This window comes from Henckelia pumila, chromosome 1, assembly GCF_033568475.1.
Source record: "Henckelia pumila isolate YLH828 chromosome 1, ASM3356847v2, whole genome shotgun sequence".
Lineage (NCBI taxonomy): Eukaryota > Viridiplantae > Streptophyta > Magnoliopsida > Lamiales > Gesneriaceae > Henckelia > Henckelia pumila.
Genome location: NC_133120.1, coordinates 181863276 through 181935364, shown reverse-complemented (window position 1 = coordinate 181935364; position 72089 = coordinate 181863276). Strand labels below are relative to the sequence as shown.

The following is a 72089-nucleotide window of genomic DNA, read 5'->3' as shown; positions in this document are numbered from 1 at the left end:
GTAAGAATCTCCCAAAAATGGCTATACCTGTAGATGAAGATGATCTAGTGTTATTTACGGATGCCAAGGACGAATGGTGGGCAGCAGTCCTTACTAAAATCACTCCAGATGGGGAAATACCATGCAGATACTGTAGCGGTCTTTTTTAAAAATCTGAGGCTATCAGATGGAATATCAACGAGAAGGAATTTTATGTAGTTAAAAGGGCTTTCAAAAAATGACCATTATTTTTACTTGCTACAAAATTCACTTTGAAGGTGGATAACACCCAGGTAAAAGTTTTCCTAAGAAATAAGATTGAATCTAAACCTGAGAAAGCTTGGTTATTAAGATGGAAAGCATTATATCAAAATTATATTTTTGATATTGTTATTATTAAATCTCATGAAAATATTCTTGCAGATTTCTTTACAAGAGATGAAAGGCAGTGACGTGGATTCCATCATAAAATGCAGAGGCATCTCAGGGAACACCTTGGGTTGCTTCAAACCGAGTTCAACCAGCTTGTCACAAGTGCCGATTTGGTGGGCAGGTTACAACAAGCTGATTGGATCAAAGTATCCAATCGAATCACAGGATGTTTGCAAGCTCAAACTCAATTATGGGCTGCTATTCAAGGGCCAATTATGTGTGCCATAGATAAACCACTAGGTTCTTAGAAACAAGAAATGCTAAAACTATTTGTTTTACAAGAACAATAAATACAGCCACCGGTTGTAAAACAAGATTTGAGGGTTCTAAAACTCAAGAGAAAAGTGATAATCTATCATCAGCTTTTGATGATCTAGGTAAAGCAACAATTGATGAGAATAACTCATCAAGCCAACCCTCCGCCTCCGGGGTAAAAGAGGAAGAGATCAATATTAGGCCCAACACAAACAAGGGCAAATCTAAGATTGATACTAATCCTGAAGGGGATCGGTTAACTCGTGCCCGGAAACGCAGCGGAAATATAAAAATTTTTAATAAAAGAAATCCGAGCACTTGTGTAGTATTCAAAAAACTCAAACAACCATAGGGTGTTTAGAATTTTACCTATCAATCTCAAAGATTGATTTATGGCTCCAATCAAGTTGATAAACAACTAGGCTCTTGAAAAGGGTAGACTCAATCTACAAGCTTCCAAGAGCACTCCTTGCTCAAAATGGATTCAACACTTCGAGCCTCCGAATTAGATCCACGACTAGACGATCTAAATCCGCTCTAAATATGCACTAGAATATTTAGAGAATTTTTCATTGAGATTTTTCTTTTCTTCTTCCACAAAAATTGAAAGAAAACTTGGAGAAATAATTATGGAGTGTTCGGCCACTTCAATTATTTTGGAGTGGATTGTGTGTGTGTATATATTATTCCAAATAATATATTAAAGGAGAGGGATTAATGAGTACAATTAAGCCATGCATGGAAAATTGCAAGACATGCATGGAAAATTGCAAACCATCTTTCAACCCTTCAAATTCCATACACACACATATATATATCATATATATATATATATATATATATATATATATATATATATATATATATATATATTCAAATGTCATTTGAACTTATTTTTAATTAATTATTAAACCTAAACCCATTTAAGTTTAATCAATTAATTAAATTTAACTTGAACCCATTCAAGTCCACTAGTATCAATAATTATACAACACTATATTAATTTGAGCTCTACTAGACTCAATAGTGTTTAATTAATTCAACACTTGAATTAATCTAATTATTTGTACATTAAAATGTCTACTAGTGTTAAATTAATTCAACACTTGAATTAATTAACTAAGTTCAAAATAATAGTTTAGAAAATCACAATTTTCATAAACTAATTATTTTAAGTCAACTTTTAATCTTGGAACACATTCACAAATTAAAAGTTACTTATTCCATTCATTCTCCAATTTAGAAGTCAAACTTCTAATTTATTTTACTTATAAACTCCTTTATAAGTTGTTCAACACAATGAACTAATTTTAATCTCAACGGGATCTAGAAAGCTAGTACTTGTGTGACCCTCAATGGTTCACTGATACAACTAGCAGTGGGTTCACATCTCCATGTGATTCAGGATCAACAAGTCCCTTATATGAGCATACCCTATATAGCTCCATTCTTATTAATCAACACATTGATAATAAGAACGTCAGAAAACTCAAGTCTGATAGTACCCAACCAGTCATGTAAACATCTAGCAGCATTGCTTACATGACTCCCTAGGTATCAAATGATAGTGCCTGCAAGAACCAATCAATTATGGTTAGCGTACATTACGGTCCCTTCAACTCATATATCCCAACCGATTCGACAACCATTGGTTTATCGAGAGTTGTCATTGAATCGATAACTATGTGTCATGCCGTAGTTGCATCGAAAGTGTAATTCAAGAAACTCCTTTCTTAATTACCACTTACTCTGATCAGAGATTTCAAGCTACGTATGCATGATATAACATAGGATATCCATACCCGTAGGTAAGCGGTGAATCCCCGACTACAATGCATTGACTCCTATATGTTTCGTCACAACACCCAACATTGCCACCTGATGACCCCAGATAAGTCGGTAAACAAGTCAAAGTGAAGCACTAGCATATAGAGTCTCCATGTTGTCCTGGGTTATAAGGACTAATGGTATACAACCATAAACTAGGACTTCTCCACTCGATAAGTGAGAACCACTTGGAAAATCCTTTAGGGAGGGTTGTTCAGTGCACTCTACAAGGAGCACCTATTTGCATGCTTGGACATCTCCATGTCCCCTACCAATGAAACATGGTACTCACATCGCAAATACTAGTCTCAAGCTCGAGCGGCCTTTATCCTTCTTTATGGCGGCTGAATCGACTAGGAACAGTTTAGAATATACAGTATTCCAAATATGAGTTTCATGATAGTCATCACATGACCATCTCATATTCTTTCTACTATTTGTATATTCAAGGGCTTTATCTATGCAGCTTGCATGGGTATAAAGATAAAGATGTGCCAAATTAAATAATGTCAAATATTATAAAAATAAAGATTGTCATACAAGAGTTCTCTCAAGGACCATCGGCCAACACATTGGCTCGACGGGCACCTACTCTAACAATCTCCCACTTGCACTAGAGCCAACTACCCATATTCTTCAAACCCATTGATTCGCGATGCTTTTCGAACAATGGTCCTGGTAAAGGCTTAGTTAGTGGATCAGCAACATTATCTGCGGAGGCGACTCTGTCTAACAAGACATCTCCTCGTTCCACAATTTCCCGGATGATGTGGTATTTTCTCAGTACATGTTTGGATTTCTGATGAGACCTTGGTTCTTTTGCCTGAGCAACGGCACCAGTGTTGTCGCAGTACACTGGGACTGGATCAACTCCATTAGGAATAAAGCCCAACTCTTGGACGAAATTCCTAATCCAAACAGCTTCCTTTGCAGCATCGGATGCAGCAATATATTCTGCCTCAGTGGTTGTGTAGTAGCCCGAACCCTAATTGAGTAATTAAAGGATTAATGCTAATTAAATAAATTGGGGATTGGACGGATCGGAAGCTCCGAAGGGACGATCGGAAGCTCCGATCGGGATCGGAAGCTCCGATGAGGATCGGAGGCACCGATGATATTACGTCATCCATGACGTGTGGCTGGATCGGAAGCTCCGATCAGGATCGGACGTTCCGATCACCCCTATCCGAAGTCAACAAATGATATTTTGACACGAGGCAGATCAAGATCTTCGGAAGCTCCGATGGCAGGATCGGACGTTCCGATCGAAGTTCGGACGTTCCGATCGAGGATCGGAGGCTCCGATCGTTGTCTATAAATAGAAGGCCAAGACTTCATTTCTCTTTGCCAATTCCGAGTTCTCCTTTCCTTTCTAGTCCTTTTGGAGCTGTTCTAGTCTTCTTAGGCTTGGTCCGGAGGTCGGAGAGGCGTTCGATAGTCGTAGCGGAGTTGTGCCCAAGTTCTGGAGGCATCGACATCAAAGGGCTAACGACGGACGAAGGTATAGCTTTTGCTTCCTATAAATATTTAGGAGTATGCAATAGCTTAGTTAAGGCTTTTAGAGCACTATAATGATAGTAGTATCATTTGGCAGTGTAGAGCAGACTATAGGCGTGGACCTAGAGTTGGTAGAGCTTGCACTGTATTGAGGTACGAAAGTACTGTTCGAGATATCCTGACTGAGTATGCATGTATTATGTGACTGCATGATTTATATGCCATGATATTATGCTGCATTCATTTGCATCTTGCTGTATCTCCTTCGAGATGTCTGTTAGTAGGGTTGTACCCTATCCTGTTAGTGGATGGACTTCCATCGATTTGGGTCCGGCGTATCCACAGTTATCTCGGTATGGGAGCCACCTCCTGAAGCGACGGCACAGCGTGCTACATACCAGGGCCCGGTCTGTCTCTGTTATCTGATCCTTGACCTCGAGTCTATAGGGAGTTCACTTTGCATGCATGTATACTCATACTCTCGCACTGAGCGTTTTATGCTCACGTCTCGTACTCTGTATTTTCTGGACACCCTATTCCATGGGGCAGGTTTGCGATTGGACGAGGAGGGTGGATCCAGGAGGGGCTAGTCAGTGGTTGGCCAGCTGGAGCTTCGTCTAGGTTTTATTACTGTTGTTTGGGTTTATACAGCTATTCGATTTGGTTGTATATTATTGGATAATTACAGATTCCTTTTCTTGGGATTGTATAATGTTATTGGTTTCCGCAGTTTTATTCTGATATCTGTTTTATTAAGTTAATCGCATGCCTAAGTTCTGTTTAGTAGGTGATCTGGGTAAGGGTCACTACATTTATGGTATCAGAGCATGCAAAAGATTTCTTGGGATTTAGTCTCATCTTGAGGTATTTTTGTAGATGTCAAATTGTGACGACCAGAGTTCTCATGGCAGTGTTGGTGGGCGTTGGGGTGATGCCGACCGGGAGCCTCGTCGAGAATGGCGTCATCGTCACCATGACGACGAGCGTTTCACTGTGCGTCGATTCTTAGCTATGGGTCCTAAGCTCTTAGTTGGAGGTGAGTCTCCGGAGGATGCGGAGAACTGGTTAGACCGCATGGAGACGACTTTTCAGACTTTCCAATGCACCGATGAGCAGAAGGTGAAGACCCTTGGCTATCTTCTGGATGGGCGTGCGCGTAGGTGGTGGAGGTTTACTTCTGCACCTTTTGTTGCGGCGAGAGGAGTGGCCACCTCGGCCGAGTTTCGCACAGCTTTCCAAAAGCGGTATTTTCCTCCTGCACTCCGACAGTCGAAGGCAGGCGAGCTACTGAGTCTGCGACAGGGAACCATGTCTATCGATGAGTATCAGCAGAGGTTCTTTGATCTGTTATCCTATTGCCCCGAGATTGCTGATAGCTCAGAGATGAAGTATAATCTGTTTCTTCAGGGCCTTAATCCTGAGATCCATGACCGTGTGGCGGTTGGTGACGACATGTCCTACGAGGGTTTGGTGAGCCGTTGTCATCAGGCAGAGGACAGCATTCGGCGGAACAGGTCTTTCTCTCAGTCGAGACCTGCTAGTTCTTTGGGTCCCCGTGCCCAAACTTTCAAGAAGTCTGGATCTTCTTCTTCCTCTGGTTCTGGAGGTATTGTCCGTTATGGTAAGAAGGACAAGTGTGATCACTGTGGGAAGAACCATCCATCCGACAAGTGCCGCAGAGCTTCTGGAGCTTGTTTCCGTTGTGGAGAGACTGGTCATATCCGGAGGGATTGTCCACTGTCTGGGGGAGGTGGTTCTGGTTCTGGTACAGGATCGGGTTCTCAGGCTACCGTACAGCAGAGGTCACAGGGACAGTCTGCTGGGAGTTCTCATTTGAGGCCACGAGCTTCTGGCCAGGTGTTTGCCCTGAGACATGATCAGGCTGTGGAGGAGAATGAGAAAGTCATCGCAGGTACATTTATGCTTTATGGTATACCTGCTCTTGTACTTATTGACACTGGTGCATCTCATTCCTTCATTTCTGCACGTTTTGTTAAGAGGCATAAGTTACCATGCATTGCACTAGACGTAGTGATGTTTGTTTCTACTCCGACGGGCCAATCTGCTTTGGCTAAGCGTCTAGTGATGGGTTGTCCTTTAGAGTTTGAAGGGAACATTCTGTTAGCAAATCTCATGGTTCTGGCGATGGACGACTTTGATTGCATTCTGGGAATAGATGTGCTGACTACCTATCGAGCTTCAGTGGACTGCTATCAGAGATTAGTACGCTTTCATCCGGAAGGGAGTGAGAGTTGGTTTTTATATGGTGAGGGAGCGCGACCCCCGATGCCTTTGGTATCAGCTTTGAGAGCCTGTCGAGCTCTGGAGTCTGGCGGGGAAGGCTACCTTATCTATGCAGTTGATTTGTCCGCTGAGAGTATTGGGATAGAGAGCATTCCTGTTGTGGATGAATTTCCAGATGTGTTTCCTGATGAGATTCCGGGTTTTCCTCCTGCTAGGGAAGTCGAGTTTGGCATAGAGTTGATGCCGGGTACTTCGCCTATTTCTAGAGCACCGTATCGTCTGGCTCCGTCAGAGATGCGTGAGTTAAAGAATCAGCTACAGGATCTTTTGGACAAGGGGTACATTCGTCCTAGTGTATCTCCTTGGGGAGCTCCTGTTCTCTTCGTAAAGAAGAAGGATGGGTCGATGCGGCTGTGCATTGACTATCGGCAGCTGAATCGAGTGACTGTGAAGAACAAGTATCCGTTGCCTCGTGTTGATGACTTGTTTGACCAGCTGCAGGGCACATCAATTTACTCCAAGATTGACTTGAGATCTGGGTATCATCAGTTGAGAGTCCGTGATCAGGACGTAGCCAAGACTGCATTCCGTACTCGCTATGGGCATTACGAGTTCCTAGTGATGCCATTTGGTTTGACTAATGCGCCGGCTATATTCATGGATCTGATGAACCGTGTCTTCAGGGAGTATTTGGACAAGTTTGTCGTGGTCTTCATTGACGACATCCTGGTTTATTCGCGTAATACGGAAGAGCATGTTTCTCACTTGCGGTTGGTACTGCAGACTCTTCGAGATGAGCAGTTGTACGCCAAGCTGAGCAAGTGTGAGTTCTGGATGGATAGAGTGGTCTTTCTTGGCCATATCATATCCAGGGAGGGGATTTCTGTTGATCCAAGCAAGATTGAAGCGGTACTTAATTGGTCGCGTCCGACGACGGTTGCTGAGATCCGTAGTTTTCTGGGTCTAGCAGGGTATTATCATCGCTTCATTCTGAACTTCTCTCAGTTAGCTCGACCGTTGACGCAGCTTACCCACAAGGGTGTGGATTTTGAGTGGTCCTCCGAGTGTGAGGAGAATTTCCGTGAGCTTCGACGGCGGTTGACTTCTGCGCCGGTGTTAGCATTACCGTCAGGATCTGGAGGGTATGTAGTTTACACGGATGCTTCTATTCAGGGGTTAGGTTGTGTCCTGACTCAGAATGGGCATGTGATCGCATACGCTTCTAGACAGCTGAAGCTTCACGAGGACAACTACCCAGTCCATGATTTGGAATTGGCATCCATTGTGTTCGCTTTGAAGATCTGGCGTCATTATCTTTATGGCGAGAAATTTGAGATCTTCACCGACCATAAGAGTCTCAAGTATTTGTTCACTCAGGCAGAATTGAACATGAGACAGAGACGTTGGATGGACTTGCTTAAGGACTATGATTGCGAGATTAAGTACCATCCGGGAGCTGCTAATCTCACCGCTGATGCTTTGAGTCGCAAGGTGCGACTATCCGCACTTCAGACTTGTTCGATGTCTAGTGCGATCAGTGACTGTTGTACTTCAGGTTTTACCTTCAAGCATAAGAAAGGTATGCAGAGTATCCAGATGTTTGCGATATTATCTGAGCCAGCTTTGTACTCGCGGATCCGAGATGCTCAGATGTCTGATTCGAAGACCCAGCGTTTAGCTCGTCTAGCTAACGAGGGTAGCTTGTCTGGATTTCATTATCAGTCAGACGGCTTTCTGTGTTTGTCTGGTAGGCTTGTGATTCCACAGGATGAAGAGTTGCGAGAGGAGATTTTATCTCAGGCACATCGCACTAAGTTGAGTATTCATCCTGGGAGCAACAAGATGTACAAGGATCTACGTACTCGTTTCTGGTGGAAGGGAATGAAACGCAGTGTTTATCAGTTTGTTTCGAGATGTCTGGTGTGTCAACAGGTCAAGGCAGAGCACCGACGACCTGGAGGATTGCTTCACAGTCTGCCTATTCCTGAATGGAAATGGGAGTTTATCACTATGGACTTTGTGACCCATTTGCCGGTATCCCCGAGGAACTGTGATGCTATCTGGGTGGTGGTGGACCGACTCACCAAGTCAGCGCATTTCATTGCCTATAGCCGAGAGTACTCTGTGGATCGCATGGCTCGGTTGTACATTCAGGAGATCGTTCGACTTCATGGAGTGCCTGTGAGCATTGTCAGCGATCAGGACCCCAGGTTTACTTCTAGGTTCTGGGGGAGTGTTCAGCGTGCGATGGGTACTACTCTCAGTTTGAGTACAGCCTATCATCCAGAGACTGATGGTCAGTCAGAGCGCACTATCCGTACGTTAGAGGATATGCTTAGAGCGTGCGTCATGGATTTAAGTTCAGCCTGGCAGGATCATTTGCCGTTGATCGAGTTCGCTTACAACAACAGCTATCACACTAGTATTGGGATGGCACCTTTTGAAGCGTTGTATGGGCGACGTTGTCGTACTCCACTCTTCTGGGAAGAAGTGGGGGAGAGACAGGCTGAAGGACCGGAGTTTATCCAGCAGGCGATAGACATTGTTGATCAGATTAAGAAACGGATTAAGACTGCCCAGGATCGTCAGGCCAGTTATGCTAATATCAAGCGTAGGCCTTTGCAGTTCGAGGTCGGGGAGAAAGTGTTTCTGAGAGTGTCACCTTTCCGCAAGATTCTCAGATTTGGCCTTAAGGGCAAGTTGTCTCCCAGATTTATCGGTCCGTTTGAGATCTTGGAGAGTATTGGCGATTTGGCTTATCGACTAGCATTGCCACCGCATCTATCCAGTATTCACGACGTGTTCCATGTATCTCTGTTGCGACGGTATGTGGCGGATGAATCTCATATTCTGCAGCGATCTGAGGTTCAGGTAGACAAGGATTTGACTTATGTTGAGAAACCTCTTCGCATCCTTGATTATAAGGATAAGGTTTTACGGAACAAAGTCATTCCTTTGGTTTTAGTTCAGTGGCAGCGCCGAGGCACTGAGGAAGCTACTTGGGAGCTTGAGGACAGGATGCGTAAAGACCATCCTGAGTTGTTTTGATTTCATTCTTTAAGTTGTATTCAGTTGCAAACTCTGTAAACGTTTGATTTGAATAAAGAATGTTTCTGATTTCTGTATTTGCATTCGGTACTTAAGATCTGATTTCGAGGACGAAATATCTTAAGTGGGGGAGAATGTAGTAGCCCGAACCCTAATTGAGTAATTAAAGGATTAATGCTAATTAAATAAATTGGGGATTGGACGGATCGGAAGCTCCGAAGGGACGATCGGAAGCTCCGATCGGGATCGGAAGCTCCGATGAGGATCGGAGGCACCGATGATATTACGTCATCCATGACGTGTGGCTGGATCGGAAGCTCCGATCAGGATCGGACGTTCCGATCACCCCTATCCGAAGTCAACAAATGATATTTTGACACGTGGCAGATCAGGATCTTTGGAAGCTCCGATGGCAGGATCGGACGTTCCGATCGAAGTTCGGACGTTCCGATCGAGGATCGGAGGCTCCGATCGTTGTCTATAAATAGAAGGCCGAGACTTCATTTCTCTTTGCCAATTCCGAGTTCTCCTTTCCTTTCTAGTCCTTTTGGAGCTGTTCTAGTCTTCTTAGGCTTGGTCCGGAGGTCGGAGAGGCGTTCGATAGTCGTAGCGGAGTTGTGCCCAAGTTCTGGAGGCATCGACATCAAAGGGCTAACGACGGACGAAGGTATAGCTTTTGCTTCCTATAAATATTTAGGAGTATGCAATAGCTTAGTTAAGGCTTTTAGAGCACTATAATGATAGTAGTATCATTTGGCAGTGTAGAGCAGACTATAGGCGTGGACCTAGAGTTGGTAGAGCTTGCACTGTATTGAGGTACGAAAGTACTGTTCGAGATATCCTGACTGAGTATGCATGTATTATGTGACTGCATGATTTATATGCCATGATATTATGCTGCATTCATTTGCATCTTGCTGTATCTCCTTCGAGATGTCTGTTAGTAGGGTTGTACCCTATCCTGTTAGTGGATGGACTTCCATCGATTTGGGTCCGGCGTATCCACAGTTATCTCGGTATGGGAGCCACCTCCTGAAGCGACGGCACAGCGTGCTACATACCAGGGCCCGGTCTGTCTCTGTTATCTGATCCTTGACCTCGAGTCTATAGGGAGTTCACTTTGCATGCATGTATACTCATACTCTCGCACTGAGCGTTTTATGCTCACGTCTCGTACTCTGTATTTTCTGGACACCCTATTCCATGGGGCAGGTTTGCGATTGGACGAGGAGGGTGGATCCAGGAGGGGCTAGTCAGTGGTTGGCCAGCTGGAGCTTCGTCTAGGTTTTATTACTGTTGTTTGGGTTTATACAGCTATTCGATTTGGTTGTATATTATTGGATAATTACAGATTCCTTTTCTTGGGATTGTATAATGTTATTGGTTTCCGCAGTTTTATTCTGATATCTGTTTTATTAAGTTAATCGCATGCCTAAGTTCTGTTTAGTAGGTGATCTGGGTAAGGGTCACTACAGGTTGAATCCGCAGTGCTATTTTGCTTGGAACTCTTCCAACAAATAGCAGCACCATTGAGCATGAATATAAAACCGGAAGTTGACTTCGAATCATCAACATCGCTTTGGAAGCTAGAGTCGGTATAGCCTTCTAATTTTAGTTTTCCACCCCCATAAACCAAGAACATATTCTTAGTAAAATATGCCCCGACAACAATAAAAAAGGCATGTGGGGAGAATAAATCTAAAAGAAAAAGTCAAGCATGTGTCTCCTCCACTAGTAAAATATGTCATCAATAATGACATAAAAAGACAAGACATCTGTAAGATTCCCTAAAGTTTCTCGGTGAAACGAGTGGAACTACAGCTATAAATACAGGCTTTCGAGGAAGCTGAAGATATCGATCATTCCCTTCAGTTTTCTTACAAATAAAATTATTGTAATATTTCTCTTTCTACGTTTGTATTAAGTTTCTATAATTTTATGTATTTCAAGAACAAGGCTACGATGAGTAGCTAAACTAGTTATCTCCTCCTCTTCAAAGGAGGTTGATTTATGTAATAATATGTTGTCTGAATAAATTTCTGAAGCTCTTCCCTATCTTGTTGTTTTCATTTAAAAATTAAGCTTTTACTATACGCCTTAAGGTAGGAAACGAAATAAGGTTGTGCTAGCTGCTGCTGAAGGAGTCTGTGTCAGGAACCATCGGTTGCGATTGTGTGGTTCGGTTGTGAGGAGCAACCTATAAAACTCGGTGGACATAACCCGGCAATAGTTTAGTCAAAGTGGTAATTTACTTTAATTTACTTACGCAATCATGATGGGATTAAGCTTTTAAATATTAAAATGGAAAATAAAAGGCAGAATAGGTATTATTTAGTTTCAAGGACATATTTGAGACATCTTTTAATTAATAAGGGATATATTCAAGACTTAAAAAACAAAAGGGATATAATTGGGACGATGACGTAACTATAAGGATATATTTAAGAATTATCTCGATCCTAAAATTTCATCTTTTTGGGAAAGAGATAAATAGTTATCCCACCAACCTTTGATTTGGCCAGTGAAACCTGCTATAAGCATTTTAGCAATATTTTTATTAGTATTACCATTATTTTTGCAAATTGTGCTATACATAAGTATTCTATGAGCAAGATTATAAATATGCTTATCAGTAAAACCATCAATATTCCATTCATAAATAATTTTCTCATTGTAACTATTGAAAATAATATATATCCTTGTTCTTCATTAATTAAGAACATCCATGGGAGTATGTCTACTATAATAATATTTATTATGAGTAGGTCTATCAGCCCATTTAAATTTATTAATTTTATCATGAGAAACCAAAGATTTATCTTCTAATTCTTCATTTAAAGTAGAGACATTAAAATTTTTAAATTATTTTCTATAAATTGTTCTAACTCAGACATAGAAGATTTAAATTTAAAATATCTTATTTCAGGTGGTGGTTGAATAGAAGAAGAATCTATGAAAATAATATCCATTTCTTCTTTTGATTTTATATGAATACCTGGTTTTATCTGATTTATAGCAGACATGATAACTTCAATTCTATTACGTAAAGAAGTAATTTCTTCTCCCAAAATAGTTAAATATAAATTTGTGTAATTCTGATTTTCAAAAATTTGATTAATATGTATAGCAGTTACCTGTAACATATCATTATCAAAAAATTGTGAAAAAACAATAAAATTAAAAATTTCTATTATTCTTTTGAATTTGAAAAGGTTGTTGAGGGGGATATAAAGATTTTTGAATTGAGCCTGAAGAAAGTTTATATGTTCGTTCAATAACATTGATATAATCAATAACGAAAGTTTTGATAAACTATGGAACAAAAGGAATTAATTTGTTATGTTTTTCACAAAATTTATAGAACTCGCTTCTGATATAATCAAACTTTGTTTCAAAAAAGTTCTGAAAATACCAATTTCTAAAAAGATTCTATTTAGCACTACAAGAAAATCTTGAATCAACAACACTAAAAAGACAACATTTTTAAGCACAAAATGTTGTCTTTTAACTTTTAACAACAATTTTAAGAAAAATTGTTGTCTTTGATTATAAAAAAACGCTCATAGACAATATTTTTCTTTAAAATTGTTGTCTTTTCGCGTTTTTTTTTGGTAAAAAGACAACAATTTTAATAAAAATGTTGTCTTGAATATTTTATTTAAAAAATTTAAATTAAATCAAATATCAAATATATTAAATAAATGTAAGTCTTTCCTGTATTCATTTTCCCTCGAACAAAGATCTCTCGTCATACCCTAACCCAATCTCCAATCCGCCGCCCTCGTCGCCCGTTCTTCGTTGTATACCGACCGACGACCTTCGTGACCTTTAGTCCAGACACAAGCGACATCAACCATGGTCTAGATCAAACTTTGTGAGCCCGATTCGTGCAATTCAAACATTGTCGCAAATTGAAGTAGTGCGATTTGTGTTCTTCTTGAGTATGTAGTTTTCTTCAGCCTTTACCTGTTTTGGTGGGTATGCAATCCTTAACTTTTTGAAGTTATTGGTTTTGAATCATGGGCTATTGCTGAATTTATGAATTTTGAGTGTTTATATTTTGTCGAGAATTGATTTAGGGTGAATCAATTTCGAGCTCTCTTTAGTTCCTCTTTAGCTGCAGGAGTTGGAGAACAAGGCATTGGTTGGATTTTCAAACCTTGATATTGCATCTACGTATGCCCCTTTCCATTTATCTTGGTCACGATGGTCTTCTATGCTCCTTCCACTTAAACATATTTGTCGTTTTAACTTATTTATTCATCAATTTATACTCGAGATATCTTACAAGTAGTGGTCTTTGGAGCTACGTGCTTCCATTCTCTTTATCTTTCCATTTATTTTTACGGTCTTAGCTCTTCTGTTTGAAGCCGTTTATGTTCGATCCGTTGCCTCTGTTATTGGGCTCGACTGGAACAAGTATGTGTAACTAGAAAAGATTGTAAATATGAGTTTTTTTTTCAGTTCTTGGGGATTCAACTATTTTTCTTGTTGTTTCCGATGTTTTACAGAAACTAGAAAAAATATGTGGATTTTTTTATAAGACTCGAGGTTTATTTTTATAGGACTCAAGAAGCCTGCAAAAGATGATTACTATGTAAGATCAAGAACCCACAGAAATTTCATGCATGAATCTGCGTTTTTCCTGGTTACTTTTCTTGTTTTTAGACAAATTCGGTGCTACCCATTTCTTGTTCATACGTTGAACGCTTCATGATTTGAAGGAGAAGCTGGGGGAGAAGAGCAGAAAATGGAGGCTGTGGAGGAAGAGTTCTTTGGGGATTTTGGTGTGTCCCCTTGGAAAAGTTTTAGAAGAAATGGGAAATTTTTTGGTGGTTCAGAGTGTTCATTTGATTCTATGTTGTTGAAGAATAATAGCGATGATTCACTACCACAGTGGCTGCTATAGTGAGGGCTCATCCTAAAGATTTCTAAGATGTGAAGCAAGAATGGGCTGCCATTAGAATCCAAACTGTGTTTCATGGATTTTTGGTCAGATTTCTCGTTTTCATGGTTCTATTTCTCTATCTTGAGTTGATGTTCATTAAAGATTTTGTGATTTTTTCTTATTTTTTTGGAACTTTGGCTTTTTTGGGTTGAAAAATGCTTCATTTGAGGGATTGGCTGTGCAAAAGATGTTCTGTGACATTCAAGCAACTCAAAGGTACAACCTTTAATAGTATAGAGTTAGGTGTTGGACTTTTCATAGATTCGGATGTGTTATGTAGGTGTAAATAAATGTATGCGATTAATGCGCTAGGAATGTGTCTGGATTTTCATTGAATTTATTGGGTTTGAGTTTGATTCTTGCTTTGTGTTGAAATCGTTTCTTGAAGCAGCTATTTTTTGTCCATAGTTTCATTTCTTCTGACACCCCTATCAAGCTTGAAATTTTAATTACCAAAGTATATTTTGTCCATAGTTTCATTTTTTTTAAGAAACGAAACTATGGAAAAAATAATAGATGCTAATATTATTGATGTCCTTTTTTACTTCATAAATTCATATGGGATGTGTCATTATAATGATTATAATCATTTGTATTATACTGTGGCATACTTCAGTACGAAATCCAACATATTCTTGGGTGAATCAGATCTTTACCTTCTGATAATTTGAGTAAATTGGATCCCTCAAACTGGGGGCTTCTCGATGTATTGCTGGCACAACACTTTGTCAAGGCTTTCCAATGCTGGTGATGCATCATCAGTTTCATCTTATCATATTTTCAGCTAATGCATTTTATCTTATGACTTTGTTATTCAGATTAATGGAACCACAGTATTTCTCCCGGTAGCTTTTGTGATTTTTAGAAACTAGAATAATATTGATTCATATGTCTACTAACATATAATGTTTTATGTGTAATTAAATCCCTAAATATCTTATGAATTTTTTTTGGGTACATAAATGGTTGACATGGTTTCGATCCTTGTCAAGTTGCTTACTTGGATTACTTTCAATTACGTTCTGCTACCAATCACATTCTTCTTTCTTAATTATTGTTCATCTATCAGTCAATTACTCCATTGTAGCAAATTTATTCTCATCTGGTAAAATGTCATATCACAGCTTATGGTGTGGATATGCTGAGTACGATCGACTATATCTGTGCAAGACAGGCTGTGAAAGAACTTGGAAGAAGGCAATCTATTTGGGTGTGCCATTTTTTGCTGAGTGGTTCTGAAATAAAGGACATTTCATCAAATACCAAGTAACTGCTGCAACAGGTTAGTCTAGTCTCTATGGGCATTTAATTTTCTAGGCATCATTGCTTGTATCAAGTACACTTTGTTTCTTATTTCTTATGTTAATGGATATGTAGATCAGATTTACTATTCAAAATTGGCACCTTAAAAATTTGTTGCTAGAGGCTTTTCGGGATGATGTTTTTCAATGGAGTCAAGAACTACTAAAATTAGGTTTGAGTAAACAATTTCTAGTTTTCCAACATTTCAATGATCAACGTTGTTGGAATATAAAAATTTGCGTTTACAATTCTCCCGATTGATGTATTTGCACCAGTAGAGATATCATAATAAAATCTTGGACATTGATTTTACTTTTGCTCTCAACTAACTAATGCTTTGGTTTAAATGTTTGGATGTGCAAATTTGGTGTATATGCGCAAAATCCATTCTAATGTAATAATTTATCTAAGGGTGGTGCGTAGTAGTAAAAGGCACAGAACATTTTTGAGGTGTATGGAAAGTAATAAATTAAATGTACGGTCGTATTTACTTAGTACCTTCATGCACACCTACTTATATAGAAGCTATACTTCCCCCTCGTGCATCTATAATCCAAACATGAGTTTGACTGCAATATAATGCATATATGTTGACTTTCACGTATATTAATTAAATAGAAATTAAAATCATTGTGTGCATTTGTATGAAGAATACGATTACACATTTTTTTTCTTAGAATTTTATATTCATATATTATTATTTGCATGTACGTATATGCAATTATTGTATTTACTTGTTTATAAATTTCAAGGTCCACTTATTTTAAATCTTTATACTTCAATGCTAGGTTCTTTTAGAATTAAAATCAAGTGTTTAAAAGTTTCAAGAATAGGATTAAATATTAAATATATTTTTCTAAATTTACTTCTCAGATAATATAATTTAAATATTCCTATTATTGACATAATTTGAAATTCATGCTTTCCAAAATTAAATTCTCTCCCTCCAAACTCAATCTAAGATTCACAAGGACATAATTTAGCAATTCCCACTAGATTTTTGTTTTCTAAAAATAGTATTATTGTGCAGTTGTTATACAAGTATGTGGCTTATTTAATACTTCATAGGAATTTCCATAACTTCCTTGAATGAATTAAATATCTAGAAACCCGAGTCAAATATTGCCTAAAATCATACCAATCGATGCAAGAGCATCAAAATTTAGTTTCTCTAAATCTTGGTGTGCTGGGTCTTAGAACAAGATTGGTGGCATAGTATTTAGATTGAAAACCATTTGCTTACATTTCACATATACCTCATTGATGTTAAAAAAAACATGCATTGTGATCGAGTTTGCACCAAGTTTATTTGCATTAAACTGTCAAAGTAATAATTTATTTGCTTGCAAGTATTTTATTTTTTATTATTTTTTATAATTTTTAAATTCTCATTCATGATATTCATCGCCTTAACATCAACGTGTTATGAACTTTTCATAGTCCATACGTGGAGGCTCCCAGTTTACTGGAGCTCATCCTAGCAACTTCCCTATTCCATCTGCTCCATCGGGTGCTCACAAACAACCATAAATAGGTGTTAGTTTTTACAATATCCTTAGTTTTTAATTCATATTCCAATGCAGCATTATATGGGACACAGTGGTTTTCTCTCTTCCTTATATGCTGAAGTATTTATAATGATTCAAATCAGCTTATTTATAGGTTGAACGCTGTTTTTATAGCACTTTACAGCTTTCTTTAGGTTTATTTTTTGCTGTGATTTTGTTTGCTCTAAGAAAATCAACAGTTAATTACTCTATTACAGAGGTGGCAGTAAAGGGAAAAAAGGTGGTTGTAGAGCTAAACTATGGTTCTGTCCTTGCAATCCTCTTAGCAACAACTGGTGCCAATTTTCATCGCAATATCACAGCTGAGGATTTCACAAACTTGTTGAGCAAAAGGCTGTCACGGTCTTGTTCACGTTACATTTATTTTTTTTATGCCTAGTATTATTTTTCTTGTATGTTTTGATAAGATATATTCAATTTAGCTATTAATTTTATTACCAAAATCAAATAAAATGTATGCTGGTATTATTTTTTTAATACTTGAATTTTGAATATCGAGTGATTTAATGCTAAAAATATTGTATATTAATTTTAAATTTTTTGAATTATAACAAGGGCTTTAGGAGCGGTTCTCCTAAAGCCTTTTTTTTTTGTTATATAGTTCAAGAAAAGACAACAGTTTTTAATTGTTGCAAAACTGTTGTCGTTAATGTTAAAAGACAACATTTTAAAAATGTTGCGGAACTGTTGTCTATCGGTCAAAGACAACAGTTAAAAAATGTTGTCGTTGAGCGTGTTTTTTTACAACATGGGATTCTATAACAGTTTAAAATAGGCTATGACAACTAAAAAAAAAATGTTGTCTTTAGGAGTTTTTTTTGTAGTGTAGGAGTATAAAATTCATTATTAATCTTTTGTCTAGCAAAAGATCCTTCAAAAAAATCAATTTTTTGTGTACTATCCATAAATCGAATAAAATTTATTTCTGATATCGTGTCAGTTTTTCTAATGTTTTGAAGATTATGATTTTCATGAACAATGTTATTCTTGTTTATTATGATTAATTCATCAACAATGTCTTCTCTGGAAGACTAAGATCTAGTGTCTTCTCTAATTTGATAAGTAAGCTCTAAAAGATTGGAGTATATCAACCATATAATCTGGAGGTGAAATATGAGAATACATAGATATGGTTTTGGAAAGGTATCTATCTTTTAAAAATACGTGTATTTTTAAAAGTTTAAAAATTTATATGTTTATGGTATATTATCTATCTTAATTAGTTAATAATTATTTTACTAAAATTATCCTAAACTACACCCTAAACTTCTACCCTAATCCCACGCCTCCTTCCATCAGCCGACACCCCATATCCCTCACCTTCATTCTCACGTTTCCTCAGCAGCATAGCAGATCTCCATAGTCGTAGCTTCAAGATTTTTGGGAGTTCTTTGCCGTTTCGGCGTCCTGAAGCCCGTATACGCGATATTCTTCGATAATAAATCAAAAAGCATGTCTAAATTATTTTCTTTGGCCACCATATAAGCTATTATTTCACGTTGCATCAAAAATACCATGATCATTATGTGTAAAATTCTGAATTTTTCGCAGCATGCATGTTCCTTCCTCTCTTGCTCACGTTTTGCTTGAATTCTTGTTGCATGGTCACGTTTTTAAGCCATGGGAGGGTCCAGCCTGTTTTTGGCCGTGTAGATGCATGGAGGAGGGTCCCTAGGGTCGAGTGGTGTGGTCGGTTTGGGGCTGGAAGGGTCAGACACGAAGCTTTTGGTTTCTGATGCACAGATCCACGCAGCTTAGGGTTTTGAGGAAGAAGACTTCGTTCTCCTTCCTTAGGACACGATTTTGGGTGAGGTCTAAATATTTTGAACCCTCTAGATGTTGGCTAAGTTTTGGAAGTGGTTTCACGGCATTTGGTGGTCTGAGCAGGTCGTACAAGCAAAATTACAGCAGCCGTTCAGATCCGCGCGCGAGCTGGGAACAGACTGAGTGCAAGGATTCGTTCTTTTTCCTCAGGTAACGGTTTGAGATGATATTTTAAGGGTTGCAACCTCTAGATGTTGGCTATAAGTGAGAAGTGGTTTGATGTAAAAATATGGTTGGAGTAGGGATAACGAACTATTTTGGCCGAGTCGCTCACCTGCGCACGTGAGTACAGATGATGTCTGGTGTTTGGGTTCGTTCTCCACCTACAGAGCATTGTTTGGGTTGGTTCTTAGCTTTTTGGAAAGGTCTCGAAGTGGGCTACGCATTGGCAGTGGAGCTTCAGCCGGTGGGTGGCCAGATCTGGCCGGAATTAGGCTATAAAACCTGCTGCTCACGGCCGAGAGGGAAAGGGGATAAGGGGGGTCGGGTTTTTGGGTTTAGGGCGGTTCGGGTCGGGTCTTTGGGGTCCGGGTCAGGTCAGTAGGGTAATGGGTTATGTTTTTGGGTCCGGGTCCGGGTTAGGTGAGTCGGGCTCGGGTATTTTAATTTTTTTAAGTAATTATTAGTTTAAGTGTGTTTTAGGCTTTTAAAATTAATTAGAAAATTATTTGGGCTTCCAAATAATTTTATTTGTGCCTCAAATAATTTATTTAAGATAGCCCAATGATTTTTATGGGCTTGAAAGCCCATGAGAATTATTGGGTCAATCTATGAATTTTTGGGCCAGTCAGGGATTTTATTAGACTTAATTAAGTTATTGGGGCTTAAATATTTTATTTAGGCCCAATTATGTTTAAGTATTTTATTTGGGTTAAAATATGATTTTTGGGCTTAGTTTAAGTTGATGGGCTTAAATGTTTTTTTTATTTAGGCCCAATTATGATTAAAAGCTTTTAGTTAAGTATTAAATTATATTATGGGATTTTAATTAAGTAATGGGCAACATTAAGATTTTATGGGCTTAGAATAAGTGATCAGCAGTCTGAACCAATCCATGAAAATTACTAAGTCCGGAATATATATTTAATTTATTTTATGGATGAAAGATTATTTAAACGTAATGACTTGAACGTCAAACCCAATACAGCTTACTTGGTAACACCAACCATGCGAACCCTTAAGTCTTATCAAAGATTATCCAATTCTTTATCAAACTAACTCCACGATTATTCTTATTTCAAAGATTCAAGAACCTGATACAAAACATACTTATCATCAATTTATACCTCATATAATTAAGAGTACAAACTTAAAACCCAAAAATATATACTAGTCTCTATAAAGTAACATTTTAAATTCACCAAAGAAGAAAATAATATAACCCTCAATTAATCATTCTTGCGAGGAATCCTACTCTCGCCTCAAGCAATAATTCTATTGCTATCACATAAAACTTAATACCTCTTATCGAAATTTACTTTATTGTTCTATCTTTCGCTATACCTTCATAAAAATTTCCTAGATAGGCCCGCTACCTCTTACCATCACAAACCCAATAATTTACAAATGAAATCATTCTAACTTAAAATCAATAAGTTATTACAAAAATTCAAGTGACAACCCATATATCATAAATATCAAACTTAGTTTCAACAAAATAAAACCGAATTCTCAAAACTCGAAATTCCTTGTGGTCAACCTGTCGTATAATATGTCTTGGGGCATAATGCATCACCACACATTCTTCACGTAAAACGCAATGCATAACTAAGTATTTTAAAATTTTGCTAACATAAAGTCTTAAGTCATAACATATGCTCTTGATAAATCATAATAAAACATTTAAAACTTACAGATCGGTAGTGGGATTTTTGAGCTTCACATAGATAGACACCCTCCAAGGACCGCGCTCTAATACCAACTAAAACGATTATGTGGACCCTAAGACACTTAATTAGCCATGCACCAGCAGCTAGACCTTCACCATGGCAGAAACGTGAGGCATGAAGCAAGCAAATATAGAAAACGTGAGCATGAAATGAAGTAACTCAATCCTCTTCAAACTTTTTCTTGATAAACCGAGTAAAAACATGGTGAATCTGTCATAAATCATGTAAATAGCTTATATGGTGAGAAAGAAAAAGAATAGACATGCCTTTTAATTTAATAATGAAGATTGATGTGTATACGAGGCTACGGGACGACGAACGGACGAAGAACTTCACAAATTCTTGAAGGCATGGCTATGGGGTTGGGTGGCTGCTGAAGAACATGAAGAAGATGATGAAGAAGAGGGGTTGAGGCGGCGGATGATTTAGGGTGTAGGTTTAGTGTAGATTTTTAGGTTAAATTTTTAATATAATAATACTTAGGATAATAATTAGTTAACATATTAATAAAATCCACTTAAAATTATAACACACAATAAATAATCTGATAAATAAATCCTAAATCCCGAATTAATTATTTAAGAGATTTTTAAAAGTCAATAAAAGTCATTAAAGTGACTTATTTTGGCTAAAAATGGGTATAAATATAATTATATTAATAAATACTAAAATTTTCATGACATAACACCTTAAAATATTATTTTAAGGCTCATGAAAATCTCATAAAATATTTTGGATGAAAAGTTAATATCTCGCCCGTCCACGGTCCCGTCTACGCGATCAAAATAATAAATTTATTAAAAATCTAGAAATTTCATAATTATGGATTAAATGCTAAAATACTTTAAATCATGCACTTAATACACATAATAACACATAAATAATATTTAACTCATATTTCTAAAATTTAAAAAATAAATTTTCCTAATTATGCATGCGAATTTACATATAAAAATTTCCGGGTGTTACAATCTGGAGGTGAAATATGAGAATACATAGATATGGTTTTGGAAAGGGATCTAGAAGAAGATGACAATAATCTTTTTTGTTTATTATGAAACTCTATTTCTATAGACCCTTCATTATTTTGAATTGTATTGTGTAAATTATTACTAACAATAGGATTTTGAGAAACAGCTTGTTCAATAATCCTATTTTTAGGAAATATAATTTCTTCTCATTTTATAAATCTACAGGTGGTAATTTTAGATCTACTATAATTTGTTTTTATAAGAATTGTTTTATTTAAGTCTTTATCTACTCTTTTACACATGATTTATATTACATAAAGGTTTAAAGTAAATTCTATAACAGATACATATAACTTCTAGGTTCTAGGAGTATAATTATAACCATGAGTTTTAACATTTAATGTTAAAGCATCAAGAATATTTATGTCAGATAACGATAAAGAAAAGTTATGATATATAAACATCAAAATATACTGGTCCATGAGCCAGACTAAACTGAATAATTCACATAAGGGATTGTTTTCAATTTAAATTTCTAACATATCTTAAAGGTGCTAGAAAGCTTTCTGATAGACCTTCTAAAGTGTGGTTTAAAAACAATTTGTACTAAATCAATATGTAAAAACTTATGAGATTTCTGAATAAATAAAATATATATTTTATTTAATAAACAAATTACCATTCATTTCTATAAAGGGAATATATTTTTCAATAGTTTTGACTATTTGTTTTAAATTTAATCGTTCAAAAATTTCTAATTTATAAACCAATTTTGGTTCTCACTTTAGAAATAGTCCATTTATTAAGCAATTCTAGATTATTAGGTATATCATTTTTATTTACGTGCATCCAGGTATTAGTGTCTATATATCTATACTATAATGGTGTAACATGTTCTTCGATCCGTTGACTAAACTTAATCAATTTTATAAAGCCTGGACACAAAATAATTTGTTAGTCATGGTGGACCCCATAGGATGATGCATATATAATATTGACATAATTATAAAAATATTACATACAAAATATATGACATGTATAGTATTTTTAGAAAAATTATATAATTCCAAAATTTTATTAATCACCAATATCTGAGCTTAGTACTGGTGCAAATCTTTGAAGATACATGAAGATTTCACATTTTGATATAAAAATGTTCATATCTTTAAGAAAATTAACTCATGTTCTTATAATTTAATCAAGAAATTAAACTATGCATGCATGAATCATATTCAACCCATGATTTTTTTTTATGTAATGCGGCTAAATTTTACTTGGAAGAAATTATAGATAAAAATATCCGTTACGTCAAGAATATCTTATATATTTATGCTATATTAGTATAGTTGAGAGACCTAAAAAAACCGTTTATGTGTGGACATCATCTTTTGTTTCTACTTTTGCCACTTTCCTTCACTTCTACATGTTATTTTATAATTATTTTTTCTACCCACAACCTCACTAAAACTTTTCACTCACTCCACATTTCACATAAAAAAAAATTCAGTTTTATAATATAAACAAAACGTGTGCATTTTTCACTAGTTATATTAATCGGTTCGTCCCTTAAATTATGTATAACTTACTCTTTTATGTTTCTTTTTTATATTCTTTTAAATATCAAATTTGCTAATAATTTTATATATATAAAAAAACTAACGTATCGTGTTAGTACTCTTTATAGTTAATAGAGAACATGATTATATTTTAATAATTAATTAAATTTTGTTTTGAAAATATTGGTGTGAAAATCTGATGGATGATTATTTTTGTTTGTGTAGTTTTTTTGTGTTATATTTTTAATATATAATATGAAATTTTAAACTTATATAAATGCCGCTCTATATTATCAAAATAAAAGATTAATCTATTGCTCAAATAGTAAATATCAGTTCATATGTTAAAAAAATAATTAATTTATTTTATTATATGAAGTAGTATTGGAAATTAAATAGCCATACTAGGTCCACCTCTAGAAGGAGACAAAATATCTGAAGATGCATGTAGATAACTTGCGTAATTCGTCATTTATCAAAGTTTAGATATTAGTTTTGTTGTACAAGAGAAGAACAAAGTCAGAGAATCGTAACATGAACATTTAGCAAAAAGATTTTCAAAAAGGACAGACTTCGAAAGTTGATTATACCAATCGAAGATCTGAAATCATGAATTCATTTGATTGGTTTGGATGAATTAAATCAGAGAGATTTTTTTCAAATTCATTTACGTTTAATTTAGACATATATGTTAATAATTGCGACAGATTTTAAATTTACCAAAATTATGTTTGATTTTAAATTTATTTGTCGAATCAATTTAAAATCAGACAAATACAACTTCAAAAAATTCAAGGTCTTCGTTTAAGAATGACAATGAGTCGGGTTTAAACTCAACCTTCGCATTAAAACCGACCAAGCAAGACGGGTCTAGACCCGCCCAAGCAGATCCACATGCGGGTTCGAGCGGGTCCCGGGTTTGGCCCACCCCACCCCGTCAATTTATATATAATATATATATTAATACATAAATATAAATTATATTATTTATATAAATAATCAATACTTTATACATAATTTGAGTTTATAATATTTTTGGATTGAAATGATTTTAATATATTATGATATTTTTAATATGAAAATATATTATTATAATTTTTATTTTGTTATTAATTATTAATTAAATAAAAAATGATACATTTTAACTTGTGAGAATATTTTTTTGTCCTAATAGTGTTAATATAAATTTGAAAAATATATTTAATGATGTTTTGTTAATTTTTTAACTTATTTAAATTTTTATTTAATAAAATTTTGGACCCGTCGGATTCACGGGGTGGGGTGAGTCTCGGGTTTGCCCAAACCCAGCCCGTTGCCATTCTACCTTCACTCCGTTGCCATTCTACCTTCACTTGTTCAAACAATTCATAAAACACGTATTCATGTATACATATATAGGCCCCTACATTTATGCTAATAAAGTACAAAAACGACGTACTTAATGAGGGTAGATTTCAACTTAGCATATGGTTAATACCCCAATGATAAATCTAATGTCCCATGATTTGTCACGTCAACAATATATAATTAATTACGTCTATATGTAAAAATACGAACTGTTGGATGCATAGTTTGGGTATTACCCATATGCTAGGATCTCATCTACCTTTAATGAGATGTCTACGTTGGTAAATGGATGAGTATTTGATCAATGGGCAGTAGTTCGATTCTTTTCGTCAAACCCTTTCTCGGACGAGCCTGTTGCGCATGTCACTTGCCCAATTCGGTTTAGCTCGTTTGCATGTTATTGGTTCAGCTTGAGAGTTTATTCAGTACACATGAAAAGATAATCCATGAGTTTTCATGGAAAAAAATAAAAAAAATTCTACAAAACGATCCATCACAATACTTAGGCAGTATTTAAGAGAAATTTTAAGAAGTAATTCTCAGATTTTTTTCACAAAATATTGAAATTTAGTGAATTTTTGCGAAGGAAAAACGGATAAGTGAATCCTAAAAAATCACCCAAATAGTACCTTATATGGAGTTAGCAAGTATATCTAACAAATCCTGAGGCCCTGAGACCTCTTGGTCTTAGGTTCGATTTCCGTTGACTGCGGGTTAATTTTCTAATTTATTTAGGTTGATTTGGTTACTTTCTTTGCTTGAGACAATCACGTCTCGAGTCCATGCTTAAGTCCGATCGGTTGTGCGGACAATTTCACTTTGTTTAGTATTACAATTTGATGTAATTTTATATTCGATGTACATATAAAAAAAAAAAAGTATATCTAACAAATCATGTTTGTATATGTAAGCGCGTGTGCAAAATTTTTATCAACTAATCTGAATTGACCAAATCAAAGCAGGTAAGTAATTTAGTTTGGTTATTCAGTAATTCATTGTTAATTTTATTTTAATTTGACATGTTTGTCTTTATCAAATGAGAATAAACAAATTAAGATAAACTTTATATTTTATTAATATTTTCACTAATGTACTTGTGCAGTTCGTATAGATATATATATATATATATATATATATATACATATTAAACATATTAAATTTGATTATTTATATTTACTTATATACATATTAAAATATTAAATATATTAAATTTGATTATTTATATTTACTTTCCATATACTTTAGTATTTGGTATTTATATTTCGTCATATTATAATATTTTTTTATCTTTTTATAAATAAACGTATGAAATACATAAATTTTACGGTGTTAGAATGGAAAAAAACACCAAATTCAAATGCAATAGTAAATAATTTTATTTTTGCATTCTCTTGAGAAAAAAATAAAATAGATTCCCAAAAATAAAATTTTAATATTTAGCTTTTAAGCACATCTATATATATGTAATTTTTTTTGTAATCATAAAAAAGCTTATCCTTAATTTGATTCCACCAATAATGATTATCGCATAATGCAAGAAAGTGTAGACGAAGAGTTGTTCAACAACAACTCCCTCTCAAAAAGTCAATAAACCCTATCGAATCTCATCACTAAATTCAATAAACTAATGGAGGTGCCAACCATGTGTTCAGTTTTCAATTCAACTCAATATTTTTTGGTGTTGAAATATCATCGAATGAAAAAGATGGCTGCTGCTCTAAACACCCTCTTCACCAATATTCCCGTAGCCATCCGACTAAGTCAACCCCCGGTTTCGTGCGCTTACTTGTTCTATCTTTCGATTTTCAAGAAACCCATTTCTTATATGCTTCACATAAAACCTGCATCCAACTCCCTTCAACTGTAAGTTTTTTAATCAAGATTTGGATTTTATGCGTGGAGTTGGGTAGGTATGTCTCCGTATTTTCTGCATTTTATGGATTGATTATTCTTTTTCTACTTTCTTGTTTGTTTTGCACTTGGCCAAATTTGTTTGATGGAAGTATTGTAGTCTTTTGTTTCTTGTCTTATTGGTTTACTTCATTTTTTTGGGTTTGTTTCAGATTGATTTACAGTCTAAATTGACAATTTTGTATTTTTTTGTTCTTGGCTGAGGGAAGGTCTTTGCATCATAATGGTGACTCTGCTTGAGGTGTTAAGTTTGATGTCTGTTTAAATGTTATTTTAGATTGGCTCAAAGTGTGTGAAATGATCGGCAATCTTGGGAAAAAGTGCGTTCTTGGGATGTCCAGAGCTTGTAAAAATCATGTGATTGTGCTTTTTTGCTGCTGGACTTTGTTGGTAATTGGAGCAGATAGTCGAGGAACTCATCCAACTGAAGGTAATTGTTTGATATGGTATCTCATCGATTAACTACATCGAATTCCTTTTTGAAGTTGTCAATGCTCAGATTCAACAAGTCTGTTTCGTCCTTACCTTTTGCTATACTTCAGTCCATTTGGATGTTCCTGTGTAAGGTTTTCTGAATTAGCTTTCGGTTTACATTGGCCCATTGGATGTACCTGTATAAGATTTTCTAATGGATTGTTTATTATTCATAATGCATTGTGCTTTGTAATTATATCTTTCACAAATATAATATATTATCGTTTCTTATAAAAAAAATAATAATAAATGCATTGTGCTTTCGCTAATGTTTCCAAAAATCTTTCTATATCTTGAGGTCAGCTGGTTTAAAGTTTAAACTGATTACATATCGATGGAGGGGGAAAATCTATATGTAGATTATAATTGTCAGCATTTACTGAGGTCCATTACTTAAAAAAGTTCTGGTCTCAACCTGGAAAGATATCTTTTCCAGGCTGTTACTCTTGGGATTTGAATTAGTCCAAACGCACTTGAAAGTTTACTTTGTTGAACTTCCTGAAATTTCCTGCTTCATGTTCCTTTCAGTTGGTAAATCTTCAAATACTTGGCAAATTTATTTGAAAGTGAAAGCTGGTTTGTTGTTTCCGTTATCATTATAGTCTAGCTTGGAAATGACAAATGTAGACTCATTTTAAATGTGGCTTGTGTTCTTGAAACTGGCCGAAAACAAGTCAATGTTCTAAAAATCAGCGTGAGACTGCTATTCTGTGTGTTGTGCTACATCAGAGTAATTTGTTTAGGAGAGAATATATGTGTTTATTAGCTTTTTTAATAGTTTCAGCATTTAAGAGGATTGTGACATTCTATGGAATGTTTTGGCGAGCAAAAGTTTTATCAAGATAGGATTCTTTGCGTATTGACAAGCTCAGTATAGTGTTACTATATCAGTGCAAAACTTGCCACATGATGCACAAGAGGATTTTATGAGTCTAGAAATTTGTTTCACGGATGGCGTTTAATTTGAATGGATAGTGATACTCTGGCTAAACCACAGTGAGGACATCCAAGTCGAAGAGCAGAGAATCTGTTTGTCATTAAGTATTGGCCATAGATTAATGTTTTCTAGTCCTAAATATTGATTGCACATTTTACTTTTACATATTCTTTTTTTTTTGTTTGCATTTTTTATTCATGAGTTTGTCTTGATATAGACTTATGTTGCATGTTTAAATAAATTTGGACAATGCCTAATTGTCCTGGTAGTGTCCTTTTTTATATATATCAGTTTTAATATTTGTTTAAGGGATCTTATACTGTTTTTATCCGATTAAGTATAATGAAGAAGAAATACAAAATGCCATATTGCTTTACTTAATTTGAAATCATAGCAACTTTCAATGTTTTGTGCAGTCAATGCATTGCTATCCATCAAGAAAAGTTTGTACAATCAACCCAAAGACCTTCGCAGCTGGAACAAGGGGGATCCTTGTGTGTCAAATTGGACCGGGATTATCTGCTATAATGATACAACAGTTGGTGATGGTTACTTTCATGTCAGAGAATTGTAAGAATTCAGTTCTTTGTGATTTTTTCTGCGTTGTATCATAAAATTACATGCTCAGATTTTCTGCCATTATCTTTTATTCTTGCCTTCCTTTCATTTTATGTTCCATTACATTATCGAAAGTGTTCTCCCGTACGTTGACTTGTGATATTTTCATCACTTACGATTGGTTTAAGTTGGACCAATTTGTCGAGATGGCAAAGTTTAGATTTGCGTGTTTGCTATGCTTTTTTAGGCAGAAATGGCGTCTCTCGGATTTTATCGTAATGAACGTGAAGGATAAAGATGTGCTGTAAATATATTTGATGGAGAGAGAAAACCATACCTATGAATTTTTATGAGCTGTTCATCTTCTTTAATAGATGTTTTTGTATAGGATTCTTCAATACCCTGGTACAAGGTTGTCGTATTTTGGTGCACATCTTGGATGCTTCCACCAACATGTTAACTGTTAGTTAAACACATTCTTGCCTGGTGCTTTCAGTCCGAATGATACCTTATCTATTTTTACTTTTCCAACCAGGTCATTTTTTAATATGAATCTTTCAGGAAGTTTAGCACCAGAAGTTGGCCTTCTATCTTATCTGAAAGTACTGTAAGTATCATACTTCATATTCTACTTTATTAAATTTTGTTTGACACATATTCTACTTTATTTGATATTTCATAACTTATGTTACAATGTTTTGATAGGGATATCATGTGGAACAACATTGGAGGAAATATTCCGAAGGAGATAGGAAACCTCACATTATTAGAGCTATTGTGAGTTGAAGGATCACTTTGTTCAATTTTCTTTCTTTCTTTCTTTCTATATGCCTGCTGTTTCTTTTAGCCAAGTGTAAAATTTAATTTCAAAATTTACCATTTCTAAGAAGAACCATTTTCTATCTAAAAGGTGCGGCTGATTTTGCATACCTTACCGTGAATTTCCTTTCTCTGGTTGCAGGCTTCTGAATGGCAACCAATTAACAGGTTCACTGCCTGATGAGCTTGGGAATCTTTCCAATTTGAACAGGATACAAATTGACCAGAACCAAATATCTGGACCAATTCCCAAGTCATTCGCAAATTTGAGCAACGGAAGACATTTGTAAATAAACTTCTTAATTACTAGATTCAACAAGTCTAATTCAGCTCAGAAGTTATTTTTTCTTTTTAATGATTCTGTCAAATCCAGATATTTAGTTTGATTGTTTGTTTGCCTAATCCTTCATTCATCTGATTCCTTCTTTTATTGTGAGCAGCCACATGAATAATAATTCACTCAGTGGGCAAATACCCCGAGAGCTTTCCCAAATTCCATTTCTTGTACATTTGTGAGTCAGGGATCCTTTAGTTCTTATTTCCATTTCATGTTTAATGTCTGATGTTGGTTAGGAACTTGGTGTTTTTCCAGGTTGCTTGATAACAACAATTTATCCGGACCACTACCACCAGAACTGTCTGAAATGCCATACTTACTGATACTGTATGCTATCATTGCCTTGTTATTGTTTTGCAAATTGAAATGTTTACACATTAGGCATGACCTGCTTCCAGGATGTATTTCCCAGCAATGCTTATCTTATTCCTGCCCTTTTTTCTCAAATTACTTTCAAAGCTTCTTTATGAATGTGTCATTTTTGGCCTACATTCTTACTCGATCCTGGTATTAGATCATTCAGTGTATGCCTGAATTAAAATAATAATAATAATTCTATTACATGTTTCGTTTACATCCTATAATAATAATAATAATATATTACTATTAATTTGGCTGAGATTAAAAAAAAAAAAAAAGGCTGAGCATGTTTGGCTGGAAATTAGATGCACATGCAACCAAGATGTTTCTTTTTCTAATTTCATGCTTCCATTTTCCAGTCAACTTGATAACAACAACTTGGATGGGACAACAATTCCTCCCTCATATGGCAACATGTCTCGCCTTTTAAAATTGTAAGTCTATAATTGCATGTCTTATGATATTTTTGTGATGTATAACATAAATCTATTTTCGGGGTTTATGTCCCATCTTCTGTTAGAGTACATTTATGGGTCTTTTCTTGGTTTTACACTATTTGGTCTTCCGATCTCTGAGTTTCACGCGAAAAATTATTTAGGATTCTTCCCATACTGTTGGCTTTAATTTTTCTATTGACGACATCAGGAGTCTAAGGAACTGTAGTTTGAAGGGGCCCATTCTTAATTGGAGCAACATGACTGATATTGCTTACATGTAAGTATATATTCTGTTGGATGAAGTGGATGTTTGGACATTTGACTGTCTATGTTTTTGACCTTTTGTCCACAAAGTGGCATTCGTATTTGGGATACGATATATTTATTATATATTATTTTGTTGCATTCAGTGGGTGCTTGACATTTGACTGTCCATATTATTGACATGTTGTCCACAAAGTGGCATGCATATTTGGAATACAATATACATGTACATAAACGTACATATATAATATGTATATATATATAGTTTTTTTTTCTCTTAATTCTTACCTGGTAACATTTTCAATTTCAGAGATTTGAGCCAGAACCAGCTTGACGGATCTATACCGACTGATGCACTTTCTCTGAACATCACTACGATGTGGGCAATCATTTAAACTGTTATTAGTTTTTTATTGCTCTGTGATGTTATTTGTCGAGGGTCATTTTGGCAAACATTTAGTAACTCTCTTTTGCAGGGATCTTTCAAACAACAATCTAAATGGAACGATTCCCGACACTTTGACAAGGCTTCCCCTTTTACAGAAATTGTAAACTTTCAACTTCCCATTTTTTCAGTTTTGGTCATGTAATGGTGCTGAAATTGAGTTATCTTGCTTGTTAATCAATGATTTAAAAGCTCACCAAGTGTTCCTGGTTTAGCTTACAATGAATATTTCTTTCAGAGTTGTGATGGATTACATAAATTTAGTTCTGTCCATTCCCTTTGCAGGTCCCTAGCAAACAATTCATTGAGTGGTTCTGTTCCATCCATCATTTGGCAAAATAGGAAGTTAAACGCATCTGAGGGACTTGTTCTGTAAGTCTGATAGAGGATAAGAGTTTCTGCTCATAGAGCATATGATCATGCTGAAAAAAAAACAAGGAACTTGATTATTACTTAAAATTAGACTCAAATAAATGTTGTCTAATAAGAATGGAATTTATGTATGTCCAATTATTTTGATATGCATGTATGCACGTTTTGGTATTGCAGAGATTTTGAGTTCAATATGTTTTCAAATATAACGGGCAGTCTTTTCATCCAACCCAATGCCACCATCAGGTTTGTGGTGTTTGCCATTTGATATTGTTCATGACATTGGCAATAGCTTCCCTTTCTGAATTGGATATTTTTGTGGTTATTAATGATTTTCTATATCTCCTTCTTTGAATGTCTACCTAAACAATTCAGGCTCGGAGGGAATCCCCTATGCTCGACTAGTAACTTGGGTCAGTTCTGCGAGCCTCCTGGGGGAGAATACAGTTATAGATTAAACTTTACAAGGGTCGAGGGTTGTGATCCTAAAAAATGCCAACCTCCTTTTGAGACCATCCGGCCACCTTCTGTCGCATCTTGCTACTGTGCTGCACCTCTGTATATTGGATACCGCTTGAAGAGTCCTGGGTTCTCATATTTTCTTCCTTATGAAGATGAATTCATAGATTACCTAAGTTCTGGACTCGAATTGGATAAGTATCAGCTTGACATTGATTCTGCAGCATGGCAAAAGGGACCACGTCTGAGAATGCACCTGAAGGTATTCCCAAAGTACGACAATGATAGGAAGGTATTTAACAGAAGTGAAGTTTTTCGGATTCGTGAGATGTTCAGTGTATGGGGAATTCATGAAACCCAAGTTTTTGGACCTTACGAGTTTCTCAATTTCACAGAGCCTTACTATGGTGAGCCTTCTTTTCTCATAACACGCATTTCACCAGAAATTACAGATACAGAAAGCAGTCAAAGAAGCCAAAATGTTTAAATTTCTACAATTATATTTGGCTCATCTATCTCCTACATTGTGATGTCAAAAAAATGTCATATTCTGTTTCTACTTTATGGCTAGGATTTTATGCACTTTACCTGTTAGGCTGCAATAGTGATTTTTAAATTAATACCAAAAAATATGTACTATTCTTTTAAGATAATGTGATAAATTGAATGTTTTTTGCCCCCTCTTAACACATGATGATATTTAAAAATTTATTGTAAGAGCCCTTGGTCTCATTTATGCGCACTCTTGGGAATATTATTTCAATTCTAGCTTCTAATTACAGGTCAGTCTTCTGGTATAAGCAAGCCAGTTTTGGCAGGCATTATACTTGGTACAATAGCTGGATCAGTCACTCTAACTGCAGTTGTGTCGATTCTCATAATGAAACGGCATATCGAAAAGCGGTACAAGTCTTCAAAGAAACGCCATTGTGAGTGTCAAATGTTCTTTTACTTTCTGTACAAGTGGGTCCAAAATTTCCTTTTTATTAGCATTGGTGTCTTGTATGATGTCGGGGATAAAATTTCACACTTTTTGTAGGCATCAGTCCATGTTGACACGTGGAAGTAACCATCAGTTGATTGAATTAGGAACTTTATAATATTTTTGGTATTTGGATTATTATATATCAATTCAAAACCCACGAGTGATAACAAAGAGCACCGTGTGTTCAAAGTATGGTGATAAGTTACAAAAATTAATGTTTGTTCAAACTAAATTCCTTTTACAGTTTCAAAGCTGAAATAATTTAGATTTGAAGCTAGATTGAACAAGAGAAAAATGACGATCTCTTTCCAATTGAGATGGTTACTGGAGCAAGAATAATAAGTCTAACAGAATAGCCAACTCCTCTCCATTTCATTCCCTCCCCTTTACACGGGTAAAAAAATCACACCCTCTCTGACCTCTATTTGATTCTCCTAACATAAACTTTTAATATAGGACAATTTGTACTGTTTGGGCTATTTTGTATCTCATTTGTCTTGGCCCAACCTACTAGAACCCCCTAAAAACAGAGTCTGTTATAGATTACTATTCTCGAATTCGCATTTCTGTGAGATATGTGTCATTAGGCCTGTATGTGGAATTAGTATCTTTTTTCTGAAGTAGTAGATTAGCATTTGAGAATTTTACACTTTTTGATATATATCGTTTTGTAATACTGCAGCATCCAGGATCAACCTCAGAATTGATGGTGTGAAAGATTTTTCATATAATGAAATGGCTCTGGCAACAAATAATTTTGACAGCACGAGCGTGGTTGGGCAAGGCGGGTACGGAAAAGTTTATAGAAGTATTCTGTCTGATGGAACAGTTGTCGCTGTAAAGCGTGCACTGGAGGGATCACTGCAAGGTGACAAGGAGTTTCTCACAGAAATCGAACTCTTGTCTCGATTGCATCATAGGAACCTGGTTTCATTGATTGGATATTGCGATGAAGATGATGAGCAGGTAGCCTTCTTGTTCATGAATGTAAACTGCATTTATCCGGTCAATAAAAAAAAATAGGTCATGCGGAGCTTAATTGCTATCCAAAGTGTAGCAGTCCACTGAGCTGAAAAGCTGCATTTGCGATTCTTTGATGAAATTTTTTATGTTAACAAGTTACATAGAAATGTTACATTTCTTCCCATAAAAGTTGGATGTCCATGTTTATTATGCGTTACGTGGCGCAGATGTTGATTTATGAATTCATGTCAAATGGTACCTTGAGAGATCATCTATCAGGTAATATTCAGTAGCAATCCAGTCAATGAGTTTCTCAAATTTTATTTGTATTTCTGTGCAATTTTTTCCTGGTAACACAAATATGATACTACCTTGAAATTAAATTTGGGTGGCAAATCTTGTTGTTGATGTATTTATGCAACCATTATTTTGAGTCCTTGGTTAATCCTTTATCTTTCATGATAACACAGGTAAGTCTAAAGTGCCTATGCGTTTTGCAATGAGGGTGAAAACTGCATTAGGTGCAGCCAAAGGTATTCTTTACCTTCATACAGAAGCCAATCCTCCAATATTTCATCGGGATATCAAGGCGAGCAACATATTGTTGGACTCTAATTTTAATTCCAAAGTTGCTGATTTTGGGTTATCACGTCTGGCTCCAGTGCCAGAGCTTGAAGGGGCTGTACCTTCTCATGTATCTACCGTTGTTAAGGGCACTCCGGTGAGAATGATTAGCTCACTGTGTGATAGTTTTACGGTTTTTTAAGCCCAGGCTTGTTTCCTAGACGCCAAATATCTGGCAAAGAGTATTTGGCTTCATTCTGTGAAACTAAGTTTCATTGTTTGTCTATCACTGAAAAATGCTGGCATCTTATTTTTTTCTGCAGGGGTACCTTGATCCAGAGTACTTCCTTACACATAAGCTTACAGACAAAAGTGATGTTTATAGCCTTGGAGTCGTATTTATGGAGCTGTTAACTGGAATGCACCCTATTTCTCATGGCAAAAACATTGTTCGTGAGGTAACACGCTATTACTTAGATGGTGAAAATAACCGCCTCCTATTCTCGGAACAGTGACCTTTTATGCATTTTCCCAACCCCTCCCCTCCAAAATATTAAAAATTAAAGGGGAAAAACAATGACCAGAAGAAATCAGAAGGAAAAATCACCTTTTTTTCCGCTGCATTTGTATTTACGTATAGGTCAACGTCGCATATCATTCTGGCACAATATTCTCTGTTATTGATGAGCGCATGGGATCTTATCCATCTGAATGTGTCGAGAAGTTAGTAAATCTAGCTCTTAAATGTTGCCAAGAGGTGAGAGATAACCGACCCTGTATGAAAGAAGTGGTAACAGAACTCGAAAGCATATGGCATATGATGCCCGAGTCTGACCCCAAGACAGCAGAATCTCCAGCCACGGATGATTCTGTAACTACTGTGACTTCTTCATCTTCATCGTCCGTGTTGCGAAACCCATGTGTTTCGCAGGACATCTCAGGTAGTGATCTTGTCAGTAATGCCATTCCCACCATTTCACCGAGGTGACGGTCTTGTTTTGTGCTTTCTTGAATTTCCGGTTGGTGGGATTTTGACTTGGTTGTGAAGTGTATATAATTTGTATTACATTGTACATCATGGATAGTTTATTTGTTCTATGTAGTTTAACCACAAATACAGAAATGCCATTGTTTTTCCACATTGAGAGGTCTTTATGTAGCATAGGTAACCTCAACTTATTTCATCTGTAGGTTTTATATTCAGTTCTCAATACAATGCTGATATTTGTTGTCTGAATGGACTGGATTTTGTTTATTTTCTTGATCGTGGAATCCTACCTCAACTGGCCTCTAGAATTTTTATTGATTTTTCTTTTTCCATTTTACTATTATATATATTGGGACGGAGTTCGAATCTCGAGTCCCTATTTGAAAAGGGACCGAAAGGATATTCGGTTTTAGTCGACCCTAGTACCACGTACATTTACCAGCATATCGGAATGATGGCTAGGGATACCAATCGAGTTGAGCTGAATTCTTGAATGTTTGTGTTTGACTCGTTTATAATTGTGGAGCTTGAACTTTATTTAACAAATATATTCATGACTCATGAGCTTATTTGAGTTTTTATGAAACCTAAACGAATTTAATAAATATAAATTATAAATTTAAATATTCATTAAAACTAAATTCTATATTTAGAGAAAAATATAACATTCTTATTAAAATTTATGATTTTATTCTAATAAATAGATTGTTGTATATTTATCATAAGTAAAAGTGTATAAATTAAATATCAAAACTATTAATTTTCATCCAAGAGTTGACTTGCAGAGCCTACCAATGAACCTGTTCACAACTAACGAGTCGAATATCATAAAGCTTGAGTTTGATTCGTTTATCTTAACGAGTCACATTAAATGAACTTTTATCAAATCGAGCTTTGAATAGCTCTTGCATGACTTGATTCATTTACATCTTTAGTCATGACTAACTAGAATTTGTTAACTTTGGGCCGAGCCGAGATGGTAACAGTGCGGTACATGGAAAATTCACGGTATATTTAAATTTTTTCTATGTGATTAAAACCTATTTCTAGAAAATATTTCCTAACAAGAATTTCTTTTTTTTTTTTAACAGTGAAAACTCTTGTAATTTTATTGAGTGATAGTAAGGTCTTTCATTACAAGATCAATCAATCATAAAAGAAAATTTTCCGACTCCCAAACAAATTGGTATGAAGAAGAAATAATACAAGCAGCGATCGAGTGAGCAGCCACATTGGCCGATCTCCGAACATGCATAATGGTGATGTGTCTTTGTGGCTCCAATAAGTGTCGAATTTTAGTCGCAATAGAGCCCACATAGCTGAGATCCTCTTCCAGAAAAGTGACTGCTTGCATCGGTAGGAGAGGATCTGAAGTAAGTTGTTGTACCTGAATACCACGTTCTTGAGCGATCCTTAAACCACCTTCAATAGCACGAAGTTCAGCAGCTGTTGCATATTTTCTTGCTCGTAAGTGCACGATGTCAAATTTTAATATATGATACGTAAAGTATCGTTCCCATGAGAAGTATGTATTCAAAATTATATTAATGCTTGTAATAATTAAAATAGACCAGACTTTATTTTAAAAAATTCATAAAATCAAGTTTATTCAAATTTAAATAAATTAACTGAAATAACTAGAAAGAAAACAAGCAATATTTTGATATATCAATAAGAGAAAATTATCTAAAGATTAGATTCAACTTGGTTTTGACGATGACTACTTCTATCGAATTTATGTTCATAAATTTCACTTATTTAATAACAAAAAACACTTACTTATTTCTATTTCACTGTTCCAAGTAACAAATAGAATGTTTCAATTAAGTTTTGATAGTATGAAAATGATATTTTTTCTTAAACTCTGCTGACGTTATATGTCTCCCGAACTATATTAACATTCAATAATGTGTTTTTCTATGACCCTATTCAAAATCATCTCTCCCGAGTATCAGATTCTAAATAAATTTAGCATTCAATGTATGATCAGTAAATTGAAAAACAATCAAACCTAAAAAACACAAGTAAACTTGAGGAATTCAATCACATCTAATCTAATCTAATCTAATCTAATATTCTAATCTAATCAATATATATATATATATATATATATATATATATATATATATATATATAAAGAGTGAGTTGAATTGTGTATTGTCCAAATTGTCCTTATGTTTAATTTATTGTTTTAAATTGGTGTTTATATCCACATTAATTGTGAGCTATTATGTATCCACTAAATTTTTTATTTTATTTCCACTAAATTAAAAAACTTCTTTCTTCGAATTTCATCGTGTTTAGTGGAGATAGAATGAAAATGTTAAAAATTTAGTTGCCATCATTTGAAACCTAATTAGATAAAAAAAAAAAAATTTGATAGCATAAAAATAACTAAAATAAGGAGATAAATTTTATCAATCTTTTATTTTAAAAAATGATCACGTCTACAAAAACACATTATTATTATAATTTAAAATTGACAGTCTCAGATATCGAATTTTCATTTAATAATATTTAGATAACTATATTATTTTTTTGATTAAATATATATATATAATAATATTAATTAAAATAATTAGTTATGTAAAATAACTTGCGATAATAGCAATAAAGTCATAGATAATTTCATTAAAATAACACAAAATATAAATTAAATTTATCGAAATATCTAAAACAAAACATCATTTAAAATTTACTAACCAACGTTTGAAACTTATATTTTAAAAAATTTGGTGCATATGAAAATTCATAAAAAAATATTTATGTAAAATTAGTTAATCCTATAATTTACTATAATGTTATAATATTTTTTTATAATTAATAAAAAAAATTATTTAAAAAAATATAGAATAGAAATTTATAATTTATTTGTGGAGATTTGAAACTTAATTATATAAAAAATATTTATTTATTTAAAAATATTAATATAATTACAATAATGTTATAAAAGTTTTTATTTAAATCTAATATATATTAAAAATGGTGAGTTGAATTGTGTATTGTCTAAATTATCCTTATATTTTATTTATTATCTTGGTGTTTGTATCCACATCAATTGTGAGTTTTTATGTATCCACTAAATTTTTTCTTTCTATTTTCACTAAATTAAAAGTTTTTTTGTTCGAATTTTACCGTGTTTAGTGGAGATAGAATGACAAAAATTAAAAATTTAGTTGTCATAATTTGAAAAATAATTGGATAAAAAAATTAGTTGATAGAATAAAAATAATTAAAAAAATGAGAGCAATTTTATCAATCTTTTATTTTAAAAAATTATTGCGTCTACAGAAATATGTTATTATTAAAATTTTAAATTTACAGTCTTAAATATCGAATTTTTATTTAATAATATTTAGATAACTATATTATTATTTTTGATAAAAATAAAAATATAATAATATTAATTAAAATAATTAGTTATGTAAAATAACTTACCAATAATAACAATAACGTTAGAAATGATTTCATTAAAATAACACAAAAATATAAATTAAATTTATCGAAATATCTAAAACAAAAAATCATATAAAATTTACTAACCAAAATTTGAAATTTATATTTAACAAAATATGGTGCATATGAAAATTTATAAAAAAATATTTATGTAAAATTAGTTAATCTTATAATTTACTATAATTTTATAATTTCTTTATAATTAATGAAAAAAAATTATTTAAAAATATATAGAATAGAAATTTATAATTTATTTGTGGAGATTTGAAACTTAATTACATAAAAAAATATTTATTTATATATAAATATTAATATAATAACAATAATGTTATAAAATTTTTATGTCAAAATAAAAAATATTTTTTAAAAATATGTAAATAAAATTTTAAATTTAGTGGTGAACAGTAAAATTTGTAAATAATAAGATACATAATAATTATATTTTTTTACATTTACATTGTTCAAGTAAAACAAAAATGTTATACAATTAAATAAACCAATTAAAAAGGACAACTACTTTGTGGGATTTTTATCTATAAACAGGGATGATAACAATATTGACGTATGTATGACCGAGCATATGTCTTTGACCAAAAGCTATAGCTGGTGGTAACGGTACAACTCAAATCTTTTAAACCGCATAACAGCCCAAATATCATGATTCGATCGCTCTATCAAGTAGAGACAATTATTGCACATCAACAATAATATTCCTCTCAATAATGGCACTCATTGCAATCAATGTGAATCGAACCTATGATCTTGTGATATTGATTAATTCATAATTTTGGTGATTATTATACAAGATCAGATCGAACAAATTAAACCAAAGAACAAATCTACGATAAAAATGATATTATAAGATCAGAACAATTACAATAAGGCAAACTGAACTGAACGATTGTCAAAGACAGACAAACGAACAACATAACAGATCAAACTTTGTCAGAGCAAATCAGAACAAATCAAACGTTCCCAGAAGCAAATCAATAAAACATATCAGATTTAAGCCTCGAAGCTTTTTAGCTAAAGATAAAGAAGGTTGTTGAGAATGTTAACGTTAGCCTACGTACTCGACAATGATTCAAATATTTCACTACATTTGGAATAGTATGAGGACACATGTCAATTGCTGATCAAATGTCGGATGAAAAAATACAATCATTCCATCGGCTACTTTTTTGAACATTGCAGATATAAGCCTATAAATACCCGGTGATGATCAGTCATCAACAACTTTGGCCAAGAGATCAAACTTCTTCTATATCTTTTATTGTGATTATGTTCTTAAAAGCCTTCATTTTGTTAATCGTGCTCAATCTAGACAAGTATCAGGCCAAAGTTCCAAATAACAGAGTTAGAAAACAAAAATTGCTGATATCAGATCGATTGAAGTCTAAACACTCTGTGATATTTCAGAATAACTTGTCATAACACATATTTGTGATTTCAATATGTAACTCAAACAGACGTTGATCTGTGTTGAGAAGTTGTTACTAAGAGTTATTTTCAAGGTTTGATTGGATTGAATTTGTACAAGTCATTGTGTAAATCAAACTCTTCTAGTGAAATCCTTGTGAAAACAGAAAAAGGGGAGACGTAGAAGTTTTAAGATTCGAACTTTCCTAAAAATTCTCATGTTCCTTATCTTTATTTATTGCCTTTACTTATTCAATCTGCATTAAGTGTAACAGTTCAGTTTTGCGAGAAAGAACTTCCACCTGATCAGATTAGTCTTTCGAGAAAAAAATGGTTTAAGCAAAATTTTTTTTTAATAGGCTGTTAAATCAGCTCAAAGTATCAAAATATATTTTAGTGTGTATTCACCACCCCCCTCTACACGCACTCTCGATCCCAACAATTGGTATCAGAGATGGTTTAATTTCTTAAACTTGAACTGCTCTTGATAAACCATGACTTCATTTAAAAAAATTCCTATGTTTTCTAAAGAAGACTGTGACGATTGGAAAATTCATATGCAGGCACAGTAGCTCTATATGCAGTAAAAAGATCTATACCCAAGATACACCATGACGATTGAATATAGAGCTACTGTGGATCGCGCTCCCTTACCATAGAGAAACCAGCTATCGCCCTCAACCGGACGAAACTATACTATCTTCTGATAGCAGTCCACAATAGCTCTATATGCAGTCAAAAGATCTATACCCAAGATACAATCAAAATATTTCATCGCTAGAATCATAAGATTCGCCGCTATCTCAGAACCCCCGAATACTAAAGAGAAACCCAAGACTAATCTCTTAGCTAAAGCAGAATGACCAGTCGGGGTAGAAACAGAAACCACTACGTCTAGAGACACATACAACAATCTATTACGCTTAAAAAACCGTACATAAATGAATGAATACAATGCACCGGTATCAATGAGAAAGAATGCATGAATATCGCATAGAATAAATGTACCTGAAATAACATTCTCGTTCTCCTGCTGAATCTGATCCTGACTCAGCGCAAACCCCTGCCCGAAAACACGAGGCCTCTGATTGGTGCTCCGAATAGACTATCCCTGAGACCTCTGCAGAATGGAAGGATGAGAATTAGAACTGACACAAGCTCCTCCCTACGACACTTCTCACTCGGATGACGGCCTCCACAATTTGCACACTGACCCTAGATTTTTTTCTTCCCAAAATGGTGAACACCACCTGAACCAAAACCAAAAGAAAAAGAAGACACACCATGCTTCTTGAAAGATTGAGTCCTCGGACCAAAAGAACTGGCTGGTCTAGATGAGATAAAAGACTAATTACGTTGAAGACTGTCTTTCTCCCGACGACATCGGCTAACCAAACCCTCATAAGTCATGTCGTTACCAACAAAAACACGGTCATGGATCTCCGGACTAAGACCCTGAAGGAAAAGATCATACTTCGCCATGGAGCTGGCAGCAATATGCAGACAATAAGTCAATAGCTCAAATAACTTCTGCTGATACTCATCGATAGACATCGTGCCTTGCTTCAGACTCAACAGCTCACTAGACTTCGACTGTCGAAGTACGAGAGGAAAATACAGCTTTTGGAAGGTTGCGCGAAACTCTGCCCAAGTAGTTGAGCCTCGTGCGGCCACGAAAGGTGCAGACGTGAACTTTCACCACTTTCGAGCACGCCCCTCCACTAGAAACTTCACAGTCTTCATCTTATACTCCTCTATGCATTGAAACTCCCAGAATCAGTTCTCCATGCGTTCTAGCCAATTCTCTGCATCCTCCAGAGACTTGCCTCCAACTAAAGGTTTGTGACCTATCTGTATGAACCTATGCATACTAAAGCGGCGACGATCATCACGATGATGACGATGGCCTCGGCGACATTCATGATCATCCTCGTCACCCCAGCGTCCACCCCCGCTACCGTGACTCTCATCCTAATCCGCCATATGATAAAATGCAAAAATGATTATCCCAAAACCGCTTTTCTAAATTCAAAATTCAATGCATGCTCTGTTACCAATAAATGTAGTGACCCAGATCGGAATCAACTACTAACAGAGTCTTAAGCATGTAATTATAACTTAAAACACAATTATTTAAATTTAGCGAAAACTTAAACCATAAATACAAAATCACTGGCAGAACAACCAGGCTAAAATAGAATAAATTTATACAACCCCATCGAATGGAAAGCACTAAAATCCATAACTAACAACCTGATAAGGAAACCGGCAAAAACCACGGAACCACTGCAGCTCAACGACCGCTACCTCTGGGTCTGTACAACCTAAGCCTTGCCTAATAGAATATGGTGTCCAACACAAAACACTATGGACATGAGCATAAAACGCTCGTTACAGAAGTACGAATATACATACACCATGCATGCACATGCAATATGACGGGTACTGGAAAACCTATCCAGAAGACTGCTTAGTCAAGGCGTCATGATATGTAGCACGCTGGGCAGTCGCATTAGGAGATGACTCCTATACGATAAAATTGTGGATATATCCGGATCCAAATCCATGGAATCCATCCACTAGAAATACGGGACTGAGCGACCCCTACTACGGCTATGCAAATTAAGGCATAAAGCTCAATATGTTCATGCATGCAGCATAATATCAATGCATATACAAATGCCACAGAAAACATGCAAACATAATACATGTATATTCAACCTAGTATCTCAGATAATATATATGTACCTCTATCCAAACAACTCAAGCACCCTAGAAACCTAGCAGTCTACGTACACAAAGTCCAAGCCTATAAGCAGTAATCACCATATCACTTATAATCAAGGTTCTAAAAAGCGTGAAGCGTGTCGAAGTGTGGGAGCCAAGCTTCAAGCTTTTTAAGCGTAAACGCGATTACTACGAGCTTAAGCGTACGCTTAAGCGTAAAAAATGTTTTTAATTTAAACTATAATTTTAGTCATCTCAAACAAATTAACTCAGTAAATAATGAATAAATATAATAAGTTCAAGTGTAATGCATTAATTCTTTGTGAGATTATAATTCAATTTATTTCATCATTCATTTCATATCCCGTGTCATCGAATATAAACTAAATTAATTGGTCTAATTTAAAATATTAGTTGTAAAATCCCTCAATATGTACTGCATTCACATCATCGCTACTTAACCATATAATATTGTACATGTCTAACATTGCTAATAATCACTCACTAATAAAATCGCTAATTTATGATCTATTTTTGTCTTATTAATCAATTTTGGTTTTAGAAAATTCACATTTAAGTGTATTTAACGACACTTGACATGATCAACTTATGTCTGACCGCTTTTTTTACCATTTTTGGCCGAAGCAAGGCGTTTTGGTGAAACTTCAAGCTTAAGCGAGACTTAATCAAGCTTTTTAAAACACTGCTTATAATACTCTAAAATCCTTAAATAAGCTATTACATACTCCCTAATTTCTATAGGGATCCAATGATATAACTGCGTCTGTCATCAGCCTACTGATGACGACTGCCTCAAAACTTAGGCATTGCTCTGCTACTATCCCTGCAGAGCTCCGCCACTTCCGTCCCTCTAATAGGATGCCTAGAAAGCCCTAAAACCGAGCTATAATGAGAGAGAAAGGAAATTGTGCGAGTGAAATGGGAATCTCTCGGCCCCTATATATAGGCATAGATTGGATGGTCCAATCCCTGAGATCGGATCGTCCGATCTCCCCGTTCAACCCCCTCCGAACACGTGTCCTCACTGTGACATCACTGCTTACGTAATACGTTCGGATGGTCCGATCTCAACCTTCAGATCGTCCGATATTCATGGGTTGTCAAATCAAATCCATATCCACTTATCCAAACACGATCGGATCGTCCGATCTCCACGGAGCCTCCGAACTCAAACCATGCTTCCGAAATCCATGCACTTCGGATGGTCCGATCCTTCCGATAGCTTGGATCCATCTGGCCCATTTTAGAGTGTTCTGAATCCAATTTTCAACTCCTTAGACTCATTTGAGAATTCCTTAATCATGTTTTAGCCAATTAATCATAATTAGGCACTTGATTAACTTAATTTGGATACGAGCTACTACAGTAAGGGTAAGCTTATCCATGGTAATATAGTTATTAAATACGTATTGTTAGTATAAAATCTTAAGTACAATTTGATAAGAATAATTTAATTGTGCGATTACAAATATTGTGTAGAATTTCAAAAACATACTTGTTTTGTTAAGGATTTGTCTAGATTAACCATCATGACAAGAGAAATAAATGGAAACACATATCGAGTTAACTAGTCAGCACAATCAAGTGATTCTATTTGTCTGATTGCTTCAAATATGAACAAGAATTAGTTATGGCATAAAAGACTAAATCACTTGAACTTTAAAGCTATAGCCAATCTGAGTGAACATGAATTAGTTACTGGTTTGTCTAAGATTGAGTTTCAAAAGATAAGATCTGCACTTTCTGCCATCTTGGTAAGCATATCAGATCAACTTTCAGAAACAAGGGTAACAATTATACTTCTAGAAGCTTATACTTATTGCATATGGATCTCTTCGGTCCAATGCCTGTAATGAGATTAGGGGGAATGAAGTATACCCTGGTTATTGTTGATGATTTTTCAATATTCACTTGGGTTATTTTTCTAAAAACAAAAGATCAAACTGCCACCCAATTGATCAAAAATTTTCAACGATTTCAAAATGAAAAATCTCAAAAGATTGACACAATTTTAAGTGACAGAGGAAATGTGTTTTCAAATAAAACTCTGTCTGCTTTCTTAGAAAAACTAAGAATCAGACATGAATTCTCTGTAGCCAGAACACCTAAAAAAAGGTTTTGCAGAAAGGAGGAATAGAACTCTGAAAGAGGCCGCTAGAACAATGCTTGCTGACTCTGGTATATCTCAAAAATTTTGGACAGAAGCTGTAAATACAGCTTGTTATACTCAGAATAGATCAATGATTAATAATAAACTTGGAAAAACCCCTTATGAGATCTGGTATGGCAAAGTTCCTGTGATATCATATTTCAAAGTCTTCGTGTGGGGCCTCAGGTTGCTAATCTCATTTTTAGGGCAATTATTAATTAAACATCATTAATTAAAAAAAGGAAGAAAGAAGATCAAACAAATTTTTTTTTTCAACAATGGGTGTGCTCGGTCGGTCAAAAACCGCGACCGAGCGCCCCTTCTTAACCCAACTTTCGGGTTGGGAATTCCGGGGCTGCGCCCGGTCTGCCAAAAAGAGCAGATCAGGCTCAGCTCTGGGCAGTCCTTTTCTCTGTTTTCCAGCAGAAACATTTGAGTCTTACAATCCATTCCAATCCATATCTTACAAGTCTAGAACATGTATAAATACAAAGAACAAGATCTACACATGTTTATCACTAGCTAATACATCAAACCAAGAGTTTGGAATCCAACCAAAAGCATGAAATTATACAAGTTGTTCATCAAATTCTCAAGAACACCAAATAAAGTGTTTTCTAACATGCTTGCTAGGAGTTATATACATCGTTTCAACTACAAACAACCCGAGTCCACGTCTAATCTACTCTCATGAGCTACCCTCGTCGACTTTGGCCAGCTCCTGCCCCATCTGTTGTCATGCACACTGATAAGTGCATTTTGTATGCATTATTTCGTGTTATTTTTTATGTCTATTTTGTGTGCATTCATATTGTTTTTATGTGTTTTTATGTGTTTTAGTGCATGTGTGTGTATTTCACTCTCCGGGTTGATTTTGTAGGAAAATGAATTTTTGAAGAGTGAGTTACGGAGCAGCCTTGTTTAAAAAATCAAATTTAATTTTAGAAAAATCCAAATCCAATCTCCACCGTTCGGAATGATTCAAGATGTTTTGAAGCTGTTGTCCAAATTTCAGCCCGATTCGACGACTAGAACTCGAGATATGAATTTTTCAAAATCGTCGCCCGGAGCAGAAAATTTCAGGCGCTCGAGCGAGAATTGAACTCGCTCGAGCACGAGTTGCAATTCCAGAAAAAAATTTGACGTAGCGCGCTCGAGCGAGAATTGTCTTGGCTCGAGCGCGAATCGGAGTTTCAGAATTCTGCTTTACATAGCGCGCTTGAGCTAGATTTCTACTCGCTCGAGCGCGAATTCGGGAGCTTTTCTAGTCCAAAAAAATCGTGTGGCGGAAGGAATTAATGTGTATGGGATCCGGACGCTATAAATATGAGATTTTTATTACTTTGGAGGGTCACGGATCGAAGCAGCTATAAATAGGAGATTTTATTACTTTGGAGGGTCACGGATCGAAGCAGAGAGAACACAACGCAAAGGCGACTACTAGTCAAGCTCGGGAGAGAAGATTTCTTCTTCTTTTCTTATATTCTTTTGATTATTCATGATTAAAAACTTTGTTTGAATTATGAATTTGATTCTTGAGTAGTTTTTATCTTTCGATCAAGGCCACGTGATTGGCCAGACAATTTATGTATAAAACTTGATTTGTTTATTTGAGATTTTCAGACTTGATTTGATTTTATTGTTTATCAAATTTATATTTGTCTTGTAAATTTTCTGGCCAGTTATTTACTTGCATGTTAATTGATTCCAATTCGACAGAGGAAGTTTTGATTTTGATCACTTCGATAATCAACATAGTGTAAAACTGACTAGAAATAGAATTCGGTTTCATTATGCGGTTTAGGTGTTTACTGAATTTTTACAGTTATTCATGCATTCAAATTTGATTAGAATTACGAAAGATTAGTTCATTAATATTTGAATAGGTTTGATTGTTCTAGAAATAGTCCTTCGAACAAATTAGAAAAATTCCCGTGAATTGAGATTAAGTTTGATGTCTTAGATCGACTGCTTGTTACATGAATTGTCTGGTACCTACGCGAGTCCTTGATCGAGCTTTCCCATATTTGAATCAAACCAAATTTCTGCTGCGATTTAATTAATTTTATTTTATTTATTAGTTAAAAATCTAAATTCGCTCTTTTGATTAGTATAGATTAAGTAGAAATAAATATATTTTTGTAATCATAATTATACAATCCCTGTGGGTTCGACATTCGAATTTTATTCACTATCTATAATTTGACCTGGTGCGCTTGCCAGTTGATTTTTAATCATACCGATTTAGCCGGTCACACACATACAAAACAAGACAATAGCCGAAAACATCCTGTGAGAATACAATCTTAGTATAATCAACATATATACGCGTTAAATAAAATCATATCGACTCTAAACATTTCAACTCGAGAATAGAGTAAACACATATATAAATAATTGATTCCTATCACACTCTTTGCCATCAAGATTCGTATACGATCTTGACATGGATATCCATCTATCGTCGTCTCATCAGACTCGAAAATAAGGTCCATCTGACCTTGGCATAAGAATCAATTCATATCTCATATCATATCATATTAAATAAAGATCCACTACCTGAAATGGATTGACAACATGAATAATATAAACGCAACGATAAACAAGTATGTGGTTTTTGCGGAATAACTCAAGAAGCGTCATTCTTGAGTATTAAATTCCTGACTCTCGATATTGTCTTATAACTTCTTATTTTCTCGGTTTTGAACGCTTCAAATCTAAAATATAACATCAAAATATTCATATCAAACTTCATTTAATTCTATCATTACAAAATCTAATCAAAACATTATTAGATCCTCAACCAAAATGACTTCAAACCTTGATCACTTCTTCTTCGGTTTGAATTCAAAGTTCTCGAGTCGTTAGCCTTCAATACTAATCTGAAATTGAAGAATACATATGCTACAACATCAACAACAACTCAAAGAATATCTCAGCTCAATCATAGGCTATCAAAATGGCCTCAAATCATAAACCGACGGCGTAGCGATTGAAGCTTGATAACCGACACAATATCGAAACCAATTCTAATCATTCAAAATTATCCATAACCATTATATACCAGCTAAATAACATCAAAACTCAGAAAAATCAGATGCCTAACTTTCGAAACATTTGATGGAAAACATATTAAACTCATACGGCGCTCGTTCTTCGATTCGGTTTCGATACGATACAATACATAATCTCAAGAACACGTGCATAGAATCAAATTCTGATCTCTACCATATTTCAATCTTCAAAACATGCTGAAATAAATAAAGACTTACACCAAATCGAAGCTCGTCTCAAGAGGAACGCGGAACTATTTCCGGAATTAAAATCAGACAATCGGATCAAAAGATACGAGGGTTTAAAGATACAAATTCAAGAAAGAAAAAGGGTCTCGACTTTCTGCTATGAATTTTGAAAGAAATCTCATACATACACATATAATAGCTGAGTAATCAATTAATAATTCGGATAACTTCAATTCTAACAATTTAACACCTAAAACTTCATAAATTGCAATTCAGTCATCGACCCTCTTTTTAATTCAATTTCAATACTAAATAATTTAAGAATATTATAATTTAAATCTAAACTCTAAAAATTCTCAAATTAAAAATTCCCGAATTAAAATTAAATAATCTCGGATTAAATAAAATAATCCCGGTCCTTACACTTTGGATGTAAATGCTTTATACACAATAATGGTAAGACTCATTTGACTGCACTAGATGTCAGATCAGATGCTTGTTTGTTTCTTGGATATTCATCTGTTAGTAAAGCGTATAGAGTGTTCAATACCAAAATTCTAACAGTTGAGGAATCAATCCATGTGGTATTTGATGAAAGTTCTAATACTACTGAATCTTCAAGTATCAATAATATCAACAACAAGATGGAAGATTCTAGAGTAGATACAGAAGAGGATGAATAAATCTAGATCAGAAGAAACAAAGAAATTCCCTGTGAACCAGAACATCCAGCATATCCAGTAGATCCAGTTTAATTCGAGGACATTCATCAACCATAAATACCAGATGAACACATACATGATGATGATATTTCATCAAATCTAGAACAACAAGAAGATCCAGTTCAACCAGATCAACCACATGTAGAAAATCATCTTGGACTATGTTACAAATGGACCAAGACTCACCTACCAAGCTTGGTAATAGGTAATCCATCTGCACCTGCAGACCAAAGGACATATGCTTAATGAATTCATGCATTCTGCATTCATTACCAAAAAGAACCTAAGAAAATAGAAGAAGATTTGATTAACAGTAATTGGACAGAAACTATGAAAAAGGAACTACTTCAATTTGAACGAAATTCAGTCTGACATCTAGTACCTAGAACACTTGATCAATCTGTGATAGGAAAACGATGGGTATTTTGAAATAAACTCAATGAGGATGGCACTATTGTTAGAAATAAGGCCAGACTAGTAATCAAGGATACAAACAAGAAGAAGACATTGACTTTGAAGAAACATTTGCACCAGTCGCTAGGCTTGAGGCTATTAGAATATTTATTTCCTACGCTGCATTCAAATATTTTAAGGTGTTTCAGATGGACGTCAAAAGTGCTTTTCTAAATGGTCTGTTACAAGAAGAAGTGTAGTGACCCGTATCAAGAATTAATGATTAAGTGGTAATTAATCATGTGTTCATGTTTAGATTAAGTAAAACATTATTAAGGGATTCCCAAAGGGATCTAAGGAATTCAAAAATGGATCCGAAAACTCAAGAATGACCGGGAAGGTTCCGAGGGTTTGGAGGGATAGGATGCTTTGAACCAGGCTCGGAGGCTCCGAACTCAGATCGGAGGCTCCGATCTTGCATGTCCAGCTGTCCAAAATTAATTCGTCATTGATGATGTCACTGAGAGGACTTCAGATGCTCTGAAGGTGGATCGGAGGCTCCAAACTAGTGTCGGCAGGAGTCATCTAGAAGCTAGACACGTGGTTGGCTGAGGGATTTTGGACGGAGGGTTCGGACGCTCTGATCAGGATCGGAGGCTCCGAACGTGTGATCGGACGGTCCGATCACTATCTATAAATAGGGGAGCCGATCTTATTTCTCAGTGCACCTCTCCTCTTTTCCTCTCTTCTTCTTGTAATCTTTTAGCTTTTTAGGGGCTTTCTAGGCGTCCTATTGGCATTCCGGAAGTGGTTAGGCGCTACGGGACTAGTAGCGGAGCTGTGTCCAAGTTTTGGGAATATCGCCATCAGCGGGCTGACGACGGATGCAGGTATAGCTTTTGTTTCCTAAAAATATTTATGAGTATGCAATAGCTTAGTTAAGGCTTTTAGAGCTTAAATAATCATGCATGTGTATTTGCATTGTAGAGCTGTTGATAGAATTGAAATCTAGACTGGGACTGCTAGGACTGCCTTTAGTGAAGTACGTAAGTACTGACCGAGATGGCCGACATGATATATGATATATGTGTTGCATCTGTATGTGCTATGTGTTTACCATGTTTTACTGCTTTAGCACATGCATGTTTTTATACTAGACTGCATCTCGTGAGAGGTGGGTCATTAACAGTTTCCATAGAGAGCATGTATCTCATTTTGGACTCGGGTCAGGTATTGACAGTTTCCATATGGGACTTATATCCTGTTTTGGATTCGGGTCAGGATTGGGGAGTGATAAGTGCATTTTGTATGCATTATTTCGTGATAAGTTTATGTCTATTTTGTGTGCATTCATATTATTTTTATGTGTTTCTATGTGTTTTAGTGCATGTATGTGTATTTCACTCCTCGGGTTAATTTTGTAGGAAAATGGATTTTTGAAGTGTGAATTACGGAGCAGCTTTGTTCGAAAAATCAAATTTAATTTTATAATGATCTAAATCCAATCTTCACTGTTCAGATTAAATTTCCATATGTTTTGAAGCTTCTGTCCAAATTTCAGCTTGTTCCAACGGCTAGATCTTGAGATATGAATTTTTGAAAACTGTCGCTCGGCGCAGAAAATTAGTACTGCGCGCGCGTGAGAATCAAGCTCGCGCGCGCGCGGGTTTCATGTCCAAACTTCAGTTTTTTAATGCTGCACGCGCGCGAGGCATAAGCCGCGCGCGCGCGCATTTTTCGGGGTCATATGTGTTCCGAAAAATCCTTGTTTTGAGAGGAAATTAACTGGTAGGCGTTCCGGATCATATATATACAAGATATAACATATTTTTGAGGGTTGGAAAGTTCCAGAATGCAGAGAACGCAAGAGAGGCGGCTACAAGGCTTGGGAGAGAAAATTTCTATTTTATTTTCTTTTATTCTTATTTTTATTTTGAATTATTGTTTTGAATTATTGAGTAGTTTATTTTCAACCAAGACGGCGTGATTGGGCCGAACAAATTTATGTAGAAAACTTTGATGTTTGTTTGGAATTTTTCAGAGTTGATTTTATTTTATTGATTGTCAGATTTATATTTGTCTTGTGAATAGTATGATCAACTGTTTGCTTGCATGTTAATCGATTCCAAGTCGACAGAGGATGTTTTGATTTCGATCACTCTGATAATCAACATATTGTAAAATCGACTAGAAATAGAATTCGGTTTTAGTGTGCGGTTTGGGTGCAAACTGAATTTTCACAAATATTTAATGCATTCAAATTTGATTAGAATTACGAAAGATTAGTTCATCAATATTTGAATAGGTTTGATTGTTCTAGAAATAGTCCTTTGAACAAGATAGGAGAATTTCCGTAATTTAAGATTAAATCCGAGTCTTGAATCGACTACTTGTTACATGATTTGTTCGGTACCTACGTGTATCTTGGTTGTGTTTGTTTTTATTATTTTTATCTTCAGTTATTTTTATTCTTATTTCTTAAGCAGTTTTTATTTTATTTTCTTATTTTATTTAAATCAAATTGCTTTTTATGATTTTGTCTAGATTAAGCTAAATAATTAATTCTTGAGAATTGACAACAGTCCCTGTGGGATCGATACTTGGACTCTCTGTCCACTTTACTATTACTTGACCTGGTACGCTTGCCAGTAGATTTATATCACAGCGATTTAGCCGGTCAAGTTTTTGGCGCCGTTGCCGGGGACTGTTTAGTTAATATTAGGATAGATTATTTGCTTGAGACTAGACATTTTTTTCCCTTCTATCTTTTCGTTCTTTTTCGTTTTTTTTTAATTTTAATTTTGATTTTTTCTTTTGCTTATGAGGTACTTGGAGATGGATTATCGACAGGTGTTCACAAGATTTGGCCAACAATATTAGAGCCTTTCTATGCTGCTTGGGGAGATTCAATGAATTGACGAACAGATTTCAATGTCATCAATTTTTGAACTTCATGCTCACTCAAATTTTTTATGGTGGTTTGGATGAGATTACAAGAAGTTGGGTGGATTATGGAGCTTTGGCCACTAGCAGTCACTTGTTTAGAAGAGATGAAGACAGTGCTATGCACTTGTTAAATGATATGGCGGATTTCGACTATCATTGGCATTGTAATCCTTCATTGCAAGGTTGTAGTCACAAATATCCTCCAGATTTCAACTCCACAAAATTTGCGAACCAACCACTGCAGCATCAAGAAGAGTGTGTAGGGTATTTTTGAAAGAGTGGGTGTCCTGTTAGCCAACTTGTGGCTAAGGGCTTTTATGATTCTATGTATAAACAATCTTTGTTTAATATAATTTACATTCATTAATGGCATTTTCTTTGTCTTTCTTCATATTGTTATATTGTGATATACTATTGTTGTTTTGATAAAGACCTTGAATATACTATAGTGTAAGTAAGATGAGATAGTGAATAAAGAGAGATCACTATTATGAAACACATCTTATAGTCACTGTATATTCTAAACAGTTCCTAGTCAATTGAGCCGTCCGCTAATAAGGATAAGGATCGCTTGATATTGAGACTAGCATTTGTAATGCCAAGTACCATGTTTCATTGGTAACATGGAGATGTTCAAAGCATGCAAATGGATATTCATATGATGAATGATCGAACTACCCTATTCGGACTTTCCAAGTGGTTATCACTTATCGAGTGGATAAAGTCCGCGGTTTTGGTTGTACACCATTAGTCCTTACTACTTGAAACATCATTGAGACTCTATATGCTAGTACTGTACTTTGACTCGTTTACCGACTCTATTGGGGTCATCAGGTGTCGGGATTGGGTACAGTTACGACACATATAGAATTCGATGCTTTGTTGTCAAGGATTCACCACATACTTGCGAGTGTGGATATCCTATGCGATCTGAGGAGATATTAGTGTGACGAATCTCTGGCCAGAGTACATGATGTGTTTTAGGTTACTCGGTTTTCCTAGTAACACATGCGATGTCACTATTTGATCTCCAAGATGTAATGCATAGTTATCGAATCTCGAACGACTCTCGATGCACCAATTGTTGTTGATTCGATCGGGATATATGGATGAAGGGACCGTACTGTACGCTAACCAAAATCTACTGGTTCTTGCAGGCACTATCAGTGATACCTAGGGAATCATGGGGCGATGTTGCTAGACGCTCTTATCATGATTCGTTGGGCAAGTCGGAAATTGATGTTCCGAGTCACAAGGAGTTGTGAGCCCACGGCTAGCTGTATCCCTGAACCATTGAGGGTCACACAAGTAATGGATTACTAAACCCCGTTGAGATAGTTAAATCTAAATAGTTAAATTTAATGAAAGAGAAGTTGGACTTTTTAACTAAAAGGGAGTGTAATTTCCTAAAATGACATAGGGATGGACATTTTTGGAAATCACTGAATTCGGATTGAGAAAAATTATCTTGACTTTAAAAGGTGCAGAAATTGTTTCTGTGCACATTGGTGAAATCGGTTTATCAATCGGAGTCATGATGAATTTTATATTAATTTTTATAACAACGGGCTTGGCTTGTTGGGCTTAAATTATGGATTGTGGGCCCTAAGAAGTTAGAGTCCTAATACAATTATAACTTAATCTAGTCTAGAAATTATCTATAAATACATGTGTAGTGTTCGAAAATTGACACAATTAATTCTAGTAATTTTCGAAATTCACATAAAATAATTCAAGGGGATTTTCGAAAATCCTCTGCTCCTTTTTGAGAAAATTCGGTTTGTGATTTTTGCGAAAAGTTACATTCTGAATTAACAGATCAAATTTGTTTATTCTCATCGATAAACATCTGATTGATTTCTAATGCAATCAATCAGAGGGTTTCTGTTTTCTGTTCGTGGACCTTATTCCGGAGATTGATCGTGAAGCCATCGGTTCCCGGGATATACAAGAAGAGCAGATTAAATTCTGTTGGTGTCCATAATCAAGCCGTTGCTTGAAGAGGTAAAATATTATTAATTGTGATTATTATTATTTTACTTGCATAATTTAATCGAAAAGTTTTGATACCCATGATATGGAATCGTTCCATATCGAAAAATAAAAATTTTTAAACTTCCGCTGCACCCGGTATCAATTGTTAATTGATCTGAACACGTTTTCCAACAGTGGTATCACAGACATGTTGCTCAGATCAAACGATTAAATTAATCGATTGTACAAAATTTTTGGCCTCGGGTTTTTGAAACAAAAACAAAAATTTTAAATTAAAATTTAATGGGCACATCGGGCAGCAATTGGATTGCTGCTCAGGGCAGCGCTGGGCGCTGGGCAGCGACGGGCTGCCCTGCCCGGGCCCTTTTTGTGGCGCGGGCTGCCCGGGATTTTCCCGGGTAGCCCGGGAAAAATTAAAATTGATTTTTAATTAAAATTTTAATATTTTGAAATTTTAATTTTTGGTCCGATCGAAAATTGTTTTTGATTGGTTCACGAGGCATCGGATCGAATTGTTCGAGTTCGAAAATTTTAAAATTGATTTTTGGATAAATTTGAATTTTTTGAAAATTTAAAAACTTTATCCGTTAAATTAGATTTTATAAAATTAATTATTTTGGTACAATTGATGATAAGATATGATCTTATGAAAGGATAAGATAAAATTTGATTTTATTTTTTTAAATATGATGATAAGATATGATCTTATGAAAGGATAAGATAAAATTTGATTTTATCTTTTTAAATATGATGCTATTGCATGTTATCCAATTATTTAATTATTGAATTAATTATTGGATAAAAGGATAATCGATTTCCATGACCAAGTTTGTAGGTGTATGTTAGGTTATTTACATTTTGTTTTATTGTTGTTGGGTTTTATTAATGAGTTTGGTTTATGGCCCAATTTGAATTGTTATTTGAAATAAAAAGTGGGCCTGGTTTATGGTCCATTCCCCCCCTTAAATATGTATCCCTTACTTGTCATCAAAATTTATTGTAAATTTATTAGACTTAGTGGGAGATAAAGATTTGAAGACAAAGGTGGGCCAAACAGACAATAAAGATCGAAGAAATGTAAATTGGAAGCTCAATGTAATAGGATTGCATTGCATACTTGCATATCACCTAGGATTGGACTTAGACTCGTGATTGGCAACCACGGGTTGATTAGTATTGGAGTCGATCATCCTAAATATAATATATGATATTATTGTTGTATGCATGTTTAGAACTAAATTGCATGAATCCCGCAAGCATACAAATGTTGATTGATGAGACAAATTTTTCAAAATTAAAAATCCGTCATTTTAAATATGATTTAAAATTGATATCAAGATAAATAAAAGGGAATTTAAATATTGTTTAAATGTTCCTACCTTCCATCAACGATCAATGTATGAGATGCTATCCGCGGGCACGATCCGGCTCATATTATTGGGGGGGCCCGTTCGTCGAAAAGCTGTACATTGGATCGACACATGTTGTAAGTTGGGTGGAACTCCCATGGGATTGGCTCATATTATTGGGGGATCCACATGGCGACCGTCCATCACAACTTAATATTGATGGGTTATATTGACATGTCACAATAAACGGCGTCATATTATTGGGCCCTTATTGGACATGAGGTAAAAACATGGGGATTACTTTGGAAGTAATTGGGCTCTATCTTTTGAAAATTATGGTTGGCTGATATTATTCGGGACTATGATTTGTCAATTGGACTCCATGTTCCCACTAAGAAAATGAGTTTTCCGTTTTCACTAGAGGATAGTGAAATCGTTAAAATAGTGAGAGTGTAATTCATAAAATTAAAATTCGCCATATTTTATGTCTTAGTAAATTAATTAAACAATCATCGATTATTGTCTGTTTCATCTCAGTATATCATTATGATGAATCTTCGTAATCCACATGTTTCAATTCTCGAACAAAACAAACCTTTTGGCGCAACTATACGGAATGGTTCAATAAGTTAAGATTGTCCAGAGTTCGGAGAAAGATTTTCTAAGTGTTAGAAAAGGCTTCTCCGAAAATAGCCCCGACTGATGTAACTGCCGAAAGGTTGGCCGAACTAGAAAAATGGTTGGACCATGATCTCAAGGCCAAATGTTACATGCAAAATTGGACAAGTCTAAACAAGTTTGCCATCACTGCAAGAAACCCGGTTACTAGAAGCGCAACTGCAAAGAATGTATATCGAGTAGTTACGAACTACAAAGGATATATTTTATAAATATTTCATTTAATACTATTTCTTGGGTATTGGATACCATATGTAGATCTCACATTTGCAATGAGTTGCAGATGATGACAAGAAGTCGTAAGCTTAGGATGGGTGAGACCCAGTTAAGGCTCGGGAATGGTTCCAGAGTTGAATCTAAAAGCTATGGGAAATATTTGTTTAATTTTTCAAAAACAATTTTAAGCTATATTTTGAGAGAGATGTTTTTATTTGTACCAAGATTTCATTAAAACATTATTTTTTTTTCTATTCTTGATAGAGAAGATATTTCTTGAAAATTTGCGAATGGGATTTGCAATATTTACAAGAATGAATGTTTGATTTGAAATGGACAATTTAAAAACGATCTATATAACTTAAAATTAAAAGACGTTCCAGTTGATTATGTTGATAAACCGGTAACAACAAACAAAAGGAAAATCGATAGTCAAAACCCGGCAAACCTTTGGCATGCTAGGCTAGGTCATATTTCCTCAAGGAGGATGAGCAAGCTAGTGGGAGAGGGCATGTTTGATATGTATGATATTAACTCTCTACCTACTTGTGAGTCCTGCCTAAAAGGAAAAATAACTAAATCTCCTTTCAAAGGGAAGCCTGAGCGTAGTCAAAATCTGTTGAATTTGATCCATACAGATGTTTGCGGACCATTTAGTATCAGTACTAAATTTGGTCACACCTACTTCATTACCTTTACTGATGATTATTCGAGGTATGGGTATTTATATTTAATGAAATATAAGTCTGAATCATTTGAAAAGTTCAAAGAATTCAAGGCTGAAGTAGAAAACAAACAAGGTAGAAGTATTAAAGCACTTCGATCGGATCGAGGTGGAGAATACTTAAGTACCGTATTTTTGAACTATCTAAAAGAGAATGGGATTCTCTCTCAGTGGACTCCTCCTATGACACCTCAACTGAATGGTGTCTCGGAGCGTCGCAATCGAACTTTGTTGGACATGGTTTGATCTATGATGAGCTTCACTGAGCTCCCACCTTCGTTTTGGGGCTATGCGCTTGAAACGGCGGTATTGTTGTTGAACAATGTCCACACTAAAGCAGTAGATAAAACTCTATACGAGTTATGGAATGACAAAGCTCCTAAGTATTCGTACTTAAGGATTTGGGGATGTCCTGCTTACGTGAAGCAGACAGTGGGAGATAAGTTGGATAGTCGATCCATCTTATGTTATTTTGTAGGATATCCGAAGAATTCAATCGGATATTATTTCTATCATCCTTATGAGACAAAAGTGTTTGTTTCGAGGAATTCCACCTTCATGGAGAAGGAGTTCTTATTAGATAAGAAAGGCAAGATGATGGAACTCGAAGAAATTTGAGAAGAACCCGAGATACAAAATAACAACCACACACCTCAAGAACCTTCAACGGACACGCCTATATCTAGGAGATCCGAGAGGACTTCTAGACCTCCTATTCGATATGGTCTTCTTCTTGAAGGGGATCAAAGTGAACCCGACATTGGATGTGATCCAAGAAACTTCAAGGAAGCAATTTTTGATGCGGATTCTAATTTATGGCTTGAAGCTATGCAGTCGGAAATAGACTCGATGCATACAAACCAAGTTTGGTCTTTAGATCCTCCTGATGGAATTGTTCCAATAGGGTGTAAATGGATTTACAAGAGAAAACTTGGGCCTGATGGTAAGGTACTTACCTACAAGGCACGATTGGTAGCAAAAGGTTATACTCAAAGACAAGGAGTTGACTATGATGAAAATTTTTCACCAGTCGCAATGTTCAAGTCCATAATAATCCTTATTGCCATAGCAGCATGATATGACTATGAGATATGGAAAATGGATGTGAAGACTGCATTTCTTAATGGAAACATTAAGGAAGAAATCTATATGATGCAGCCCGAGAGATTCACATCCATGGGAAGCGAGCATAAGGTATGCAAGCTTCAGAGATCAATTTATGGTTTCAAACAAGCATCAAGAAGTTGGAACCAGAAATTTGATGAAACAATAAAGGACTTTGGTTTCATCAAAAACCCGGAGGAACCGTGCGTGTACAAGAAAGTAGTTAAGGATGCGGTGACATTCTTAGTGCTTTATGTTGATGACATCCTACTCATTGGGAATGATGTAGGGATGTTGCAGTCAACAAAGATATGGTTATCAGGTAGATTCTCGATGAAGGATTTGGGTGAGACATCCTATATTCTAGGGATACAGATCTATAGAGATACATCTAAGAGAATGATAGGACTCACTCAAGCAACCTACATCGACACCATATTGAAAAGGTTTTCTATTGATGAGTCCAAGAGAGGACATCTAACTATGTGTCATGGAGTTTCTCTATCCAAGTCTATGTGTCCCAAGACTGACGAAGAGATAGAGAAAATGACACACATACCATATGCGTCAGCCATAGGTAGTATTATGTATGGGATGATATCTACCAGACCGGATGTAGCTTTTGCTCTGAGTGTCACGAGCAGATATCAGGCCAACCCCGGTCAAATGCATTGGAAAGCCGTGAAGGATATTCTTAAGTACTTGAGAAGGACTAAGAATATATTCATGGTTTATGGAGGAAGAGAATTGAAATTGGAAGGCTATACCGACTCTAGCTTCCAAAGCGACGTGGATGACTCGAAGTCAACCTCTGGATTTGTATTCATGCTCAATGGCGGTGTTGTCTATTGGAAGAGTTCCAAGCAGAACACCACAGTGGATTCCACCACTGAGGCAGAATACATTGCAGATCAGCTGCTGCTAAAGAGGACGTTTGGCTGAGGAATTTCGTCCAAGAGTTGGGCGTAATTCCTGAAGCTGTTGGTCCAGTTCCGGTGTACTGCGACAACACTGGTGCCATTGCTCAGGCAAAGGAACCAAGGTCTCATCAAAGATCCAAACACGTACTGAGGAAATACCACATCATCCGGGAGATTGTGGAAAGAGGAGACATCACTGTCGAGAGAGTGGCCTCTACAGACAATATCGCTGATCCACTTACTAAGCCCTTGCCAGGACCATTGTTTGACAAACATCGCGAAGCAATGGGATTACGTAGTATGACTAGTTGGCTTTAGGGCAAGTGGGAGATTGAAAGAGTGGGTGTCCGGTTAGCCAACTTGTGGCTAAGGGCTTTTATGACTCTATGTATAAACAATTTTTGTTTAATATAATTTACATTCATTAATGGCATTTTCTTTGTCTTTCTTCATATTGTTATATTGGGATATACTATTGTTGTTTTAATAAAGACCTTGAATATACTATAGTGTAATTAAGATGAGATAGTGAATAAAGAGAGATCACTATTATGAAACACATCTTATAGTCACTGTATATTCTAAACAGTTCCTAGTCAATTGAGCCGTCCGCTAATAAGGATAAGGATCGCTCGAGATTGAGACTAGAATTTGTGATGCCAAGTACCATGTTTCATTGGTAATGGACATGGAGATGTTCAAAGCATGCAAATGGATATTCATATGATGAATGATCGAACTACCCTATTCGGACTTTCCAAGTGGTTATCACTTATCGAGTGGATAAAGTCCGCGGTTTTGGTTGTACACCATTAGTCCTTACTACTTGAAACATCATTGAGACTCTATATGCTAGTACTGTACTTTGACTCGTTTACCGACTCTATTGGGGTCATCAGGTGTCGGGATTGGGTACAGTTACGACACATATAGAATTCGATGCTTTGTTGTCAAGGATTCACCACATACTTGCGAGTGTGGATATCCTATGCGATCTGAGGAGATATTAGTGTGACGAATCTCTGGCCAGAGTACATGATGTGTTTTAGGTTACTCGGTTTTCCTAGTAACACATGCGATGTCACTATTTGATCTCCAAGATGTAATGCATAGTTATCGAATCTCGAACGACTCTCGATGCACCAATGGTTGTTGATTTGATCAGGATATATGGATGAAGGGACCGTACTCTACGCTAACCAAAATCTACTGGTTCTTGCAGGCACTATCAGTGATACCTAGGGAATCATGGGGCGATGTTGCTAGACGCTCTTACCATGATTCGTTGGGCAAGTCGGAAATTGTTGTTCCGAGTCACAAGGAGTTGTGAGCCTATGGCTAGCTGTATCCCTGAACCATTGAGGGTCACACAAGTAATGGATTACTAAACCCCGTTGAGATAGTTAAATTTAAAGAGTTAAATTTAATGAAAGAGAAGTTGGACTTCTTAACTAAAAAGGAGTGGAATTTCCTAAAATGACATAGGGATGGACATTTTTGGAAATCACTGAATTCGGATTTATAAAAATTATCTTGACTTTAAAAGGTGCAGAAATGGTTTCTGTGCACATTGGTGAAATCGGTTTATCAATCGGAGTCATGATGAATTTTATATTAATTTTTATAACAACGGGCTTGACTTTTTGGGCTTAAGTTATGGATTGTGGGCCCTAAGGAGTTAGAGTCCTAATACAATTATAACTTAATCTAGTCTAGAAATTATCTATAAATACATGTGTAGTGTTCAAAAATTGACACAATTAATTCTAGTAATTTTCGAAATTCACATAAAATAATTCAAGGGGATTTTCGAAAATCCTCTGCTCCTTTTTGAGAAAATTCGGTTTGTGATTTTTGCGAAAAATTACATTCTGAATTAACAGATCAAATCTGTTTATTCTCATCGATAAACATCTGATTGATTTCTAGTGCAATCAATCAGAGGGTTTCTTTTTTCTGTTCGTGGACCTTATTTCGGAGATTGATCGTGAAGCCATCGGTTCCCGGGATATACAAGAAGAGCAGATTAAATTCTGTTGGTGTCCATAATCAAGCCGTTTCTTGAAGAGGTAAAATATTATTAATTGTGATTATTATTATTTTACTTGCATAATTTAATCGAAAAGTTTTGATACCCATGATATGGAATCGTTCCATATCGAAAAATAAAAATTTTTAAACTTCCGCTGCACCGGGTATCAATTCTTAATTGATCTGAACACGTTTTCCAACAGTGATATCAGAGACAGGTTGCTCAGATCACACGATTAAATTAATCGATTGTACAAAATTTTTGGCCTCGGGTTTTTGAAAAAAAAACAAAAATTTTAAAATAAAATTTAATGGGCACATCGGGCAGCGATTGTCACTGCCCAGGGTAGCGAACGTCGCTGCCCAAGGGCAGCGATTGGATCGCTGCCCGGGCAGCGATTGGATTGCTGCCCAGGGCAGCGCTGGGCGCTGGGCAGCGCATGGTGCTGCCCATGGGCAGCGACGGGCTGCCCTACCCGGGGCCCTTTTTGGGGCGCGGGCTGCCCGGGATTGTCCCGGGTAGCCCGGGAAAAATTAAAATTGATTTTTAATTAAAATTTTAATATTTTGAAATTTTAGTTTTTGGTGTGATCGAAAATTGTTTTTGATTGGGTCACGAGGCATCGGATCGAATTTTTCGAGTCCGAAAATTTTAAAATTGATTTTTGGATAAATTTGAATTTTTTGAAAATTTAAAAACTTTATCCGTTAAATTAGATTTTATAAAATTAATTATTTTGGTACAATTGATGATAAGATATGATCTTATGAAAGGATAAGATAAAATTTGATTTTATCTTTTTAAATATGATGATAAGATATGATCTTATGAAAGGATAAGATAAAATTTGATTTTATCTTTTTAAATATGATGCCATTGCATGTTATCCAATTATTTAATTATTGAATTAATTATTGGATAAAAGGATGATCGATTGCCATGACCAAGTTTGTAGGTGTATGTTAGGTTATTTATATTTTGTTTTATTGTTGTTGGGTTTTATTAATGGGCTTGGTTTATGGCCCAATTTGAATTGTCATTTGTAATAAAAAGTGGGCCTGGTTTATGGCCTGTTCCCACCCTTAAATATGTATCCCTTACTTGTCATCGAAATTTATTGTAAATTTATTAGACTTAGTGGGAGATAAAGATTTGAAGACAAAGGTGGGCCCAGCAGACAATAAAGATCGAAGAAATGTAAATTGGAAGCTCAATGTAATAGGATTGCATTGCATACTTGCATATCACCTAGGATTGGACTTAGACTCGTGATTGGCAACCACGGGTCGATTAGTATTGGAGTCGATCATCCTAAATATAATATATGATATTATTGTTGTATGCATGTTTAGAACTAAATTGCATGAATCCCGCAAGCATACAAATGTTGATTGATGAGACAAATTTTTCAAAATTAAAAATCCCTCATTTTAAATATGATTTAAAATTGATATCAAGATAAACAAAAGGGAATTTAAATATTGTTTAAATGTTCCTACCTTCCATCAACGATCAATGTATGAGATGCTACCCGCGGGCACGGTCTGGCTCATATTATTGAAGGGGCCCGTTCGTTGAAAAGCTGTACATTGGATCGACACATGTTGTAAGTTGGGTGGAACTCCCATGGGATTGGCTCATATTATTGGGGGATCCACATGGCGACCATCCATCACAACTTAATATTGATGGGTTATCTTGACATGTCACAATAAACGGCGTCATATTATTGGGCCCTTATTGGACATGAGGTAAAATCGTGGGGATTACTTTGGAAGTAATTGGGCTCTACCTTTTGAAAATTATGGTTGGATGATATTATTCGGGACTATGATTTGTCAATTGGACTCCATGTTCCCACTAAGGAAAGGAGTTTCCCGTTTTCACTAGAGGGTAGTGAAATCGTTAAAATAGTGGGAGTGTAATTCATAAAATTAAAATTTGCCATATTTTATGTCTTAGTAAATTAATTAAACAATCATCGATTATTGTCTGTTTCATCTCAGTATATCATTATGATGAATCTTCGTAATCCACATGTTTCAAATCTCGAACAAAACAAACTTTCTGGCGCAACTATACGGAATGGTTCAATAAGTTAAGATTGTCCAGAGTTCGGAAAAAGATTTTCTAAGTGTTAGAAAAGGCTTTTACGAAAACAGCCCCGACTGATGTAACTGCCGAAAGGTTGGCCGAACTAGAAAAATGGTTGGACCATGATCTCAAGGCCAAATGTTACATGCAAAATTGGACAAGTCTAAACAAGTTTGCCATCACTGCAAAAACCCGGTTACTAGAAGCGCAACTGCAAAGAATGTATATCGAGTAGTTACGAACTACAAAGGATATATTTTTATAAATGTTTCATTTAATACTATTTCTTGGGTATTGGATACCAGATGTAGATCTCACATTTGCAATGAGTTGCAGATGATGACAAGAAGTCATAAGCTTAGGATGGGTGAGACCCAGTTAAGGCTCGGGAATGGTTCCAGAGTTGAATCCAAAAGCTATGGGAAACATTTGTTTAATTTTTCAAAAACAATTTTAAGCTATATTTTGAGAGAGATGTTTTTATTTGTACTAAGATTTCATTAAAACATTATTTTTTTTTCTATTCTTGATAGAGAAGATATTTCTTGAAAATTTGCGAATGGGATTTGCAATATTTACAAGAATGAATGTTTGATTTGAAATGAATAATTTAAAAATGATCTATATAATTTAAAATTAAAAGACGTTCCAGTTGATTATGTTGATAAATCGGTAACAACAAACAAAAGGAAAATCGATAGTCAAAACCCGGCAAACCTTTGGCATGCTAGGCTAGGTCATATTTCCTCAAGGAGGATGAGCAAGCTAGTGGGAGAGGGCATGTTTGATATGTCTGATATTAACTCTCTACCTACTTTTGAGTCCTGCCTAAAAGGAAAAATAACTAAATCTCCTTTCAAAGGAAGCCTGAGCGTAGTCAAAATCTGTTGGATTTGATCCATACAGATGTTTGCGGACCATTTAGTATCAGTACTAAATTTGGTCACACCTACTTCATTACCTTTACTGATGATTATTCGAGGTATGGGTATTTATATTTAATGAAATATAAGTCTGAATCATTTGAAAAGTTCAAAGAATTCAAGGCTGAAGTAGAAAACAAACAAGGTAGAAGTATTAAAGCACTTCGATCGGATCGAGGTGGAGAATACTTAAGTACCGTATTTTTGAACTATCTAAAAGAGAATGGGATTCTCTCTCAGTGGATTCCTCCTATGACACCTCAACTGAATGGTGTCTCGGAGCGTCGCAATCGAACTTTGTTGGACATGGTTTGATCTATGATGAGCTTCATTGAGCTCCCACCTTCGTTTTGGGGCTATGCGCTTGAAACGGCGGTATTGTTGTTGAACAATGTCCACACTAAAGCAGTAGATAAAACTCCATACGAGTTATGGAATGACAAAGCTCCTAAGTATTCGTACTTAAGGATTTGGAGATGTCCTGCTTACGTGAAGCAGACAGTGGGAGATAAGTTGGATAGTCGATCCATCTTATGTTATTTTGTAGGATATCCGAAGAATTCAATCGGATATTATTTCTATCATCCTTATGAGACAAAAGTGTTTGTTTCGAGGAATTCCACCTTCATGGAGAAGGAGTTCTTATTAGATAAGAAAGGCAAGATGATGGAACTCGAAGAAATTTGAGAAGAACCCGAGATACAAAATAACAACCACACACCTCAAGAACCTTCAACGGACACACCTATATCTAGGAGATCCGAGAGGACTTCTAGACCTCCTATTCGATATGGTATTCTTCTTGAAGGGGATCAAAGTGAACCCGACATTGGATGTGATCCAAGAAACTTCAAGGAAGCAATTTTTGATGCGGATTCTAATTTATGGCTTGAAGCTATGCAGTCGGAAATAGACTCGATGCATACAAACCAAGTTTGGTATTTAGATCCTCCCGATAGAATTGTTCCAATAGGGTGTAAATGGATCTACAAGAGAAAACTTGGGCCTGATGGTAAGGTACTTACCTACAAGGCACGATTGATAGCAAAAGGTTATACTCAAAGACAAGGAGTTGACTATGATGAAACTTTTTCACCAGTCGCAATGTTCAAGTCCATAATAATCCTTATTGCCATATCAGCATGATATGACTATGAGATATGGCAAATGGATGTGAAGACTGCATTTCTTAATGGAAACATTAAGGAAGAAATCTATATGATGCAGCCCAAGAGATTCACATCCATGGGAAGCGAGCATAAGGTATGCAAGCTTCAGAGATCAATTTATGGTTTCAAACAAGCATCAAGAAGTTGGAACCAGAAATTTGATGAAACAATAAAGGACTTTGGTTTCATCAAAAACCCGGAGGAACCGTGCGTGTACAAGAAAGTAGTTAAGGATGCGGTGACATTCTTAGTGCTTTATGTTGATGACATCCTACTCATTGGGAATGATGTAGGGATGTTGCAGTCAACAAAGATATGGTTATCAGGTAGATTCTCGATGAAGGATTTGGGTGAGACATCCTATATTCTAGGGATACAGATCTATAGAGATAGATCTAAGAGAATGATAGGACTCACTCAAGCAACCTACATCGACACCATATTGAAAAGGTTTTCTATTGATGACTCCAAGAGAGGACATCTACCTATGTGTCATGGAGTTTCTCTATCCAAGTCTATGTGTCCCAAGACTGACGAAGAGATAGAGAAAATGACACACATACCATATGCGTCAGCCATAGGTAGTATTATGTATGGGATGATATCTACCAGACCGGATGTAGCTTTTGCTCTGAGTGTCACGAGCAGATATCAGGCCAACCCCGGTCAAATGCATTGGAAAGCCGTGAAGAATATTCTTAAGTACTTGAGAAGGACTAAGAATATATTCATGGTTTATGGAGGAAGAGAATTGAAATTGGAAGGCTATACCGACTCTAGCTTCCAAAGCGACGTGGATGACTCGAAGTCAACCTCTAGATTTGTATTCATGCTCAATGGCGGTGTTGTCTATTGGAAGAGTTCCAAGCAGAACACCACAGTGGATTCCACCACTGAGGCAGAATACATTGCAGCATCAGCTGCTGCTAAAGAGGACGTTTGGCTGAGGAATTTCGTCCAAGAGTTGGGCGTAATTCCTAAAGCTGTTGGTCCAGTTCCGGTGTACTGCGACAACACTGGTGCCATTGCTCAGGCAAAGGAACCAAGGTCTCATCAAAGATCCAAACACGTACTGAGGAAATACCACATCATCCGGGAGATTGTGGAAAGAGGAGACATCACTGTCGAGAGAGTGGCCTCTATAGACAATATCGCTGATCCACTTACTAAGCCCTTGTCAGGACCATTGTTTGACAAACATCGCGAAGCAATGGGATTACGTAGTATGACTAGTTGGCTTTAGGGCAAGTGGGAGATTGAAAGAGTGGGTGTCCGGTTAGCCAACTTGTGGCTAAGGGCTTTTATGACTCTATGTATAAACAATGTTTGTTTAATATAATTTACATTCATTAATGGCATTTTCTTTGTCTTTATTCATATTGTTATATTGTGATATACTATGGTTGTTTTGATAAAAACCTTGAATATACTGTAGTGTAAGTAAGATGAGATAGTGAATAAAGAGAGATCACTATTATGAAACACATCTTATAGTCACTGTATATTCTAAACAGTTCCTAGTCAATTGAGCCGTCCGCTAATAAGGATAAGGATCGCTCGAGATTGAGACTAGCATTTGTGATGCCAAGTACCATGTTTCATTGGTAATGGACATGGAGATGTTCAAAGCATGCAAATGGATATTCATATGATGAATGATCGAACTACCCTATTCGGACTTTCCAAGTGGTTATCACTTATCGAGTGGATAAAGTCCGCGGTTTTGGTTGTACACCATTAGTCCTTACTACTTGAAACATCATTGAGACTCTATATGCTAGTACTGTACTTTGACTTGTTTACCGACTCTATTGGGGTCATCAGGTGTCGGGATTGGGTATAGTTACGACACATATAGGAGTCGATGCTTTGTTGTCAAGGATTCACCATATACTTGCGAGTGTGGATATCCTATGCGATCTGAGGAGATATTAGTGTGACGAATCTCTGGCTAGAGTACATGATGTGTTTTAGGTTACTCGATTTTCCTAGTAACACATGCGATGTCACTATTTGATCTCCAAGATGTAATGCATAGTTATCGAATCTCGAACGACTCTCGATACACCAATGGTTGTTGATTCGATCGGAATATATGGATGAAGGGACCGTACTGTGCGCTAACCAAAATCTACTGGTTCTTGCAGGCACTATCAGTGATACCTAGGGAATCATGGGGCGATGTTGCTAGACGCTCTTACCATGATTCATTGGGCAAGTCGGAAATTGTTGTTCCGAGTCACAAGGAGTTGTGAGCCCACGGCTAGCTGTATCCCTGAACCATTGAGGGTCACACAAGTAATGGATTACTAAACCCCATTGAGATAGTTAAATTTAAAGAGTTAAATTTAATTAAAGAGAAGTTGGACTTCTTAACTAAAAAGGAGTGGAATTTTCTAAAATGACATAGGGATAGACATTTTTGGAAATCACTGAATTCGGATTTAGAAAAATTATCTTGACTTTAAAAGGTGCAGAAATGGTTTCTGTGCACATTGGTGAAATCGGTTTATCAATCGGAGTCATGATGAATTTTATATTAATTATTAAAAACGGGCTTGGCTTGTTGGGCTTAAGTTATGGATTGTGGGCCATAAGGAGTTAGAGTCCTAATACAATTATAACTTAATCTAGTCTAGAAATTATCTATAAATACATGTGTAGTGTTCGAAAATTGACACAATTAATTCTAGTAATTTTCGAAATTCACATAAAATAATTCAAGGGGATTTTCGAAATCCTCTGCTCCTTTTTGAGAAAATTCGGTTTGTGATTTTTGCGAAAAATTACATTCTGAATTAACAGATCAAATCTGTTTATTCTCATCGATAAACATCTGATTGATTTCTAGTGCAATCAATCAGAGGGTTTCTTTTTTCTGTTCGTGGACCTTATTTCGGAGATTGATCGTGAAGCCATTGGTTCCCGGGATATACAAGAAGAGCAGATTAAATTCTGTTGGTGTCCATAATCAAGCCGTTGCTTGAAGAGGTAAAATATTATTAATTGTGATTATTATTATTTTACTTGCATAATTTAATCGAAAAGTTTTGATACCCATGATATGGAATCGTTCCATATCGAAAAATAAAAATTTTTAAACTTTCGCTGCACCGGGTATCAATTCTTAATTGATCTGAACACGTTTTCCAACAATTTTGAGGATCATGTGGCTCAGTTGGAGAATTTTGTGAAATGGAAGGAAGAGACAAACCAGTTCTTCGAAAGCCGCATCAAATTTTTGAGTCTTTTGGATGAACATATTGCGCTTCATAGAGAACCAGTTTCTGAGATCTGCCAAGAGAGTGAAGTAACTGAGTCAGAGCATGAAGAAATAATTTTTGAGGAATCTTCTTGTGAAGAAGAGCCAATAGTGGACTTGGAGGAGAAAGAAACATACAAGGCAACAGATTTGACCTCGTCAATGGTCGTTCCATACACACCGTTAGAAGATCCTTTCTTGCCATTGACGCCACCTCCACAGTATTACATCCTCTATGAGCTTCAGTCTAGATTCGGAGTCTCCTTCCAAAAGAAAAAATTCATACCGAGTATTGCTGGACCGACGAGCTTTCCATGTCAATATCACGCCAAGCTTGAGGGCGAAGGAAATCAATACCCATATGTAGAGTCGTATGATTCTTACTATGGGCGGCAGCCGCTCTTTGATGGTTGCTTCTGCATAGTCGGGCTGTAGACTATAAACTTAGCGCTAACTGGAAGGCAACCCAGTGTTATTTCTTTTTGCTTTTTATTTTATTTTATTTTTGGTTTTTTGTTTTTGTTTTTGTTTTTATTTGATTTTTGTTTCTTTCCCATGCCAGTTTGTCATGCCTGCCGATATATCGAGACTGCTGCTGCTGTCCCAGCTGATCCTGTCAAGAAGGAAGAGGATGAATCAAAAACCAGGGGAGTATTATTTTTGTTCTCATTGTGTTTTTGTTCGTCTTTGCATTTGTGTGTTTGTTATGCATTCTGTTCATTGTTCTGAAGCATTGAGGGCAATGCTTTGGATAAGTATGGGGGGGTAGACTAGTATATTGCATTGTTTGTTATGTTTGTGTTGCATCTGTCATGTTTTGTGTATGTTTGCATTTAGTTTGTTTTTGCTGTTGTTTGCATTTTTATGAGTAGGATGAGTCATAATAGCCATTGATGATGAAGTTTATTTGAAAAAAAAGGATTTTTGAAAAAAAATTGCTCTTGACTTGACATGAGAAACTGTAGGTTGAACCGTGAATATTTTTAAGCACTAATGTTAGACCAGTGAATTGTAGCGAAAGATTTGATGAAGTTTCTGTCTGTTTGACCATTGCACGGCAATAGGTGGTTTGTGGATCTTGATTGTGTTCTATGAATTTTGATGAGGCTCTAGTTTACACTTATGATCTTGGGCGCACCTAAAAAGTTTTTTTTACAATTCCATCCGGGCTATAGACGAGGGGATTAGAAAGAAAAAATAGAATGATTTTTTTTATCCTAGCCAGTTATAGCTAAGTCAGTGGGTAATTATTGGGGCTAAAGCAATACCGGGTGCAAAATCCGGATGTGTGTAATTCATTATCTCAAGGGAGGTGGGTTTGTCTAGAGGTTGTTGGAAGGAATGGACACTTGAAAAGTGAAACTTGCACTGATTTGTCATAGGTCGCCAAGCAGTTTTGAAACGAATTCGGTTTAAGTTGTATGAAACTGGAATGACATTTCACATACACACGTTTACGTTAAACCGAAGGTGTATTATGAAAAGTTGAGAGCATGTTTGTGTTTTTGATTTTGTGATTGAACTTCTCAGAGGCTGTGCACATTCATGAATCGTCCTCACTTATGTTTTTGTTTACATGTTGTTTTTGCATGTCTTGCTCGAGGGCGAGCAAGGTTTAAGTATGGGGGTGTTGATAAGTGTAGTACCCCATATCCGAAATTGGTAATTAAGAGATTAATTATGTTAATTAAACCAATTTGGTATCGGACGGATCGGAAGCTCCGAAGGTGAGATCGGAAGCTCCGATGCAGGATCGGAAGCTCCGATCGATATTATGTCATGCATGACGTGTGGCAGGATCGGAAACTCCGATCGGGATCGGAAGCTCCGATCACCCTATCCGAAGTCAACCAGTGATATTTCGACACGTGACGGATAATGCAAGATCGGAAGCTCCGATGGCAGGATCGGACGTTCCGATCATGTTCGGACGTTCCGATCACGGTTCGGAATCTCTGATCGCCGTTTATAAATAGGGGGTGCCGAGATCATTTTTAAAGTGCACCATTCCTCTCTTCTCTCTCAATTCCTTAGCCTTCTAACTCAGATCTAAGGAATTCTATGCGTCCCGTGGGGAATCCGGAAGTGGCATAGCAATCCAGGCGTCGTAGCGGAGTTGTGGCCAAGTTTTGAGGCTATCTACAACAAAGGGCTGAAGACGGACGCAGGTATAGCTATGGTCTCCTTAAATTATTTAGGAGTATGCAATAGCTTAGTTAAGGCTTTTAGCGCTTATTGAATGATGCATGGGTATTTGCATTGTAGACTTGATGATAGGCTTGGAACCTAGAGTGGGACTACTAGGACTGCCTTAGAAAGGTACGTAAGTACTGACTGAGATTGCCAGCGAATATGCATGCTTATATGTTGCATTTATGTGTTTGCATGTTATTGTTATGCGGCATGTGCATATCATCTTGTGCCTGTACATCTGTATATCTTTCGAGATGAGCCAGTTAGGCTTGTTCAGCCCTGTTAGGACGTTTGATATCGAGTACCCTTAGGTACTGATATCTCGAGGACTCCGCGGTCCGCGTCCGGGATTCGGGAATGAGTGGTCGCACACAGTGGTTAGCTACCCCGATGTGACGAGCTTATATCCCAGGCGCCAGTTTGAGCAGTTTGTATACAGTTATCCCAGATATGGATACCCGGTCATTTGCATGTATCATATTTATATGTTTATCCGTGCTTTCGTATTGAGCTTAGAGCTCACGTCCAGTATTTTTCTGTGTATCTGGATACCCTATTTGACGGGGCAGGTGTAGGTGCAGGATTGAGCACCAGGAGCCTGGAGGAGCCAGTAACTGTGAAGACAGCAGTATTTAGCTGTAGGTTTTTATCTAAGTAATTCGATTGGGTTGTATAAATCCAGTTTGATTAGCCGGTTGTATTTTGCCGGTCTACTTGTATTTAGTCTTCCGCAGCGATTTTATTTAATGCATGCTTAATTATGCTCTTAACTCTGATTAGGTAGTGGATACGGGT

General features: G+C 35.8%; 1 protein-coding gene across 4 annotated transcripts; it reads left to right on the top strand.

The window, feature by feature from the left end:
• The first annotated feature begins 26234 nt into the window (after window positions 1-26234).
• Window positions 26235-35878, top strand: LOC140874796 (probable LRR receptor-like serine/threonine-protein kinase At1g06840). Of its 4 annotated transcripts, none has more exons than XM_073278209.1 (21): window positions 26235-26550; window positions 26876-27028; window positions 28426-28579; window positions 29103-29174; window positions 29273-29344; window positions 29529-29672; window positions 29827-29898; window positions 29979-30050; window positions 30443-30517; window positions 30729-30797; window positions 31095-31163; window positions 31261-31332; window positions 31515-31601; window positions 31779-31847; window positions 31977-32467; window positions 32843-32989; window positions 33728-34011; window positions 34236-34287; window positions 34479-34729; window positions 34896-35030; window positions 35213-35878. In XM_073278209.1, exons 2-21 carry the CDS (start codon window positions 26896-26898, stop codon window positions 35558-35560), a joined length of 2868 nt encoding a protein of 955 aa, XP_073134310.1. In that variant the 5' UTR covers window positions 26235-26550; window positions 26876-26895; the 3' UTR covers window positions 35561-35878. The 4 variants fall into 4 exon arrangements, with proteins under 4 accessions (XP_073134310.1, XP_073134318.1, XP_073134301.1 ...); XM_073278217.1 differs by having other exon boundaries at window positions 26235-26593; XM_073278200.1 differs by having other exon boundaries at window positions 26235-26597.
• Window positions 35879-72089: the final 36211 nt, after the last annotated feature.

What these genes read in the sequence shown, in the direction of transcription:
- LOC140874796 (XM_073278209.1), top strand. Translation starts at nt 26,896, where the DNA reads ATGATCGGCAATCTTGGGAAAAAGTGCGTTCTTGGGATGTCCAGAGCT. An exon ending in ATGACTGATATTGCTTACAT is followed by an intron (nt 30,798 to 31,094) that starts GTAAGTATATAT and finishes TTTCAATTTCAG; the next exon opens with AGATTTGAGCCAGAACCAGC. An exon ending in TTTCACAGAGCCTTACTATG is followed by an intron (nt 32,468 to 32,842) that starts GTGAGCCTTCTT and finishes TTCTAATTACAG; the next exon opens with GTCAGTCTTCTGGTATAAGC.